This window comes from Acomys russatus, chromosome 5 (assembly GCF_903995435.1).
Source record: "Acomys russatus chromosome 5, mAcoRus1.1, whole genome shotgun sequence".
NCBI classification, from domain to species: domain Eukaryota; kingdom Metazoa; phylum Chordata; class Mammalia; order Rodentia; family Muridae; genus Acomys; species Acomys russatus.
In genome coordinates this window covers 32,482,411-32,554,499 of record NC_067141.1, presented here as the reverse complement: position 1 = coordinate 32,554,499, position 72,089 = coordinate 32,482,411, and the positions used below count along the sequence as shown (strand labels likewise).

The window sequence follows — 72,089 nt, the reverse complement described above, 5'->3', positions numbered from 1 at the left end:
TACTTTTTAAAAATTCTCTCAAAAATATAAACAAAAATCTATAATATATAAAAATTTGTATGACCCATTATTTTGTAAATTATCTATTACCAGAAAGCAAAAGCAAAATTTAAAAAGTATACATACCAAACTATAACAAATATACAATTTTAAAGACTTAACATTCTCAGACTAATGCCATGTAGATGGCCTTCAAAAAATTTTTCATATTGCTGTTACAAGTGTTTTTCTAGAGAACTGTGTGTATAATTTAAATGTGTTAAGTGTGTGTGAAACCTCACTGTTGGAGACTCATTATGAATTCATAATTATTACATAGGAATAACGAACAGAGAGCTTTTCTAGGTCTAAGAAGCATCTCGAAAAAGCCTTTTCTCTAAGACAAGCTCAACCACAGTCTTTTATTGCATAATCTCCTTTGCCTAAGGAACCTAAGTTCTTGACATTAAATCAAAATAGTCTCCATATTACTTGATGCTGGATGATTATAAAGAAAGGAGATTTATTTAATTCATTATTTGGGGCATAACAGAAAGTATGACTGCAGAAATTGACAGCTCTCCTGAAGGTTTCCAGCTAAGACACAATGTAAAAGGTAACGCTGGAAACGAGAAAAGTTAATATTGCATAGCAAAATAGAAAGAGTGACAAGGCTCATAATTGTCTTGATTTGCATAGGTAATAACCAAGCTCACATCTTCACCTCTTCTGAGGACAATGCTTCCAGCGACCTACCCTACCAGTAGGCCTGCCTCTTAGAGCAGTGGTCCTCAACCTTCCTAACGGCTCAGCCCTTTAATACATTTCCCGTTCTTGCGGTGACCATCCAACCATAAAATTATTTTCATTGCTACTTCATAACTGTACTTATGTTAATGCTGTGAGTTTTAATGTAAATAACCGTGTTTTCAGATAGTCTTAGGTGACCTCCTGTGAAAAGGCCATTCAACCCCTACAAAGAAGCCAGGGCAGGTACATGGATAAACCATGTCTTGGAAAAAAATAGAAAAAAGCAATTTGGGGATGAAGATTGTCAGTAAAGTAAGGTTAAAATGTTGTTTTTTGTTTTGTTTTGTTTTGTTTTGTTTTGTTTTGTTTTTTGTTGTTGTTGGTAACGTTGACTTAGAAAATCTTGGGGAACATTTTGAAGTTCAGAAGGCACACTCTTGATAACTGAGGGAAGGATTTTTTGAGGTCAGGAAACATGAACAACCTCAGCCTGAAGTGTGCTTTCAATTTCATCTTCCCTCAAAGCTGCTTGTGCGATCCTGTGGAAGTGCTCAGTGTGTCTCACCCCAGTGCGTGCCCTCCCCATGGCAGCTCATTCCTGGACTGGCGCCCTGTGATATACACTTATGTTCATGTTATTTGTGCTTCTGCTAGGTCTGGAGAAGCTTTCAAAGATGTGCTACGACAGTTGTTTCAGTTTTACTACTGTGGGAATGCCAAGGGCTTGAAAAAAAAAAAAAAAAACAAAACAAACAGACAATGCTCCTGTTTATACCTCTAAGGCTTTAAAAGATAGTGTTTGGCTTCCAATATCTGACAGTCCACTGGCATTCCCTATAGTCCCCACGGACAGGCTATTGTAGAGAGGGTACATCACACTTTAAACACTCAAATATTTAAGCTACAAAATAAAGATTTCAAATATTCATGCCCTTATTATAAACGATGCTTTATATGTTATTAATCATAAAATGTTACAGAACAAAATATAAATCTTAAAAAACATTAAAAAGTATAATTAACTCCCAAACTTCTAAAAAAATAAAAAGATCTACTAACCAGACACTGGAAAGGACCAGATGTTTTATTCCAGGAGAATCTTTGCTGTGTTTCCACTGGATGCTGATGCACCTTTCTGGGTGCCAGACTGGTTGACTGTGGCAGGACTTCTCCCACTGTCTCAGAAGCAGAAACTTTAGCTTCTGCCACTTCCTCCCCGCCCACCTCAGCCATCATTAGTGCGTGGATGTGCACTCGGATGATTTAAAGTAGAAATGACTGGTTTTTTAAATATAAAAATTTATATTTGTGATTCTTTTAAGACCTTTATAAGATTGCCTTTTAAGATAAATAATACAATAATTGATCCTTTCATTGTAACCACAAATTGCAGCCTGACAATAAGAGAAACTGGCTGAGAAAATTACCTTTTTTGATTATAGTTTGCTAGTCTATAACAAGTTGCTTATTTACAAATGTATGTGGGTTCTTGGGAATACTTTGTTTTCACATGTAATACTTAAAGCTTTTGACCATGTGATGTTAATGGGGAACACGATTTCTTCTTACACCTATACTGATTGTAGTTGTTCAGTAGAGAAAAATAAAATGGAGCCATTTCCAATTTTTTTGTATTGCTTGAATGATTTTGCTGAGATATATGAGCTGTGGGGAAAAAAAGTTGGACCTCTGCTCCATTCATAATCCACTAAATGTATGAGTGAAATGGTTGGAGCTTTGCTCCATCAACTAAGTGTGTGTATGTATGTATGTATGTATGTATGTATGTATGTATATATGTGTGTATGTATATATGTATGTATGTATGTATGTATGTGTGTATGTATATATGTATGTATGTATATATGTATGTATGTAAAAATGTATGTATGCATGTATGTACGTATGTATGTATGCATGTACATGTATGTATGTATGTATATATGTATGTATGTATGTATGTACGTACGTATATATGTATGTATGTATGTACGTACATGTATGAAGTTGTTGGAGTTTGTTACACCTTGCTTTGCTTCATTCTCATTCTCTCTCTCTCTCTCTCTCTCTCTCTCTCTCTCTCTCTGTGTACGTGTGTGTGTTTCTTTCTCTCCGTTTCCCCCGCTGGCCCCAGAAAGTTTCTCTGTCCCAGAGCCTTTCTCACTGGTCCCAGTGCATCTCCCCAAGCCCACAGAGAGTTCCCTGATGTCCTCCAGGAGTAAGTACTTCCCAGGCCCTAGAGAATCAAGGTTTGTTCCCTCAGAGAAAAGTCTGGTGAGTGATCAATGCCAGCATCATGTCCTACCTCAAAGCTGGTATTTGGTATCTGGTGTCTGGAACAGGGACTTGAGTAAAATATGCTCCCTATTTTTAGAGCATGAAAAAGAGTTTAACATCTAGGGTACTGAAGGACACCCCCCCCACACACACACACACACTTCTGAGTGCCAGGTTAAGACAGGTGAGTAATTTAAGTTGCTTCTTGTGTGATTGTGTGCTACCTTTATCCTCAGCATGGGACAAAGTGAATCAAGGGACAGAAAAATGCTTATCGATAGGATTCAACATGTCAAGAGAAATTAAGGTAAATACTAGCCTGCTTACAGATTTTCCTCCATTTTGTGCAGTCACTCAGACCCTGGTTCCCACTCCAGGGAAGTTTAGATGTGGAAAGACAGGACGCACTAGGAATAGATGTTAAATCTGGTGCACTGAGAATGGAGGTAAGGACATGCCTGCTGCTGCATTTTCTATTTGGATGTGCTTAGTCAGGCACTAGCAAGTGATAAGGAGCCTGTGTCTGTTCCAGAGCTGGCTGCTCCCTGTCCCCAGGAAGGAACTTCTTTGTTGTCACCTTATCAGGCATCTAAAAATAATACTTTCCTTTTGATAAAGAGTCTCAAGGAAGATAGCTCAGCAGAGCAGAGTGATGGATCAGGAGAGGAGAAACTGACTTTTGGAGAAGAGTTTTGCTTAGAAGAAGAGGCAGCAAAGTAGCATTCTTATGACTGGTCTCCCAGGCCATGTCTGGCCATAAGCCATCTCCTAAGACCTCCTGAGAAATGTAAAACAAAACCAAAACCAAACCAAAAACCCTACAGGGGCCTACTGGCGTCACCCGGCTTTGCTGTGCTCCCAGGGTGAAGCACTGGGGTGTTTTATCATTTATAAACTCTAAATAATTTCTTAGAGGCATAAATTAGATTTGTCCCTTTCTGAAAATAACTACAGCTAAATTGAAGCCCTTATTTGCCAATCTCCACAGGGAAACTGACCTAAAGTCATTAGGAGAATTGGCTCCTAAAGCTAAGGAAGGCTCATTAACCCTTTTAGAGCCAGATCAGCCCTGCTGGTCCACAGCACTGATGTTTACAGATGGCTTTGCCTTGGGTCTTGGGCCAGGCTGCTTTAATTCTTGATGGTCATAAATAATCTTTCTCCATGCAAGAAACATCTACAAAGCGGGTGGAGCTGATAGCAGTAATTATGGTCTTTAAGAAATGAAAGCAGCACTTTAATCTGTATAAAGGAAGCCCTTTAATCTGTATATTAACTCACAATATGTGGTCAGCTTTTTCCTTCCTATTGAAACTGCACAACTTCCCTCTGGTCATCCCACTCTACTTGGCTAGCTCTCAGAGCTACAAGCCTTGCCTCAGTCTAGGATTTGCCCTTTCTTTCTGGGAGACCTTTGAGCTCCTGGTCCTGTGCATGAAGGTAAGAGTAAAGTTGATTCCCTGACAGAAGCTCATGCTTTCTCTATGGACAGCAGAGCCCTGCACTACATCATCAACCCAGCTGCACCCTGCTTTCAGTTTCATCTGCCCCTCAAAGATGCTTGTAAGATCCTGTGGAAGTGCTCAGTCTGTCTCACCCCAATGCTTGCTCTCCCCATGGCAGCTCATTCCTGGGGTTGGCGATCCTGTGATTTATATTTATATTAATGTAATTGTGTTTCTTCTATATCCAGAGAAGTTTTCAAAAGTGTGGTACATTTGTTTTACTGTTTTACAAGTTTGGGAATGCTAAGGGCTTGGAAAAAAAAAAGCAGACCATGCTCCTGTTTATATGTCTAAGGCTTTTAAAAGATGGTGTTTGGCTTCCAATATCTGACAGTCCACTGGCATTCCCAATAGCACTCAAGGACAGGCTATTGTAGAGAGAACATATTACACTTTAAACACTCAAATATTTAAGTTACAAAATAACAATTTCAAATATTCACCTTCTCATCATAGTTTAAACCATGCTCTATATGTTATTAATCATGAAATGTTGCAGAACAAAGTATAAATATTTTTTAAAAACATTAAAAATATAATTACTCCTAAATTTCTAATAAAATAAAAAGACCTACTAACCAGACACTGGAAAGGACCAGATGTTTTATTTCAGGAGAGCTTCGCTTGTGTGTTTCCACAGGATGCTGATCCACTTCTGTGTGTGCCAGATCAATTGATTGTGGCAGGATTTCCCTCACTGACTCAGAGGCAAAGAGTTTCGATTCTTCCACTTCTTCCCCACCCACCTCAGCCATCATTAACAGAGGGACAGGCACTCTGAGGATTTAAAGTGGAAGTGACTGCTTCTTTATATGAAAGTACAGATTTGTGATACTTATAAGGTTTTTTATAAGATTACTCTTTAAGATAAAAAATAAAACAATTGATCCACAAATTGCCACCTGCTAGTAAGGGAAATTGGCTTGCTTACACTTTGTTAGTCTCTAACAAGTTGCATAGTTATCAATGTATGGAGGTATTTGGGTATATGTTTTCATACATAATACTTAAAGATTTTGATCATGTGAGGGTATTGGGGAACATATTTGTTCTATATATACTTTTTGTAATTGTTCATTTAAATAAAAATAGAATGTAACTATATTTTAATTTTTGTACTGCTTGAAAGATTTTTCATGGATATATAACATGTGGAAGAAAAAAAGAAAATTTTGGAATTTTCCTCTATGCACCATCCACCAAATGTACATGTATGTTTGAAGTTATTGGCGCTTTGCTCCATCCACCCAATATATTTATGTTAATGTGTATAAGTGAGATTGGTTAGAGCTTTGTTCCATTCACCATATGTATGTATGTATATATCTATGTATGTATGTATGCATGCATGCAATATATGAAGTTATTGAGACATCTACTAAGTGTGTGTGTGTGTGTGTGTGTGTGTGTGTGTGTGTGTGTGTGTGATTCTTTTCCCTTTTTTCTTGCTGGCCCCCAAAGAGTTTTTAGCTGGCCACAGGAAGTAGTTAATGGGGCCTAGTGAAACTTTGTTTCCTCAGAGAAAATCTGCTGAGCCATCAATTGGGTACTCTTAAGTTTAGCCTTTGTGCCAAAGCTGGTCGTTGCCAAAACAGAAGGAACACTCCCAAACTTCTTTTATGGAGCCCATATCACTCTATTTCTAAAAATTGGTAAAGATAAAACAACCAAAGCTGAAAACTACAGGTCATTTCCCCAATTAACATAGACTCAAAAATAAAATACTCACAAAAGGAATACAAACATACATCAAAAAGATTATCTACCATGACAAATGTGGCTTTATCCCTAAAACACAGGAATGGCTCAATATTCACACACTGATTAATATAATAAATCAATACATAAATTAAAGAAAAAAGGTCATATAATCACCTCAAGAGTTGCAAAAAAGCCTTTGACGAAGCTTAACAGGCCTTCGTGATAAAATTCCTAGAGAGTGTAGGGCTAGAGGGACACACTTAATAAAATAAATGCTATGTATTAGAAACCCATGACTAACATCGTCTTAAATGAAGAAAGCCTGAAGCTTAGTGAGAGACAAATAGGTAAAGACGATAGCAAACTTCCCACTCTCAGATGACATGATATTACATATTAGAGATACCCAAAATATTATTAGAAACATTTATGAGAAATGAAAAACAAACTCAAGAACATAGTAGGATACAGAATAATCTTACACTAATCAATAGCTGTCCTATACAGCAAACATACATGGAAGGAGATTACTAACACACTCCTACTGACAATGTCCTCAGAAACATAAAATACTTAGGAATAAACCTAACCGAGGAAGAGAAGGACCTCTGTGATGAAAAATTTTAATTCCAGAAGAAAGACACCAGAAAATGGAAAAACAGTGTTTACTCATGGATTGGTAGAATTAAGCTTGTGAAAATGATCATTTGACCAAAATCTATTTACAGACTCAAAGCAATCTCAATCAAAATCATAATACCATTCTTCACAGAAAGAGAAAATCTATCCTAAAATATATATGGATCTACAAAAGACTCTACATAGGCAAAACAATCCTGAATAAAAACAAAAGCAAAAACAAAACATGCAAAAAAAAAAAAAAAAAAAAAAAAAAAAAAAAAAAAAAACCCAATGCTGGAGAGATTACCATTCCAGATTTTTAAGATATGTTACAGAGCCATGGTAGTAAAAACTGTATGGTACTGGAACAAAACCAGGCAGGTAGACCAATGGAATGAAATCAAAGACTCATACAAAAACATACATGGCTTTAGCAAGTTAATATTTGACAAAGATGTCAAAAAACATAAACTGAAAAAAACAAAGCATCACCGATAAATGGTGCTGGGGAAACTGAAGATCTACCTGCAGAAGAATGCCATTAGACCCCTGTCACTTTGCACTGACACTAATTCCAAATGGATCAAAACCTAAATTTGAAGCCTAAAACATTGAAACTGCTACAAGAAGAGTCAATGCCCTAGATGATATAAGTGCAGGAAAGGACATCTGAACAAGTCTCCAAATCCCCAATATTTATGACCAACGACTGTCAAGCAGGGTTTCATAAAACTACAAAGCTTCTGCACAGCTAAGGAAATAGTCAACCAGGTGGAGAGGAAAAAGTGGGTGGGCAAGAATCTTTGCCAACTATACATCTGACAGAGGATTAATATATGGAATATATAAAGACCACAACAAACAGACAAACAAATTACCTATTAAATAAATAGCCTAGGACCTAAACGGTGAGTTCTCGAAAGAAGAAAAAAAATCTCAAAAAATGTCCATTGTCCCAGCAATTAGGGAATCTGTCGATTAGATTGGCCTTTGGGCAAGTCTCTGCTGCATTTTCTTAATTGACAATAGATGTAGGAGGGCCTAGGTCACTATGGGCAGTGCCACCCCTGGCCAGGTACTACTGGATGGTATATAAGAAAGCAAATTGAGCAAGCCACAGGGAACAAGCCAGCAATCGGGATTCTTCCATGGCCTGTGCTTCAGTTTCTGCTTCCACTTCCTGCTCGGACTTGCTTCATGATGGGCTACTGCTGTAAGCTAAAAAAATAAACCCCTTTCTCGCCAAGCTGCCTTTGGTCATGGTGTTTATCACAGCACCGGAAACCTTGATAGGAAACTATCAATCCACTCTTCTACTCCTCACTCCACTTTCTCCCAGCCTCCTTTCCAGTCTCTCATCATTTCTTTATTTCTTTCTAAATATGAGAGAAAACATGTAGTACTGTGTTTGTTAGGATTCTGCTTCAGTCCTCCTACCTGTGATGTCACTGCTTACCTGCCACAGGGGCGTGGCCCTGCCCTGGGCGAGATAAGACACCCTCAACATGGTGCGCGCTCTCTCTCTCTCTCTCTCTCTCTCTCTCTCTCTCTCTCTCCTTTTCAACCTCTACCTCTCTCTCTTCTCTCTCTTTCTGGAGTACCCCTTCCCCTTTCCCCCTTTCTTTCTCCCCCCATGTTCATTTAATAAACCCTGTATAACATAATATCTGCCTACTACCTTGTATTCTATTTTATATATATGTATATATATATATATATATATATATATACATATATATAAAACAGTGTTCTTGTGTCTTTCTTATTTTAGTGACTCGATGCCTCCACATTTTTCCGCAAATGAGAGAATTTTATTCTTCATTATGGCTCCTTTCCATATGCAGGCCATTATTTTCTTCTCTGTTCACTAGTTTATGGGCTTTTGGGCTAAGTCTATCTGTATCAGTAGTGTATAACAAGTCGGAGAATCTAGCCAACCATAGAATTGTGTTCTCTTTGTGGAAGCCAGTTGGAAAAAGCTTGTTCCGCATGGTTGCACAGAGGGCTTGAACAGGGGTGGTTAATTTTGGGGGGAGGGGAGCCAGATTCTTATATATATATGTGTGTATATAATATATACATATATAATATTATTATTAATTTATTCATATTACATCTCAATTGTTATCCCATCCCTTGTATTCTCCCATTCCTCCCTCCCTCCTGCTTTCCCCCTACTCCTCTCCCCTATGACTGTGACTGAGGGGAACCTCCTCCCTCTGTATATGCTCATAGGGTATCAAGTCTCTTCTTGGTAGCCTGCTATCCTTCCTCTGAGTGCCACCAGGCCTCCCCCTCCAGGGGATGTGGTCAAACATGGGGCACTAGAGTTCGTGTGAAAGTCAGTCCCCACTCTCTACTCAATGGTGGAGAATGTCCTGTCTATTGGCTAGATCTGGGTAGGGGTTTGAAGTTTACTGCACATATTGTCATTGGCTGATGCCATAGTTTGAGTGGGGCAACCCCTGGGCCCAGATTCACCCATCATAATGTTATCTTGTAGGTTTCTAGGACCCTCTGGACTCTCCTTGTTCCGTGCACAGAAAGCTGGCTTACTGGAAGGATGTGTCTCTCTGGACCTCAGCTGGACGGCAAAGGCCCACAAAAAGTGGGGAGAGGTTGGTGTCTTACATACAGAGTACTCTGCAACTTCATAGCTGGTCTTCTGTGAAGTTGAGTTAGGTACACAACAGGAAGCAGATGGCCAACACAGGATTCTGGGTAATTTTCATACCACCACATACCTACACCAGAGCAAACCAGTCTCTAGGAATGTACAGGGTCTACATAGCAGAAAGGACAATAATTACTGTGATTGTGCTCTGGAAATGTGCAAAGGTAAGAAGAAACGATTCCTGTCCTAGGAATCGCTTTGTCTCTGAGAAGGAGCCCAGTGGGGGAGGGTGAGAGTGTGTGGGCCATGAGAAGGTCAAAGTATATGCAACTAAAGCAAAGTGAGGAGTGGAAAATGCTGTAACTGAAGTCTTGCTGTGAGTTCACTACTAGCTTTAGTTTTTAATTAATTTATTTACTTTACATCTGGATCTCAGCCTCCCTTCCCTCCTCACCTACCAGTCTCCCCACCATCCTCCTGTCCTCTTCCTTTCCTCAGAAAACGTTCAGAAAAAGGCAGAGCTTTCATGGATATCAACCCGCCCGTGTATATCAAGTTGCAGTAGAACTAGTTGCATCCTCTCCCACAGTGGTTAGGCAAGGCAGCCTAGCTGGGAGAAAGACACACACACACACACAGACACACAGACACACACACAGACACAGACACACACACACACACACACACAGAGACACACAGACACACACACACACAGACAGACACACAGACAGACACAGACACACACACACACACAGACAGACAGACACACACAAACACACACAGACACACACAGAGATGGGGGGAGGCATCAGACATGCATATCACCTCTTTACTATGAACTCATTGAATGCCCAGTGTATACTTCCTGGAGGTATACTTTGTCCTATGGTGAAGTACACCCTAGAATATATGCACATATGCAGCTCTGAGTACACACACACACACACACACACACACACACACACACACACACACATTGTAGTCAAACACTTTAGGTAATGATCTTCTCTGCTCCAACAATAGAAAAATACTCTGTACATTTCTTTTTTTTAAAGCTTTGTTTATTTATTATTATGTATACAGTGCTCTGCCTACATGTACATTTCTAAGAGGAATTAAAAACAACAACAGCAACAGCAACAACAACAACAACCCAAAGCTGTTGCTTTTCCATGTACTGGAGGGATTTTATAGACTGTTTTGTTTTGTTTTTTTTTTTTTTTTTTAGATTCCTAGTATTGCATTCATTTAAGTACCTGAGTTGAAGTCACATATTCTGAAAGAAAACCCTGGATAATGAGTAGATAGTTCATAAAGACAGATTGATATGCAGACATTTAATAATGTGTAAACTCTTTAAATACATAAATTAGAACATAAGCATGAAAACATGTCAGAATAGTATTTAATTTTACGGAAAATAAATTGAAGGAAAATGCTTACATTTTAAGGTAAAAAAATTGCCTGGAGTGCTGGTGCATGGCTTTAATACCAGCAATTGGGAGGCAGAGGCAAGCAGATCTCTGTAAGTTCGAGGCCAGCCTGGTCTACAGAGAGCTCCCCCCTGACAGCCAAGGCTACACAGGGAGACCCTGTCTTGAAAAACAAAAACAAAATTACCACACACATACAACCCTTGCCCCAAAACCAAACCAAACCAAACCAAAACAAAACAAAAAAACTCCCAAACAATTAACAGCTTGGCTTAAACAGAATATTTATAAGTGAGAACAATTTGTTAAATCGAACACTAATTTAAGAAATACTGACAGTGATATTTTAAAAACTACTAGCTAAGAAAAAAAGCCTCAAAGCCTATTGATGCCACAAACATGCTACTAATAAGGTGAATTTGGGTATGAGAAGGCAGAAGGAGGTGCCACTGGTATGTCCTTTGTCCAGGTTGTGGGTGACACTATGACAAAAGAGGCACTTACAGAATAGGTAGATGTAAAATGTACTGGAAGTGAATTTTTCCATAGCCCTCATTTCATCTAAGGTGTTTGTCTTTCATATCAGAATGCTAAAGTCATGGAATAAGATTAGAATATTCCAGCCTCCTTTCTTTTAAAAACTGATTTGCAAGTGCTTGGTATATTTTAAATAGTGAAATTTAATTGAGCAGTGAAGACTCTGGGCCTGAGTTTCATTTGATGGGAAAGTTTGTGACTATTTCTCCCATTCCTTCACATGTTATAGGACCATTCATATTTTAAATTCCTTTATCATAATTATTATTGGGTACTTTTCATAATTTATATCTTTGTATTATTTGTTTTCATTTCATTAAACTGTATGAAAATGGTGTTCACTGTGTGGCTTTAAGTCCTTTTAATTTCTGTAGAGCTGGTAATGATGTCTCCTTGTTTCATAAGTTGTTTGGAAGTTTGATGCCAACAGGGATGGCTGAGCTAGAGTATTGATGCAGTGACAATGACATCACCTGTGAGTTCTAGGTGGTAGGTATTATTTCCCTGAACCAGGAGGAGTCACATGATTGACAGATAAGAGTTGGGGTCATATCTCAAAGAAAGACTCTCCTCTTCTACAAAGGAGAAGAGACTACGCAGAAAACAAGAATAAGTATATTTTATTATGAGCTTACATACATCTTAATGGAATATATAATATAATCCTAATTTTATTATCCTTCTCTACTTTCTGCATCTTACTATAAACTTTGTTTTAAATGTTTTATTCTGTATGGCTATTTTGCCTGGATGTATGTCTGTGTGTGCCCCACATGTGTGCCTACTGCCTAGAAAGGCCAGAAAAGAGTGGTAGGCTGCCGGGAACTCAAGTTATACATGTTTGTGAGCGGCCATGTGGGTGCTGGTGATGAAACTCCAGTCCTCACATGGCCATCAGTGCTCTCAACTGTGGAAACATCTCTCCAATCTCCTGTAAGAAGTGAAGAAATTCTCTCTCTCTCTCTCTCTCTCTCTCTCTCTCTCTCTCTCTCTCTCTTTCTCTCTCTCTCTCTCTCTCTCTTTCTCTCTCTCTCTCTCATTTTTCAAGACAGGGTTTCTCTGTGTAGCCTTGGCTGCACCGGACTCACTTTGTAGAGCTGGGTGGCCTCGAACTCACAGAGATCAGCCTGCCTCTGTCTTCTGAGTGCTGTAATTAAAGGCCTGTACCACCGTGCCTGGCTAATAAATGTCTCTTATTTGCTCTGGAAATCCTAGAAGTAAGTATATTATTTGATACCTCCAAAATACATTGCTAAAGTTTCTATGTTCATGCTGATTCATAACACACACACACACACACACACACACACACACACACACACACACTCACTCAAACTAAGGAATATTTTGTGACCTCTTGAAGGCAAACACACCCACTTTTGTCTTCAGGAGAATATGTTAATAAATTAGTTAAATCTGTCTACCCAGCATTTCCTTTCCTGTCTTTTTCATTTCCATGCTCTCACAATTTTAAATGTATTAAAAGACAATTAATGGAGTATATGAGATAACGCATGCAAGACTATCTCAAAGTTCTACACAGTGACATAAGAGTGGTATTTTTGCTGTGTTACGCTATGTCTTGCCCACCAATCCATTCCCATCATCGATCTCCTCTCCTCCCCAGCCTTGAGTTCTATCTGGAGAGGAGATTTCTACTGTCTGAGCAAAAAGCTGCTCTCCCCTAGCCTCAGCTTGATTTCATGATGCCCTTACATCCTCAGTGGTTTCAGAGTCTGAGTCCAGAACCTTTACCTGAAGACAAAGGCGCCATTAACAGTAACACTCTGTTTAGTCATCCAGACCCTCTATGTTGATCTCCTATTCTCCAAGCATCTTTGCAAATGTTCTGGTCCATCTAGGAAAGGCCTCTTCTTTTTCCATTCACTTAGGTTAGTATTGCTAATTTTTCTTTTCCAAGGCAACATTTACAAGCTCTCATGATCAATTATTTTCTTTTTGCTTATCTTTTCTCCACTGTAGGCTACCTATTGTCTAATGTTTTGTAATATGCTTTTCTGACTAATTGATATGTTTTCTAGCTTTGATCTTTTCTTTTCCCTTCCAAGTATAGGCATGTGGAGTTTAACTTGCCTTAATTCTATCTCAAAGTAATCCTCCTGGTATCTTGATCTTCTTCATTTAATAATGATTACTCATAATCATCTCAGCACAAAAATCTAAAACTAAGCTGCAACATTTAGTCTGTCTCTGCTGCTCTTTTACTAATCAGATTTCTATATTACTCATTAACTCCCTCATAATGTTATTAATATTGTTTTATTAAAGACTCAAACACTAAAATATCAAACAGCTGCTTGTTTAACTATCTCTTAAGGTTTTAACAGATTAAATCAATTTCCTCCTTGTTCCTTTGACGTAGGATCTCCTGTAGCCCAGGTCAGCCTCTAACCCACTATGTAACAGAGACTGCCTTGTGCTGAGATTCTAGGCATACATGCCAATCTCTACCAGTTTTTAGTAGAGATTTACCTACATGTGTTAGACATGATCATTTCTTGACATTTACATCGACTACTTTTCAATTCAACTCTTCATCAGTTTATTCTTCATTCATCACACATATCTTACTGAACTATGTATACACTCCTATTGTCCCTGATTTTGCCTGTCCACCTCATTAGACTGAATGATGTAATAATGTTCACTTTACTTACTACTCCTCAACTGGTCAACACCATTCAATAGCAACTGTGTCAGTGAGTGTACTGATGAATCAGACAATAGGAGTCTTTTTTTTTTTTTAAATAAAGTTTTATGTCTTTGAAAACCCCACTATTATTCAGGGTGCAAAATATGTCTAAATAGAAAATGATATATCATGGTAAAATATGTGTATAATTATAGAAAAGAGGGGTGTGTATGGTGGATACATATTATGCACAACTATAGCTATTGAGGATTTAAAAAGAACCGAAAAACAAAAAAACAAAAAAAGCTCCCTGAATTTCCAGAAAGGATGTGAGATTTTGACACAAAACAACAACAAGAGTAGTTTCTGAAACTACACAGAAACAATTTTTGAGATGTCCCTTGTTTTTTAATAGCTGAGTAGTATTCCATTGTGTAAACGTACCATAGTTTCTTTATCCATTCTTCAGTAGAGGGACATTTAGGTTGTTTCCAGATTCTGGCTTTTATGAATAAAGCTGCTATGAACATAGTTGAGCAAATGTCCTTGTTGCATGGTGGAACATCTTTTGGGTATATGCTCAGGAGTGGTATGGCTGGGTCTTGAGGTAGAATTATTCCCAATTTTCTGAGAAAGCACCAGATTGATTTCCAAAGTAGTTGTACTAGTTTGTACTCCCACTAGCAATGGAGGAGTGTTCCCCTTTCCCTAATCTTAGTCAGCATGTACTATCATTTGAATTTTTTATCTCAGCCATTCTGGTAGGTGTAAGATGGAAGGAATCTCAGAGTTGTTTTGATTTGCATTTCCTGATGACTAAGGACATTTAGCATTTCTTTAAGTGTTTCTTGGTCATTCTATATTCCCCTGCTAAAAATTGTTTAGTTTTGTACTCCATTTTAAAGTTGGATTATTTGGTTTGGTGGTGTTTAATCTCTTGAATTCTTTATGTATTTTGGATATTAGTCCTTGGTCAGATGTAGCATTGATGAAGATTTTTCCCAGTCTGTAAAACTGTCATTTTGTTCTTTTGACAGTGTCCCTTGCTTTACAGAAGCTTTTCAGTTTCATGAGGTCCCATTTATTGTTGATCGTAGAGCTTGAGCTAATGGTATTTTTTTCAGGAAGTTGCCTCCTGTGCCAATGAGCTCAAGGCTCTTTCCCACTTTTTTTTCTAGTATATTTAGTGTGCCTTATTTTTAGATCTTTAATCCACTTGGACTTAAATTTTGTGCAGGGTGATAAATAAGGGTCTATTTGCATTTTTCTACAAATAGACATTCAGTTAGAGCAACACCATTTGTTGAAGATGTTACCTTTTTTCTATTGTCTGGTTTTGGCTTCTTTGAGGAAAATCAAGTGTTAATAGGAGTGTGGGTTTATTTTTGGTTCTTTGACTTGGTGCCATTGATCTACAAATCTGTTTCTATGCCAGTAACAGGCCGTTTTTATTACTGTCGCTCTATAGTACCGCTTGAGATCAGGGATGGAGATTCCTTCAGAGGATCTTTTGTTGTACAGGATTGCCTTTGATATTCAGGCTTTTTTGTTTTTCCAAATGAAGTTGAGAATTGTTCTTTCAAGATCTGTAATGAATTGTGTTGGCATGTTTATGGGAATTGCATTGAATCTGTAGATTGCTTTTGGTAAAATGGCCATTTTTACTATGTTAATCCTATTGATCCATGAGCATGGGAGATCTTTCCACCTTCTGAAATCTTTAATTCTTTCTTCAGATATTTAAAGTGTTTTTCATACAGGCCTTTTTCTTTCTTGGTGGGAGTTACACTAAGATACTTTATGTTTTTTGTTGCTTTTGTGAAGTGGGTTGTTTCCCTAATTTCACTCTCAGACTATTTGCCTATTTTATACAAGAGGGTTGTGAGTGTTTGAGTTAATTTTGTATCCAGCTACTTTGCTGAAGGTGTTTATCAGCTGTAGGATTTCCTTGGTAGGTTTCTTGGGGTCACTTATGTATATTATCATTTCATGTGAATAGTGATAATTTGACTTCTTCCTTTCCTATCTGTATTCCCTTTGACCTCCTTTACTTGTCTTATTGCTCTAGCTAGGACCTCAAGTACTATATTAAGAGATAGAGTGGACAACCTTGTCATGTCCCTGATTTCAGTGCAATTTATTTAAGTTTCTCTCCATTTAGTTTGATGTCAGCTATAGACTTACTGTATATTGTCTTTACTAGGTTTAGGTATGTGCCTTGTATCCCTAATCTCTCCAAGACTTTTAACATGAAAGGGTGTTGGATTTTGTCAAATGCTTTTTCAGCATCTAAGGAGATGATTAGGTGGTTTTTTTTCTTTCAATTTGTTTATACAATGGATTACATTGATGGATTTGGGTATATTGAACCATCCCTTCATGCCTGGGATGCAGCCTACTTGGTCATGGTGAATGATATTTTTGATGTGTTCTTGGATTTGGTTTGCAAGTATTTTATTGAGTATTTTTGCACCAATGTTCATGAGGAAAATTGGTTTGAAATTCTCTTCTTTGTTGGGTCTTTGTGAGGTTTATGTATCAAGGTGACTGTGGCCTCAGAGAATGAGCTTGCTAACATTTCTTCTGTTTCTATTTTGAGGAATAGTTTGAGGAGAGTTGATGTTAGGTCTTCTCTGAAGGTCTGGTAGACTTCTGCACTAAATCTGTCTGAGGTGTGTTTCTTGTATGCAGCAGAATGGTGGGTCCTGTTTTTGCATCCAGATTGTTAGCCTGTGTCTTTTTATTGGAGATCTGAGGCCTGATGTTAAGAGATATTACCAGTTGTTGTTAGTTCCTGTTTTTTGATGTTGGTGATGGTGGTGGAGTGTGTGTGTGTGTGTGTGTGTGTGTGTGTGTGTGTGTGTGTGTGTCTGTTTCATTTCTTTTGGTTTTATGGCTGTGGGGTTATTTACTTCTGGTGTGTCAGGTACTTGCAGAAGTCAGAAGAGGGCCTTGGATCCCTTGGGACCTAAATTAGGATTGTTGTGAACCTTCCTGCAGGTTCTGGGAAATGAATTCAGGTCCTTCCTAAGAGCGACAAGTGTTCTTAAGTGCTGAGCCATCTTTTTAGTCCCAGTTGTTTTGTTTAATGTTTTATTTCTGAGAACTGTCATGATTTACCTATAGTAAAAGTTAGTTTAATATAATAAGTAAAGAAAAAGCAGCAGATTTATGGTTTTGATAAGCTTTGGCTCCTGGGACATATGAATAACTGCAGAAGTACACTGGGTACTTGGTAATATGCAAATAATTTAAGCCATGCTAGACCAAACTAACATAATTTGTAGACTTGCTCTATAATGTACAATAAATATTAACGCATATTTAGAATCAATTTATCGAACAAGTTGCTGACATTTTTTCAGTGACTTTTAGCCTGAGGACAGAGTCTTTGAATTTTCTTTTAATCAGAAAGGTAACATGAACTTTCAAGTGGAAGGCAGTGTAACCTTTACTCTTTTTGTGACTCAGTTTCACAAATTAGGCCGCATTTCTGACAGACTCAGCAATCTCTCAAAAAGTAGCACCACTTGGGAACCAAATGTTCAAACATGTGATCTTGTAGAGGACATTGAAGATTCAATCCACAACAACATGAAACTGCTTTTTTTTCAGGTCATATATATCACATAGACACAAACACTCATACATGTGTATTCTCTATAGTCTCTATATATCTACAGTATATATATATATATATATATATATATATATATATATACTGAAAGATGCATTACATGTTTATGTATATATAGAGAGATGTATATAGATATTTGCATATATACATATATTATGTGTGTATATGTGTGTGCATTTAGGGATCAGGTAGTCAGATTTCAAATACTTCTCTTTATTGTAAGTTTTCACCATATCAATTAAAATACATATTTTGTTATTATGTAATGTACATGCACATAGAGATTAAAATTGGCTGCTATAGTTAGCAATTTAACATACCTATCATCTTGCATACTTTGCCTGTAAGTACATGAGCATGACCTCTTTACTCTCTGAAGAGTGAATGAGTGAAGTCTTCACTCATTTCACTAACATATCTTTTTTTCAGCTTGCATTCAAAATTTCTTTGCCAATTCAGTATCCCTTGTTCATACAATGAATGGAAGATGTTAAGGTGTTATTGACCTAGAAAATGCTAGATTTATCTATTAATAGCTTGTCTGATATTCCCACCAAAAGCCAATGCAATGAAGTCTTAATTTACCAGGAAAACAAATAATGAGAATCTGATTCTGAAATTACACACACACACACACATACACACACACATGCACACACACACACACATCAAAATTAGACTCCTTTTCCTGTGGTTTTCTTGTCTAGCTTTTCTGGAACTTTTTTCCTTCAATTTCTGGTGGTACCGATGTTGAAGTATCATGGGAGATGTTAATTGTTGTCACATCAGTATATGATGGTTGAGCTAGAATCTGTGAAATGAATAAAAATGTCGTGTTACCCAGCATACTCAGAGCTTCCTTTCTTTACTTTATGATGTCACTTTTACTACTGTCTACTGGGTTGAATCACACAACACCTTGGGGGTGTCTTGGGTGCCCCTTGGATCAGGCTTTGTACTCCTAGGACACCCATTCTGTGGCAGAGCGTGAGCAGGAGAGCAGATGTCTGCAGATGCATCTGAGAGCATCACTCTCCTGTGAACGGCTTACTTGAACCAAGGAGTTATGGAAAATGACAATGATGTTCTTTCAAGCTAGTTTGTTCCTGCTGACAGCAGCACATCCAGAAGTTGTCATGGCAACCAGGAACACATTCTGCATGCACGGCAGTGGCCAAGAATGGCAGACATCCAGAATCCCATGACACTTGGCACCATTCTGTCCCTCACAAACTCAAGTGACATGGGGCAGCAGTAGAAAGAGGAAGATGCACATACTTAAGCAACACATGCCCTGAGGCCCCTGATTTTGTGGGCTAACACAGGACGTCAGCAGGAGCAGCATGGCTCAGGTCTAGGGAGCACTTGATGGGCTTCACTGCCTTCTTTCTCTACCTGAAGCTTTGAGGGCACACCTGGCATACTATCCTCATGGTCTACTCCCTGGCCTTTTTCTCCCCTAAGTCTGTCACTTTCTTATCTCCCTGTGACCTTCTCCCTCCTTGTTGTTCAAGAGCATCTGCATGCAACAATCCTCGAGTGAAAGTTTCTGATAAACAACAGAACAGACAACATCATGAGCACAGTTTAGGCAGGAGAATAGGAACTGGAAAGGAGAAATTAGAGCTGAGGAAATGGGTCTGGGTTTGATTGAAGAACATTATATGCAGGTATGTAACATGACAATAATAAAAATATTAGCTCATGAAGGAAACCAGCACAGATGTCGCCAGGTATGGTAGCACAGACCTTTAATGCCAACACTCAGGAGGCATAGGCAAATGAATCTCGGTGAGTTTGGGGCCAGCCTGGTCTACAAAGTGAGTCCAGGACTGCCAGGGCTACACAGAGAAACCCGTCTCAGAAAAAAAAAAAAAAAAAAAAATGAAAGAGAAGAGAACAGAAAGGAAAACAAAGGAAAGGAAAGGAAAGGAAAGAAACCAGCACACAGAGCTAGATTCTAAACCCTTCTTCCCCTGGCTTCATCTAAGGAGCCTAGCATGCTGCATGGGGATGTGGGGCAGTGAGTCTTCCAGATACAAGCAAAAGGAATGGGGTCTATCAGCTTCTGTAAAGGGTGCTGCCTTCTGTGGCTGCATGCCTTTCAGGATCTTTCTGCAGCTCACTAGCCCACTTCTGTTCTAAGGACAGCTCTTCTTTTCTTGGTAAACTGTCTCTTTTTCTAAGGATGATGTGCCAGTACTTTCCTTTGATCTGCACCACAAGGATCTGGAGTTGGATAACCTTGGAACACAGCTGTGGCTTGGCACTCCTAAACATGTTTTTCCAGACTTTCTGGGCTCTCTCCATCTCAGCTCTGCCTGGAGTTTGCAGGGATTTTCAGCTTGTCTGTCCTGCTTTATTATTTTTTTCTTCTTTTATCTAAAACTGTCATAAATGTGTTCCTGAGCTTTTCCTGAGTTGGGTTCTAAACTCTTTTATTAATGAAACTAAGAACTCCAAAGGGAACCTCAGTTTCCCTGGAAATTTAGCCTTTAGAAGACCGGGCAGAAGACCAAGATAAGATGCTGATGGTCTTGACTTGAGGAAGCTAAGAGGCAATGCTAAATTCAAGTGACTTTTTCAGAGCAATAGAGACCCAGTAAACAAGGATGCCACTCACCTCAAAGTTGCTACGATGGTATACTTTACATCCGAAGGCCGAGACAGACACAGCAATGCAGAACTCTAGCACATTTAAAATGACAATCGAGGTGTCTATAGCCTAAAAACAGATTCATATCAAGGACGTAAGGAATGAAGATTACAAGTTATGAATATGCGCACTCAACCAAGACTATCATGCCAAAAAAGAAAAGGCCCTGATGAGGGGTTTGGAAATCCAGCTTTTGCCTAACCCTTAGGCAATTTCTCCTGAATGTCATTTATTTTCTCACTTTTTTAAATAATAAAAGTTATCAGAGACCCCCATACCCCAAGCCTGCTATGCTCTGATGGTAGACATTTGATGAGAATAGTCTTTCAGGCTGGTCTTCTAACCAAGCCCCAGAATAGGGAGATCCTAGTTTGTAGAAGGAACAAAGGTTGCTTATTAGACAATATAGGCAGAATATCTCGGCCTGTGCAGGGTGTCCAGGTTATTATAACATCTTCCCAAGAGGAAGCAAGATGATGAAGAATCGAAGTCCAAGAGACTGAGGGTGCTTCAGTGTGGGCCTCAAAAATAGAGGACAGAATGGTGAGCTAAGCAATATAAACAGAAGGTGGAAAGGCAAAAGCCAAGAAAATCACTTTCCTCTACAGCTCCCAGGGAGGACAACAACTCTGCCCACATTTTGATTATATGCAAATGAGACTTGTTTTGGACTTCTGTCACCCTGTAATAAAATACAACTGGATTATGCACTAAATTGGTAGTGAGTGTCACAACTATAGCAAATCACTGGAGTGCTGGGCACCACTTCCTTAGTGTTCAAGGCATTGGCTCGGCCTGTATCTTCTTCACCAAGCCACACGATTACAACAGAGGAACAAAGGTGGCACTGTGTTCTAAATTCTCCTGCCTTAAAATGGTGCCTAGAATTGCTGGGTGTGAATATTCTGTCTTTTTCTCTCAGTGATCAGAGATGGTCCCTCTGAATTAGTCAACTGATCAGGAGCTTGGCACATGAGAGAAACCAATTCAGTGGGCACCGAGAATATTTGCATTCATTGCTTTTATCCTTCCTCACTCCTCAACAGATCCAGTAGCATCTGTGTTCAGGCATTGTGGCTGGCACTAGTGGAGAGCAACAAGTAGCCTTTTTCTCAGCAATGTGGACATCTAGATAGGTAGGTTAAGAGTTTCTCTGGGGGTTAGAATATATAGAAGTTAGGTATGCATGCCACATCTCCTCCATTACAAATATCCAACCACTCGCTGGTGATCCATAAGCAACCTCACATAGCATATAATCTAACTTACATAAAAATGTATAGGATGATCCTGTACCTCACAACTATAATCCCTGACACTGAGAGAATGGTTTTTAATCCAAGGACATCCTGAGCTACATAGCAGGGCTCCTGTCTCCAGAAATATCAAACAAACACAGAATCTGAATATAGCATAAAAAACAAAAGAACTGAATTTTCAAGGTAAGGAACAGATGTATGTGTTTATAATATGCTAATTTAATTATTGAAATTCTTATTTTTCTACATCACTTTGGCTGATCATTGGCAACTCCATGAGGCTTGTTCTGATGGTTCTAGATAACTGCACTCTATCTGTTCTATTTCACAAACAGCTCACTCTTTTAAACCTATTTTGTAAAAAAAAAAAAAAATGTTAAGTTATACCATACATTCTTTTCTCCCAGGAGACTTGGAGCCTCCCACCATTAGGAACTTAGGGTCCCTCTCTGAGAACTAACTACATGAGTGGTTTTCTTTATGCCTAGTTACAGACAGAAGGGAAATAATAAGATGTCACCTGATCCCTAAATGAATATTGTCCAACTTCCTTATCATTTCTAACTTCCCAAAGTGATTCTACAGTTAGAGTGATGACTGTTGCTTTTGCCAGAGTCAATGGGCCCTCACTTCCACCATGGAATCCCACCAGCAGAGGAAGTACTCACCATGAGAGTTTCATCTTGATAAAAAGGAAAGGAGGCACTCCTGATGATACCGATAACACCGATTATGCTTGCTATTGCAGCCAGAATAGAGCTGATGATGTTAAAAATCAGACTGCTGATGACCTAGAAAGCAATGGGAATTGGGTATTCATCAGCATCCTTGGCTTAGTTCATCAATATTTGAAGGTCACGATGACTTTATTTTATGTGTTTCAACTTCTTTTTGCCAAAAGTAGACTCCGTGTCTTTCCTTATAGTAGCTTTATTTCCAATCCCTTGCCAAAATAAACAACAGTACAGTTATTCCTAAGACTAAATTCCCCAGTGCACAAGATGCTCTTCAAATTTCCTAGAAAAAAAAACTGTTGAAGTCTTTGACACATTGTCTGGAAAGCCCTGCCAGTCATTTTCCACCACACTCTGCTGCAAATGTCTGGTTGTTCTTCTTGTGTAAATGCTGCTGGCCACTCATGGCCATGTCCCTCTCACCTGTTTTCTCCTATGCTGTAGATCTGTCTCCACAATTCTGTTCTCGGGGTTCGGTTAAATAAACTTTATAGTGAGAAGTAAAACTAGTCAAGAAACTGAAAGTTTGCTACATCTATAACATAAGGTACATTTTAGTGGTAGAGTTTTTAAAAAGATGCTAAGGAGGCAGACAGTCCGAGTTTGGAAGGGTTACCTTGATCATACTACAGAAGTCGATGCTTACCTGTTGTAGGTAGTGAAATTCAAATGACATTTTCTAGTTAATGAAATAATCGTTGAATTCTTTTCTTAAGACAGGGTTTCTCTGTGTAGCCTTGGCTGTGCAGGAACTCACTCTATAGACCAGGTTGGCCTCACACTCACAGAGACCGTCCTACCTCCGCCTCACTGAGTTCTGAGATTAAAGGTGTATGACACCACTGCTTGGGTAATTGTTGCATTCTTAGCTGTTCCCTTTCATCAGCTTTATGACAGAAATCTCACTGTAAATGTCTTTTAAAAAACCATTTGTTGTTTTATGTGTATAAATGTTTTGTCTGCATGTTTGTACATGCAGCATATGCATGCCTGGTTCCTGCATGAATCAGAAGAGGGCTTCAGATCCCATGGAACTAGGGTTATGGATGTCCCTGAGACACTTGTGGATTCTTGGAAACAAATATGGGTCTTCTGCAAGAGCAACAAGTGCTCATAACCTCTGAGCTATCTCTATAGTCTCTGTAAAATTTTTAAACCTATTATTTTGGATACATCTATAGAAGTCATTCTAATCTGTCAGTCAATGAGTTTTGTTTTGTTTTGTTTTTGCCATTGATCTAAAACTTCAAGGGTCACCTTTGTAAACCCCATTTGACATTCCTTCCCCAAAATTCACTGCACCAGCATCAAGATTCTCCCAGCAACTGCCTTGACAAGATATCCAGTCAGGTATGATGAGACCTAGTATGAGCCAGTAGCTCGGCTACACTTCTGAAAGTCAGATATTCTAAAATGCATAGCCTTGGCTTAATTTTTTTATCTTTAGGAAAATAGGCCAGCCCCTTTTACATCTTAGAAGAATGCATATTTGATGAAATTATTCTTTTGGTAGCAAAATAAAACAAAATACATACCAGACCCTTTGTATGTGTTATTCCTGCTGCAATTGACAAGGATCCTGAGAATATGAACTGGTAATAAGAGGAAAATTCAGGTTAAAGATCCTTAAACTGTTATTATAAATCACAGCATATTAAATTTTTCTTCTAAATCAACTGCATCTATTAAAGAGATCAATTTCTAAATAGCAAGCATTTTCAGTAGTCACCCACCTTCCCCTTGCCCACAAGAGTAGACAGTAAACATAAAGTGAGTTGATGGAAGAATCATTAAGGGTTTTTAAGAGATTATTTTATTTATTTATTTTGGATTTTTTGAGACAAGGTCTTGTTATGTACTCCTGGTTGACGTGAAGTTTGCTACATAAATGAGACTGGACTTGTTCTTGAAGTGATTCTCCTGTTTATGCCTCCTCAGTGAAAGGATTACAGGCGTGAGGCACCAAGTGTGGCACAAACTTTTAATAATAATTTTTCTATGCTTCTCGTATATAAGAACAAGCCCCTCTTTGGTGTGTTTTTACTCCCTAAGCATCTGTGGCTAGAGTGCTAATCTTTCTAGTAACACTGGCAGAGCTGTCTGCAATCTCTTACTCCAGGGAAGGTTATTTTATATTTAGGTAATTTTAAATTGAGATTAGATATCATAGACTTGAAGACAAACTGAGGACATTTTGAAATTTTAGATCATCAATTTCTTTCACATACTTTTAAAATCAAGATTTAAAAAAAATATTATGCAACTGTCATCCTATTAGCATCATTTAAGAGAAAGGAAGACTAAAAGCCCCAGTCCTTATGACAAGATTTTACCAATGTGATTCTAAACTGAAGAAGTTAGCCAAACCAAAATAAACAAGAAAGAAAGAAAGGAAGGAAGGAAGGAAGTTAATTGTTTAAATGCATGTTGGAAACCGTAAATAAAATAATGAAAAAAAATTAAATTATATATTAGAAGATGACTAGAGAATTGAAGCTCACTTGTGTCTACCAATATGGCCATTATTTTCAATTTATTCCAAATGATTGCTGGCAACTTGACTGAGTTGATCTCTTAAACTCTTCAGCTAAATATACTGCTGTCTGCATTTGCTTTCTATAGTTTAATTTAGAAGATTTAAAATTAACGGGAGCATCTGTAGGATCACATCACCTAAACTAAAGTGAATATGCAGACGTAACACTAGGAAGATGGTTGTCAGTGGGTTGCTTGCCGTGCAGGCCTGAGCCCTGGAGTTCCATCCTCCACCATGAACTATGGGAGTTGTTGTCCAAGATGGTATTGAGTAGGAAATAAAGACTGAAGCAGAAAGCCACAGTGAGGAAAACTTGGGATTCTGAGTCCTCATCCAGCGACTGAATACGTCTTGAATAAATTAACCTTCCCTGATTCCTCTCTCTCTCTCTCTCTCTCTCTCTCTCTCATTTATACGATGAAGCTGAACACAAAGTCTCTCAGAAGTTGTCATGGTTGTTTGAGGTGGAGCACGATGTATAAAGCATTTAGTAATGTGCTAGGATTATAATGCAATGAAGGCTATTACTGGTGAGATTATTATTATTTTATAATATATAAAATGTCATGCAACTTTGAAAAATATGGGAGCCTGTGGCACCCTTCAAAACTTAAGCACCTCTTGTAAAATAGGAAGGTAAAATTAAAGTAATAGGTCTACAAAATAACCAAATTTTCTCATTATTAAGTTCATCAATAAATGAAAACCAGGGGATTCCAAGATGGCATCGACCAGTATGCACCATAGCTGATCTACTCCGAGGAGACCAGGTACGGGAATGGAGCCACAGACTGCTGGATTTTGAGAACTGTAGGTGAGTGGGGCCCCAAACTCCACAGACCGCCAGTGGGTCTAACCCCGGGACAAGCAACAGCCCAGAGGTGCTAAACGCACTCCCCAAACTCTGAAACGGAATTCACAACCAAGCTGCAGCCGGCACATAAAACCCAAACTCGCCATTTGGGGAGGGGATTTTCCGGAGTCCCCAACCTGAGGAGTCTCAGCGAATAGGGTGAAACTACCATTGAACCTCTCCATCCACACCACGCCAAACTGCGGAGGTCACCTGCCTAGTCCGAGTGGAAACACAGGTGGTGGGACTCACCAAAACCAGCTAGAACTGGCGTGTAGCTCGCGGTCTGCATCCTAGGCCCAATCTGAACCCAGACACAAAGGATTGACCCTGCAAACAGGGGCAGTTAGAAACTAGCGTGGACTGCTCCCACAGCCCAGTGGGACCGCCCACGTTATCGGGAGACGTGGGTCTTGCTTGTGGTGTCTAACTGCTGACCTAAAGCGATCTGGAAGCATTCTGGCTTTCATTGGCAGAAAGAGAAGATACAGGGGATTCCCGCCAGTGGTCTGAATCGCCATTGTCGCCAGCCACCCACTCGGGCTGCCAGCACTGACCCGGCACTCCCCAAACAACAGACCCTAGCTGGGTCCATTCTTGCAGGCACGGCAGGACCTCTTATGATATAGGGAGCTGTGGGTCGTGCTTGCAGGGTCTAACTGCTGATCTAAAGCAATCTGGGAGCGCCCTGGCTTACAGGGGTGTGGAAATTGCTGCCTCCTTGGATACTGCCAGTGGCCTGAAACCATATTGTCTCAGGCCCACCAGGCACTGATCCTGTAATCTCCAACAGGCAGGTCCTATCTGGGTCAGCTCCTGCAGACCCAGCAAGAACTCCCAAATTCATGGGAGAGGCTGGACGCTCCTACTGAGTATAGAGGTAGAGCTAAAAGACAGCTGCAGCCCAGAAGATCTGATCCACCTGGGGTCTTGGCTACAAAGCAACAGGAAGGACAGCTGGGATCAACCTACACAACCAGAGAGCTTATATGCTGACCTTAGTCTAGATCCCAAAACTGCTGATATGAATTACAGCAGTAAGGTGAAAAGGCCCAAACAGAAATCTACTTTGCATGACTCAGCCTGGAGCCTAAGGTGTTGAGAAAAATCTCCAGGAGTAGAACCTGAATCACCTGCCTGGTCCAGGGAAATACTCCCTGATCCCCACCGGCAATGGCACCCTACCTATAATCAGGGATCAATTATCCACTCTCAAACAGGGAAGGTCACTACAAGCCACCTCCCAACACCAGAGTCACCAAAATGACAAGAGGACAGTGAAAGAACACTAACAAAAACCAAAACAGGTTGGCATCTCCAGATCCCAGCAATCCCAATGAAAACAACCTGGAGAACCCAACAACAATTGATATACAAGAAAATGACCTCAAGTTCTTACTAAGTAAGATGATAAGGGAAGAAACAAATAAAATCTGTAAACAAATGCAGGAGGAGGCAAACAAGAGGGCTGAGGATTTAAAAGAGTCATATAAAGAGGCATTTGAAGAATTTCAGAAAAATACAAATAGCCAGATGAAGAAAATCATTAAAACAGTTCAAGACCTGAAGATAAAAATGGAAGCTATCATAAAGGAACACACGGAAGAAAAACGTGATAGAGAAGCATCAGAAAAGAAAGCAAGTATATCAGAGGTGGCCTTATCTAACAGATTGCAAGAAATGGAAGAACGAATATCGGGACTTGAAGATACAATCACAGAACTGGAAACATCCATCAAGGGAAATTCTAAATCTGAAAAGTGCCTGACACAGAGCATTCAAGAAATCAAGGACACCATGAAAAGATAAAACTTGAGAATAATAGGGATAGAGAAAAGAGAAGGCAACCGACTCCACAGTCCAGAAAATATCTTTAATAGAATAATAGAAGAAAATTTCCCCAATTTGAAGGAGATGCATATGAACATACAAGAGGCATACAGAACACCAAATAGAATAGACCTGAAAAGAAAATCTTCCCTCCACATAATAATAACAACACAAAATATACAGAACAAAGAAAAAATATTAAAAGCGGCAAGAGAAAAAGACCGAGTAACATATGAAGGCAAACCTATCAGAATTACTCCGGACTTCTCAACAGAGACCATGAAAGCCAGAGGGCCTGGACAGAAGTTCTGCAAACCCTAAGAGAACAGAGATACCAGGCAAGATTACTATACCCAGCGAAATTATCAATAAACATTGATGAAGAAAACAAGATATTCCATGACAAAAACAAATTCAAACAGTACCTAGCCACAAATCGGGCTTTACAGTAGTTACTAGAAGGAAAACTTCACCCCAATAGGTCAAACTACAACGAAAACTACATAGGAAATAGGTAACTATACCATCACAAAATCACAACCTCACAAAATCTCAACTATTACAAATACCAAAAATGAAGGGACTTAGCAATCACTGATCATTAATATCTCTCAATGTCAATGGTCTCAATTTTCCAATAAAGAGACACAGACTAACTGAGTGGATGCATAAACATGACCCAACATTCTTCTGCATTCAAGAAACACATCTCAACCACAAGGACAGACATTGCCTCAGAGTAAAAGGCTGCAGAAAAATATTCCAAGCAAATGGTCACAAGAAACAAGCTGGGGTAGCCATTCTAATATCTAATAAAATAGACTTTCAACCAAAATTAAACAAAGGGACGAGGATGGACACTTCGTACTCGTCAAAGGTAAAGTCAATCAAGAAAACATCACCTAAATTACACTTTTAAAACAAAAACCATAGCTACTGAACCAAAAAAAAATAATAAAGTAGCCTTCTCAAACATTAGGAAGACCAAGACATGGCCTGTGAGTTGTATAGCCTTCTACTCCAGCAGGACAGTGAGGTCTACTGTGTGGGAAGACCAAAAGGTCTTATGCCTTTCCTCTTCTAGTTATGCTTGACTAGATTGGCATTGTGGTCTCTGAGACATGAATGTGTAGGATTTCAGCAAGCATGGGCTTAATCTGACAATCCAGCATCTTAAAATGATCCAATAGCATTATTTCGACTTTATTTCCTCTTGCGTTACAGACAGTTATGAATAGCTTGCAGGTCTCATGACTGCCTCTGCCTTACTTTTTAGTTTGCAGCGTTGCACGGAAGGCTGTTCAGAGGAGTTTGCTCATTATTCAACGTGCCTCTCCAAGCTCCCAATTTAGCTGAGTTCATTCTCCAACGTGGTACTGACCAAAATTGGATTTGAGGTCTCCAAAGTATGTAGAAAAGAACTAAGGGATGAGCAATGTGTGGGGTGCTGTTTTTTTCTTCTCCAATTGTGAATATAATATCGTTAAGAGTGCTTTGATTGTCTGAGTCTGAAGAACAAGAAGACGTGGTGATACTGCTAGCCTCGCATACACAAATCCCTGGGTTTGATCCCTGGTGCTGCATAAAACTGGCTACTCCCAGCACTTGGGAGCTGAGGCAAAAAGATCAGGAGTTCAGCAGCATTCTCAGCTGCAGAACAAATTCATGCCCAGCCTGGGATGCATGAGACCCTGTCTCAAAGAAGAAAAACAGCTGATACTTGCTAAGCCAATCAAAACCAAACGTTAGTTATTAAATGAAGATCCCAGTGTCAAGAGTGGGCTACCTCATCAGCTGTTGTTAAGGAAGTTCCCTGAAGATCTTAAAAAGTCAGTTGCCCCTGCTGTTGGTTGCCAGCAGAACTAGGTAATAAGGCCTTATTTCTGAAGGTGATTTGGTCTCAAGACAAATCAAGCTGGACCTTTTCGGTGTCAGCTAGATCTCACAGTGGTGGGAGATGGTATTCAAGCTGCTGAGAGTTGTCATCAGTAATCCTACTTAGCTGTGGACCCTGGCTACAATATAGACCAGCTAGGCTGAACAAAAGTTGCAGGTGTGTCACAGGGGTAACCAACCACTTTTTGCTTGGAAGTGATGCTTTCACCACAAGTGAGTATTCACATCTGGTATTGAAACCTAGTCAGTCAAAAGCTCGTAACTGGGGAGGTCATAAGCCCAAGTCAAGAAACTACTGCTGTTGTCTTGCGAATAGATATGATGTCCCCGTTAAGTCACCTTCTAAATAGATATGTGGATGTGCCCATAAATGTGACTACTGCTGTCAGCTTTGGTCAGAGGAACTTGTTTTTAGCAGAGACTCATACAAAGTCAGAGTACTTAGAGTAAATGACTGTTGAGTGTCCATAAATGGGAAATCTATATCACTCCCTACAGGTCTCGGAACTATCGGAAGAAGGGGTGGGAAGAATGTCCAAGAGGAAGGAGGAGGAGCAGGGTGGGATACTGACTTCCAGGAATGATAGGGCTATCATGCTCTTAAACTTACAGCATGGGTGATCACCTGTGCAGAGTTAGATCAACACCCTGTTACGGAAGGGGTTCATGGGGCCCCACACCCCCTTGGGTTTTTTTTCAGTAATGGTTGATGGGGGAATAGAGAGATTCTTATTTCAGTGCTGTAGTCAGTGGCAAAGCGGCTCTGCTTCTATAAACAGCCCTACCTACACTCTTAGAAGGAACCTTAATGAAACTCATTGACACACACAGACATGAAAGTAAAAAGGGACAAGTTGGGAAGAGGAGGGAGATTAGTAGGAGGGGGAGAGGAGAAAGTACTGGAGGGGGGAGTGTAATACAAATAGATAATGCACATGTATAAAAGTGAAATCAAACCGAAATAGCATGGGCGTGGTGGCAAACGCCTTTAATCCCAGCACTTGGGAGGCAGAGGCAGGCGGATCACTTTGAGTTTGAGGCCAGCCTGGTCTACACAGTCAGTCCCAGGACAGCTAGGACTATTCAGAGAGACCATGTCCAAAAATAAAATAATGTAAATAAATAAAATATTTTGAGAAAATTATCTAAAGTCCTACTCTCAAGGAAAAAGCTTAGAGTTTTGTGTTTCTCTTGAAGTGATTCCCCCATGAACATGCACAAGAGACACAAATGAGACATATTTTGCATTTACCTTTAAAAATACCATAGCCATCTTTACCAGTGCAGAGACAGCCACCTGTTTATGGTTCTATGTCCCTGGTACAAAAATTTAACCATTGCAAGTCAGTCTTCAAATAGTTCTTGTCTGTCATCATTTTCCATGAAGAATAAACAAGGATAAGCCTACATCCCTTTACATTCTTATAGGGTTTTTTGGTGAGTTTTTTTGTTGTTCCAGTTTGGGTTTTCTGAGACAGGGTTTCTCTGTGTAGCCCTGGTTGTCCTAGACTCACTTTGTAGACCAGGCTGGCCTCGAACTCACAGTGATCCGCCTGCCTCTGCCTCCCAAGTGCTGGGATTAAAGGTGTGAGCCACCACGGCTGGCTTCTTGTGGCTATTTTACAATGTAGAAAGAAGACACCTTTTAAAAAAGATTTGTTTGTATATTGCACGATTATTTTGGCTGCGTGTATGAGTGCCATGAACCAGATCTCTGGCCCCAAACAAACCTTTTCTATTTTGATTCTCTAGCCTTTTGAAACAGAGTGGCCAACTGTGATTGTATGGCACCAAAATGACCCTCTAGAGTCTAGATTTCAGACCATCCAGCTGGTAAGGGCTAAAATTGGTATTTGAGTCCTGGCTCGAAGATAGTTCCTGATCCTAGATCTAAGCGTTGTAAAGTCACAAGGCTTGAAGGCAACATCTGCAGCCTCCTGATTGAGTTTTAATGTCTTTGCTTTTCAGTACAGTAGGCAAATTAAGTAGTTGCCTCTTGGGAATGTCCAAACATGGAACTGGGTTTGTGATAAAGATTAGAATCAGGGATGGGTGCAGTGCTGTAGATCTGGACCTGGGGAAGGAGAAGCAAATGGCATTCCTTCCCTTCTAAGGATGTTGTGAAATACACAGGGCACAAGTGGCTTGCTCCTTCTGTGGCTTACTGTATTCACATGTGAGCTGCACAAATGCAGAAGCTGCTGTGGTCACCCCAGAACCCAGCACAGGGCTGACACATAGTAGACAAGCAAAAAACATCTGGCTGTGAAATAACTGTACCAATGATGAAACCAAGATTAAAGGTGGCGGTGTTCCAAGAACCCTTTACACATACACAAAATGTGAAGTCTGTTTTCTGAGGCCTGATTCTAAATGCATTGTTACTCATTTTATCAGCAAGTCAGGAGCAGTTTGATAATGCAAGTCAGACCTTATTCTGGTACAGCTTCTAGCCCTAGTGGAAGCAGCTAGGGTAATGATTTTGAATGAGGAAAGGATTTTTACATGGTGGCTCATTGCAGGGGTGGGGGGATGTTAAGTGCATGATTTTCAAGCTACAAATGAATGAAAAGAGAACAGTTACACAAAAGAAGCCCATGAGAACTTCAAGGAATTGGTAGACGTGGTGGTGCAAGCCTGTGGAGGCCAAAACAAGAGGATCACTGTCTGAATTCAAGGCTAGACTGGCTACAGAATGAGACCCTCTATTAAAAAACAAAAACACCTGAAAGACCCAGAAATGAATCGTCACACATATGGTCACTTGATTTTTGACAAAGAAACCAAATTTATTCAATGGAAAAAGGACAGCATCTTCAACAAATGGTGCTAGTCTAAGTGGAGTCTACATGTAGAGAAATGCACTTACACCCATATTTGTCACCATGGACAAAACTCAAGTCCAAGTGCATTAAAGAACTCAACATAAAACCAGAGATACTAAATCGGTTAGAAGAAAAAGTGGGGAAGAGCCTGGAACACATAGGCACAGGAGACAACTTCCTGAACAGAACACCAACAGCCCAGACTCTAAGGTCAACAATTAATAAATGGGACCTCATATGGCTGAGAGGTTCTGTAAGGCAGAAGATACTGTCAACAGAACAAAGCAACAACCTACAGACTGGGAAAAGATCTTCACCAACCCTACATTTGACAAAGGTCTAATATCCAAAATATATAAAGAACTCAAGAAATTAAACACCACCAAACCAAATAACCCAATTGAGAAATGGGGCTCAGAACTAAACAGAGAACTCTCAACAGAGGAATATCAAATGGCTGAGAAACACTTAAAGAAATGCTCGACCTCCTTAGTCATCAGAGAAATGCAAATCAAAACGACACTGAGATTCCATCTTACACCCATCAGAATGGCTAAGATCAATAACTCAACTGACACCACATGCTGGCGAGGATGTGGAGAAAGAGGAATACTCCTTCATTGCTGGTGGGAATGCCAACTAGTACAACCACTTTGTAAATCTATCTGGCGCTTTCTCAGAAAAATGGGAATAGGGCTTCTTCAAGACCCAGCTATTCCACTCCTTGGAATATACCCAGAAGATGCACTACCACACAACAGGGACATATGCTCCACCATGTTCATAGCTGCCTTATTCATAATAGCCAGAACATGAAAACAGTCTACATGTCCCTCAGTAGAAGAATGGATAAAGAAACTGTGGTACATTTACACTATGGAATACTACTCAGCTATTAAAAACAAGGAATTGCCGAAATTTGTGGACAAATGGATTGAACTAGAAATTATCATAATGAGCGAGTTCACCCAGAAGCAAAAAGTGTTAAGTGGTATATACCCACTTTTATCGAGACACTAGTCCAAGGGGTACGTCCCCATGAAAAACTTTACCTACCAGGAAAGTGGGTCAGAGGGGAAGACATCCTATTGAGACTTTAGGTGTGAGAAGCCTGGGAGAATGAGGAAATAGAAGGATCCAGAGGGTCCTGGAAAACTACAGGTGGGTCTGGGCCCTGGGGTCCTCCTCAAACTATGGCACCAGCCAGGGAAAATATAGGCAGTAAACTTCGAACCCCTACCCAGACTAGCCGATGGACAGGACATTCTCCACAGTTAAGTGGAGAAGGAGATCTGACTTTCACACAAACTGTGGTGCCCCATATTTGACCATGTCCCTTGGATGGGGACGCCTGGTGGCACTCAGAGGAAGGATAATAGGTCACCAAGAAGAGACTCGATACCCTATGAGTCACCCTCAGTCCCTCGATACCCTCAGTCACAGACATAGGGGAGGGGAATGGGGGGGAAGCGGGAGGGAGGGAGGAATGGGAGGATACAAGAGATTGGCTAACAACTGAGATGTAATATGAATAAATTAATAATAAAAAGGAAAAAATAAATGAAAACCTTGAAACATGTGAATATGACTCTCAATTTTATGCATTTGATTTTCTACTTGTAAGTTCATAATACATAGGTTAAGAGAATGCTTGATATTTTATATTTAATTGACATTCTGAATGCAGAAAAACTCTCTTAAGTTTTATTATAGAGGAAACTTTTTTAACTTCTAAAAATTCGTCATCAAAGATTTGATTATTTGATTTAAAAATTGAAACAAAATTATCTACTCTTTCCTATTCTCTTAAACATTTATTGAAATTGATTAGCTAGAAGCTGTTAATCACCTGGTCAGCTTTGTCTTCCTCCTCCTTGCTAATAACACCCCATTTCTTTTTTCCCCTATGTAGTTTTATTCTTTATTTAGCATCAACTATTATGGGTTACATGTCTGTCGTACATATCAAACCAGAAACACAACTTCTATAAGCTTGAATAACCTTTTTTTTTTTATTTCTAAACTCTTTTTTTTTAATTTTTTATTAATTTATTCTTGTTAACCCTATGAGCATATACAGGGGGAGGAAATCCCCCTCAGGAACAGTCATAGTGGAGGGGAACACCCCCATTTCATTCATTATTTTATGAGCTTCAGCGTTTAGTGATCCCTTCCCAGCCATAGATGTGAGTCTCAACTTCTCAAGTTAAAGACAGCAAGACATTTATCCTTGGTTTGAGAATAGGCTTGTAAAAACTTTAGGAGTAGAGAAACAGACATGTTACACAAGTCTTTCATGAAGATGTGGTAATATTCTTGTTCCACCAAATAGCCAACCTTAAGAATGACTATGGACTCCCGAGGAAATCAGTTGTGTCAATGTTTAAGTAACTTGTGGGAGTGCATGACTACATGCTGTCACAATATACTCTAAGTGACATATTAAATAAACATTCCACCTAGTTTATGTGAATGAGGTGTTGATATTGCAACATGCACAACGAAAATCTGAATAATGTTTAAATACGTTGCAATCAAACTTATAGACTACTTGAAAGAGTTGAGAGAAGATTCCACTCAAAGTATAGTCACAAAAGGGTGTTATTATCTCCAGTTACATAAGTCCGTGTGTTACTCACCATAATTGCCGCCCAAACTTGGGCATGTAAGACCGTTAAAACGGTTGGTTCGTAAACTTGTACATTTGCCAATGTTCCTCCTAAGCTGAGCTCTAAGAGAGCAATAATAATTTGTACAACCTAGACACAAAAAATTAAACATTATACATCACAAAAATGATGTCCATGCAAAGTACTATCAAACCATTATGTTACTTCCACCACTTAATATTCACAGATAAGTTCTGAAATAGTCTATTTGTCAGTTGTCTTCGTACCTATACATATGCTGTATACTGTTATAGGTCATCCCTTGGCATCACACACACACACACACACACACACACACACACACACACACGTTTCAGTAATTTTAAAGTTAGAGGGAATTTGTGAATTTCTTCCCAGAGGTTAGTTTATGATACCCATGGTGCATCTCTACCACTGTTGTTATCCTTTGTCACATGCTCACATTAGAAAGACTCAGAAATTAGGAAGAAATTATTCCAGCAAGAAGCAATATAAAGAAATAAAGTCATATGTAGAATGAGGAAAATATGAACAGCACACATGATCTTCTTTGAGGGTGTGGAATATGAGGAAGGAATTTGAATATTGTGAGCTAAAATGGGTGAATTTGAGTATAATTAACCCTATAATAAAAGGTAAAAGAAAACAAAAACAAGTTATGAAGCTGTGTGGAAGGAAATAAGAACAGTGCATAAAGGCAGAAGATATGGGGCTTTATGGAAATTGGAAAAGACACATTTAACAATGTATTTAAAGAAAAAGAAGTCATGAATTTGAAAAGGAGGGGATAGCATGGTAGGGCTTTTGGAAGGAAAAGGAGGAGGGAAAGCATGTAATCATATTTTAATTAATTTTTAAATGAAAAAAGACACATCTATGGGAGAATAGCAAAATAAAAGGATACAGAGGGTCCTAGAAACCTACAAGTAGAACAATATGATAGGCAGATTTGGGCCCAGGGGTCCCGCTCAAACTAAGGCACCAGCCAAGGACAATACAGGCGGTAAACTTTAAACCCCTTCCCAGATCTAGCCAATGGTCAGAATATTCTCCACAGTTGAGTGGAGAGTGTGATATGACTTTCTCACGTACTCTGGTGCCTCACATTTGACCATGTCCCCTGGAGGGGGAGACCTGGTGGCACTCAGAGGAAGGACAGCAGGTAGCCAAGAAGAGACTTGATACCCTATGAGCATATATAGGGGGAGGTGATCCCCCTCAGGAACAGTCATAGGGGAGGGGAATAATGGGAAAATGGGGGGGGGGAGGAATGGGAGGATACAAGGGATGGGATAAACATTGAGATGTAACAAGAATAAATTAATAAATAAAAAAAAAAGAAAAAGACACATCTAAAATCAGTTAGTTCCCTACACCTTTATTTGTGAAAACCAAGAAAAAAGCTCAATAATTTAATCCAAAGGAAAAAATAAAAATGGGACAAAAATCACTAAAATTCAACACAAGGAATCAATGGACAAAATTTACAAATCCTAAGGTTTATTTTTCTTTACAGACAGATAAAATCAATTGCTTGCTAGCCAAGCTAACTGAGAAGATAAGTGGTTAATACCATGAGAAATCATGCAGGGATAGTGCTGAGGGAAACCGAAGGGAAGAGGCCGACCAATTCAATAACAGAGGAAACAGAGAAAGGCTTGAGAAGACCATGTACCAAACCTCAGAAAAAGAAATGGCCACTTGGAGTAGTCTTATGTGTTAAGATAGAATAGTTAGAAAAGGACTGATACTGCTTGATACTATTATGATTTCTCTTCATTAATATTTAAGGGATGTAATAGAACACAATGCACTAAGCTTGGATCTCTCAGTGCTGGGGAATATGTAAACCTTTATCTCCCCTTCTATTTTATGGTAAATGTAAAACTGCTCTCAATTTTAAAATTCTTATTGATATATTTGAGATATACATATTCCATGTTAACATAAAATATATATCATGAAAAATGATTATTCACAATTTATAAGAATGAGAACAGTGAGGTTAAAAAGAAAGAGATGATGGCCGTCTAATGGCAACTGTCCAGTGGTTGGAAGCTTGGCCCAGTGAGTACTTCTGCATCTAGTGACCTTTAACCTGCCTTGGATGTTACTCCTTGAGGTTCTCTATTTTTCTACACATTCTCCTGAAGGTAGCAGTATGTGGAGAATGGAAGATTTCTCATTATCTGAATAGAAGCCCAAAGGAAGGCCCTGGAAATATATGGGAACATTCTAAGTTTGCTGGCCAGAGGGGCTGGATCACAGGTGCAGCTTGAATAGCTTTTCTCTGCACTGAGTTATATATGATCATCTTGGATGATCCCAGCCCAGAACACATCTAAAGTGTCTATATTTTAAACATAATTAAACTGCTAGTCAGATGTGATAGACTAACACATCAATTTCCAAATGATAACTTTGAAATAAAGGGCTACTGGGATGTGTTGATGTACCAAGAAGCTAGTGAAACAGAGCACAGGGCGGTAACTTCTTTCTTAATCATTTAGATGTTAGAAAATCTTTCCCCCTTAGATCCAAAAATATCTTACCCCAAGGACTTTGGGTTTTCCCTTCAATAATTTATCTGTGTTCTCTTTGGACAGCTCAGACCCTAAAAGAGACTTCTCCAAGGGCTGAGACCCTCCAGAGACCACTTCTGTGGTGTTCTGTTCTGTATCTTGCATGGTTTCCATGACAACAGAAACAGAGCTGAAATATGAATGGAATTTTGGGTGAATTCCAGGAAATGACTCAATGTCAGGTTCCTGCTTAAGGGTATATTCCAAATTAAATCTTCCTATGCTAACAACAACAACAGCAACAACAACACCTAGCTTTGATAAGATACAAAAAGAGTTTTAGTCCCTTGGTAAGAGAAGCTCTTCCATTTCTATTTCTATTTCTATTCCTAGCACCTACATGGCAGCTCACTACCATCTGTAATTCTAATTCCTGGATACCTAACACCCTTTCTAGTCTCTTTGGGTACCAGGATGCATGCAGACAAAACATCTATACACATAAATGATCCAATAATCCGAAGTGTTCTCCCAGCTCTTTCATTGAGGTGTGAATTTTTTGTTATTGACATTCTCTGGATAACTGTGCCTTCATATGTGAAAGAGTGCCTCGGGAACAATTGCTTCCAAGCTTCTTTCTGATCTTCAAGTTGCTAAGAGTCTTTCCAATCTCTTCACTGACAAACATCTGCATCAGTGGCTTCAGCTCATGGCCTGCGTGTCTCCTAAATGAAGGCAAGGATGCTTTGAGCTCACATTCCATCTCAGGAGCAGACTAAGCATGTTAGGCTTGGTGCTCAGCCTCCCTCCCCCATGTATCTCCATCAAATTCTGCATGGAGCAGATATTGTCTTAACTGGTGGATTATCGAAGTAGTATGTGGGAGAGTGAGATTAACATTATGAAAGAAGGTTATTAAGAGTGTGTGTGACACGTCCCCTGGATGGGGAGGCCTGGTGGCACTCAGAGGAAGGATAGCAGGCTACCAAGAAGAGACTTGATACCCTATGATCATATACAGGGGAAGAGGTCCCCCTCAGTCACAGTCACAGGGGAGAGGAGTAAGGGGAAAATAGGAGGGAGGGAGAATTGAGAAGATACAAGGGATGGGATAACAATTGAGATTTAATATGAATAAATTAATAAAATATATTTAAAAGAAGAGTGTGTGAACATTGGCACAGGAGACAACTTTCTGAACAGAACACCAACAGCCCAGGCCTTAAGGTCCACAATTAATAAATGGGACCTCATGAGGCTGAAAAGCTTCTGTAAGGCAAGAGACACTGTCAACAGAACAAAGCAGCAGCCTATAGACTGGGAAAAGATCTTCACCAACCCCCAACCCTACATGTGATAAAGGTCTAATATCCAAAATATATAAAGAACTCAAGAAATTAAACACCACCAATACAAATAACCTAATTGAGAAATGGAGCTCAGGACTAAACAGAAAATTCTCAACAGAGGAATATCAAATGGCTGAGAAACACTTATAGAAATGCTCAACGTCTTTCGTCATCAGAGAAATGCAAATCAAAATGACTCTGACCATCTTACACCCATCAGAATGGTTAAGATAAAAAAATTCAAGCGACACCACATGCTGGCGAGGATGTGGAGAAAGAGGAACACTCCTTCATTACTAGTGGAAATGCAAACTTGTACAACCACTTTGCAAATCTATCTGGCACTATCTCAGAAAACTGGGACTAGGTCTTCTTCAAGACCCAGTTATTCCACTCCTTGGAATACACCCAGAAGATGCTCCACCACACAACAAGGACATATGCTCAACCATATTCATAGTGGCCTTATTAATAATAGCCAGAACATGGAAACAGCCTACGTGCCCCTCGGTAGAAGAATGGATAAAGAAACTGTGGTACATTTACACTATGGAATACTGTTCAGCTATTAAAAACAAGGAATTCCAGAAATTTGTGGGCAAATTGATTGAGCTAGAAATGATGAGAATGAGTGAGTTAATCCAGAAGCAGAAAGACTCAAATGATATATACTCACTTATAACTGGACACTAGCCCAAGGGACATGTCCCATGAAAGTCCTCACCTACCAAGAAAGTGGGATAGAGGTCAGGACATCCTATTGGGACTCTAGATGAGAGAAGTATGGAAGAATGGGGAAATAGAAGGAACTAGAGGGTCCTAGAAACCTACAAGAAGAACATTATGATGGGCGGATCTGGAACCAGGGATTCTGCTCAAACTATGGCACCAACCAAGGACAATATGTGTAGTAAATTTCGAACCCCTACCCAGATCTAGCCAATGGGCAGGCCATTCTCCACAGATGAGTGAAGAGTGGAGACTGACTTTCACACGAACTCTGGTGCCTCATATTTGACCACGTCTCCTTGATGCGGAGGCCCAGTGGCACTCAGGGAAAGGATAGCAGGCTACCAAGAAGAGACTTTATACCCTATGATCATATATATAGGGGGAGGAGGTCCCCCTCAGTCACAGTCATAGGGGAGGGGAATAGGGTGAAAGTGGGAGGGATGGAGGAATGGGAGAGTAGAAGGGATGGGAAAGCAATTGATATGTAATATAAATGAATTAATAAAAAACACTGCGTGTGAAATGATCAGTCAATAATCTAAATATTGCCTTCAATATTTTCTCTTTCATATACTTTTATTACTTATTTTATTTTGGTGAATTTGATATGTGAGAACTGTAATTACATCATTTCTACCCCACCCTGTCCTCCCTCAAAATTTTCCCGTGTTCCTCCACTCCCTTTCATATTCATGACCTATTTTTCTTTAATTATTATTGTTACATATCCCTATGCTTACACACACAGTTGGGTTCATGTAATGGTGTTCATATGTATATGTCTTTAGAGTTGAGCACTTAGGATTGGATCACTCATCAGGGACTGGTCCTCCCTCTCTAGTAGCCAGTCACTGCCTATAGTTTTTCATCTAAGGTTGAATGTGGCAAGATACCTTCAATAATACAATAGTGGTGTTTACATTTTGTGGTAGCCACAAGCTATTTAAATGGCCTAAAAGGATACTCACTAGGAGGAAATTCATGCCAGGTACTGTACACCTAACCATACCTGTGGTTTATGAGATAACTGAGCCATTGGTACCACTTTACCAAGCCTTTTCCTTTTCCTTTTCCTTATTCTTTGCATCAAAAAACTGCCTTTTAAGGTACACTTAAATGTGAACTCAGCCTCAGTTCAAAACACTAGTTGTGTAGTGAAAGGTGATCTCCGTTTTCCATCGAGGTATTCTATATTCATGCAGTAAATTAAAAACCATCATGCTGAAAACCTAAGTAGGCAAATCTCTGTAGCTACCTTCTTCCAGCCTGCAATCCCTGCTGTCTGTGTCTGATGAGGGGCAGGCTCTGGGAAGCTCCTCAGAGTCTTCGTTCAGAGCCAGTGACCACCCCACACCCAGCACCTCACTCAGCTTAAATTTGCATGCTTCTTCTAGCATCTTTCTAAATTATAAAGGCTGTGGTGTGAATATCTTTTTTTTTTTTTAAAGTACAACAAATTTAATATTGGCTTTAAGAATTTTAAAAACATTTAAATGAAGTTTTAATAATGAGAACTTTTGTAGTCAGGTAGCAAGCATATTCAAAAATGAATATCTTGAAAACACAGCTACTTCCTGTTTTTTCAATGAAGACTAGTAAATAATTTTTGATTCCTCAACCATGTTGTATATGTTTATTATGAACTGTACTGAAAAGAAGTGGCCACCACTTAAATTTTTTTTTTCACAAGAAAATAATATTGTTTATTGTGGCAATAAGTTCAAAGATTTCCCTTTTGTAAAACTCTGTCAAAGGAATATAAACAAAATTCTATGCTATTTAAAAATGTTTTATGACCCATTATTTTGTATATTAAGCATTAATAAAAGGAGAAATTAAAACCAAAGCACAAATACCAAAATATAACAAATATACATTTTTAAAGACTTAACATACTTAGGCTATGTTATTTAGGCAAAAGTTCACACATTGCTGTTACATGTGTTTTGCTGGAGAACTATACATATAGAATTTATATGTGTTAAGTGTACATGAAACTCCACTGGTGGAGGCTCATCATGAAATCATAATTATTACATAGCAACAATGAATACAGTGCTTTTTGGGGGCTAGGAAGCATCTATTTTCATAGAAAAAGCTTATTCTCCAAGATAAATTCAACCACAGTCATTAATTGCATAATCTCATTAGTATAATGAACCTTCTTCACATAAAATCAAAACTGTCTTCCCATTACTTTGATAAAGTATTTGATGTTTTGTGATTATAAAGAAAGGGAATTTATTTGACTCATTATTTGGGAGAATATTAAAAAGCATGACATGGAAATTGACAATTTTAGTGAAGGTTTCCAGCTAAGTCACAACTCAAAAGGTGCAGTGCTGGAAATGAGAGAGGCTCCTAGTGTACGGCAACATAGAAAGAGTGAACAAAGCCCAGGGTTTTCATACCCCTTTCCCCCACTTATTTATTAATTTAATGTATTTACAACTTGATCCCTGCACCCTCCCTTCTCTCCTTCTTGTCCCACCCTCACACCCCTCCTCCCGACTCCTTTTCCTCAGAAAAAAGAAAGCCCCCAACCCATCCAGGCACCTCAAGTCACAGCAGGACTAAGTGCTTCCTCTCCCACTGGGTTCTGACAAGGCAGCCTAGCTAGTGGGAAGGGATCCAAAGGCAGGCAACAGAGTCAGAGACAGCCCCTGCTCTTATTGGAGATCCACATGATACCACTGCACACCTGCTACATATGTGGAAGGGGAGTCTAGGTCCAGCCCGTAAATGCTCTTTGGTTGATGGTTCAACCTCTGTGAGCCCTATGAGCTCAGGCTTGTTGACTCTGTAGGTCTTCTGGTGGTATCCTTTACCCTTCTGGCTCTCTTTATCCTTCCTCCTGCTCTTCCTGAGAATGTCCAGAGCTCAGCCTATTGTTTGGCTGTGAGTCTCTGCATCTGTTTCCATCAGCTGCTGGATGAAACCTCTCAGAAGAAAGTTATGCTAGGCTCCTGTCTGCAATCAAAGCAGAGTATCATTAATAGTGACAGTGGTTGGCTCCCTCCCATGGGGAGGGTCTCAAGTTAGGCCAGTCATTGGTTTACCATTCCCCCATCTCTGTTCCATCTTTGCCCCCTACACTTCTTGTACGCAAGACCAATTTTGAGTCTAAGGTGTTATGGGTGGGTTGGTGTCTTCCTCCCTCGACTACATATCCCACCTGGCTACAGGAAGTGGCTACTTCAGGCTCCTTGACCACAGCTGCTAGAAATCTCCCCCAAGGTCACCCCCATGGACTTCAGGGAGGCTCCTGTCCCAGAGATGCGCCCCTACTGATTTCCGTTCTCTCTCCCTGTACCCCCACCCACTCCCTCACTCCTGCTCTCAGCACACTGATCCCTACTCTGTTACCTTCTTAATATTCTCTCCCACCCAGTTCGCTCCCTCCACCTATCTCATATGTCTATTTTATTTCCTGCTCTGAATGAGATTCAGCATCTTCATGTGAGCCCTCCTTGACTTCTTTGGATATGTAGATTGTAGCATGGTTATCCTGTACTTTATAGGTAATAGCTGCCTATAAGTGAATATACACTATGATTGTCTTTCTGGGTCTCGGTTACCTCACTCAGGAAGATCTTTTCTGTTTCCATCCATTTGCCTGCAAATTGCTTGGTTTCTTTGATTTTAATAACTGGGTAGTACTCCTTTGTGTAAAGGTATCAAATTTTCTTTAACCATTTGTTGAAGACTAGCTTTAATACCACAGGGTAAACTGAGTTAGGGCACAGACTGATGTCTGACTGGTCATCCAGCAGACTTTCTCTCTGGGTAACTAAGGAGCCATAATGAAATTGCTGGTGGCAGTCCAGTGCTGATAGCTTCCTAGTGGGTCTCACACTTATTATGGTGAGCTGGGGCTAGGGCCATTGGCTCCTAGTGGGGGCTTCCACTGGTTATGGGAAGTGGGGGCTTTCACTTGATTGTGGTAAGCAGTTAAAAGAGAAGAAAAGGAGAGAAAAAGACCCCCCACATACACCACACACACACACACACACACACACACACACACACACACACACACACACACACATTTACACTTGATGATGAAGGAAGACAGACTCCAGCAGGTAGATTCCAACAGCTTCTTCTACAAGCTTCTCTAAATTTACTCAGATACATACATACATACACATACATACGTACACGTACACACACACATATATTGGGTGAATGGAAATAGATTCCAATACACCCCTACACATGTACATATACACATTTGATGGCTGGAACAAGCTCTAAAGTGCAAGTTACAACTTTATTCTTTTTCCCACAGCTTATATATCCCAGCAAAATCTTGCAAGCATACAAAAATAACAATGGGGTTACATTCTATTTTTCTTTAAGTGAATGCTTACAATTAATATACATGAGAACAAAATTAAGGGCTTCCCAATACTCTGATATGATCAAATTGTTTTATGTATTATGGGTGAAAAATTATTCCTAAGAATTCATATACATTTGTAACTAAGCAATTTGTTATATATTAACAAAGTATGAGCAAGCAAGGTAATTTCTCAGCCAGCTTTTCTTCACCAGAAGGTTGCAATTTGTGGTTACAAAGGGAGGTTAAATTTTCTTAAAAGGTAATCTTAGAAAAATCTTAGAATAATAAATCCAAACTTTTATATAAAAAAATCAGTCATTTCTACTCTAAATCTTTAAGGTGCGCATCTACTTGTTAATAATTTTTATTAAATCATATCAGAAAGGTGAGGACAAAATATAGGTATAAGGAAATTAATTATTGCCTCAGTCACCAGTCCAGCTTGAAAGAGTCACATTAGCCAGTGCTACCCTGGGCTACTGTTCTTGCTCACCAACCACAAAAAATCACTAGCTTTACTATTAAGAGTGTTTTCCCCTTTAACTTCACGTTGCTCCTAATATTTTCTGCATCAGAACCATTAGCAAAAACATCTTTACATAACCTTGTTAAAGAATCAAAATTTCCAAATTTGTTCTAAGGGTAATGGTTATTGCCAGCAACCAACATCTGCACATTGTTTTCAATGATTGTTGAATCATTAATCTGCTCCAGCAGTAATGCATGAAAGAGATCAAGCATTATTACTGTGTCAGTGATACTGCCTAGAGAGGGGCTGGAAGCCCTCTCAGAGTTCTCACACAACTTATATATTATGAGGGATGTAGTGACCACAAGAGCATCAAACAGAGCTATGCTCCATAACAGCATGACGTCCTCAGGACACATAGTCCCCGGGGTTATGTTTCTCCAAGGTACCCACTGTAGTTGTGGTAACTGGTGAGCCACATTCTAGGAGTTTTAGAGCTGTTTTGCTGTTCCTCCTGCATGGCCCCTGACATCCATTTTTCAAATGAGGGACATATAGGTTGTTTTCAGTTTCTGACTATTACAAATAAAGCTGCCTCAAATATAGTTGAGCAAGTGTCCTTGTGGTGTGATGGAACACCTTTTGGGTATATACCCAGGAATGGTATAACTGGGTCTTGAAGTAGATCTATTCCCAAATTTCTAGGAGACTTCCAGACTGATTTCCACAATGGTTGTACAAGTTTGCACTACTACCAGCAATGGAGGAGTGTACCCCTTGCTCAGCATCCTTGCCAGCATGCATTCTCACTTGAGTTTTTTTTTACCTTAACCATTCTGACAGGTGTAAGATGGAATCTCAGAGTCATTTTGATTTGCATTTCCCTGATAACTAAGGACTTGAACATTTCTTTAATTGCTTCTCAGCCATTAGAGATTTCTCTATTGAGAATTCTCTGTACCTCATTTTTTGTCACTCAGAATTCTCTCATCAACTTTATTCATTTTATGGTTTTTTTTTTGGTAAGAGAAATAAAATATAGATGTCATCATTTTCAAATTCAAACACTAAGACATAAAGAGGGAAAATAAAGTATAAGAGGTGGCAAAAGAGCTCTTCATAATCACCCCCGCCCCGCCCGCAATGTGATCAGACTGCTGTTTCCCTTGATTGAAAATCGAGTGTAGGTCAGACTCCAAAGTCAAACCCCACAGTTCATGATAGGGACAGGAGACTTTCTAATCTTCACCCAAGAGATTCAGGCTTGTGTTGTTGTTGTTGTTGTTAAAATACAGGCACAAAACTTCTATTTCCCAATGAGATTTTCCACCATCTCAAACTGGACGCTTTCATTTGCTTAACCCAATCACCATGAGACATGCCTTCATGGTCAGAATTAGAGCTGTTCATCACGTGGTGAACATTCATCTTGCAAAGAGCATGAACAAGTTCATCATGAAGCAACAATGTGAATGAATTTCTCAACTGTGCTCATGGGGTGTGTGTGTCTGCATGTGGCTTCATACACATGTGTGTGCAGGCGAGAAGGTAACCTCGAATGTTGTGCCTTGGGTGTCATAGATCTTGTTTTATAAACAGGGATTCTTCATTGGCATGGAGCTAGACTGATTAAGCCAGGCTGCCAGGCCAAAACCCCGAGAACCTGCCTGTTTCTAGTTCTTCAGCTCTGGGATTACAAGTGTATGCCACCACACCCCCATTTTTTTCCAGATTTTAACTCAGTTTCTAGGAATCAAATTCAGATTCCCCCTGAGCAAAGAGTTCCCAAAAGAACCAAAAAGTGGAGGGCAAGAAATATCTCAAAAATGTTTATCATCCGTAGCAATTAGAGAAATGGAAAAAAAAAAATGCCGGGAGGAATTTGGGGAAAGGAATTTCTCATTCACTGTTGGGAGGATTGTGAGCTGGTTGATCCACTGTGGAGAATTCGCAAAAGGGTGAACATAAACCTACTATATGATTCAGCTATACAATTCCTTTGCACTCTGCATCATACGCTGCAAATACTTGCGCAACCATGTTCACCGCTATTCTATTCACAAAGGCTAAGAAATGGAAACAACTTAATGTCCTTCAACTGATTAGTGGATAATGAAAAGACAGTACGTAGACACATATGGAACACTCTTCAGCAAAGAAAAGTGAAATCATGAAATTTGCAGGTAAATTGATGGACCTAGAAAACATCAAAAACAAACATCATTTTTTTTTCTCATCTGAAGTTCCTAGCTCCACATCTCCAGATATCCTGGAATAAGTGCTGAAACCAGGAAAGCAAAAAATAGAATATTGCTGACATTGGAGACCAACAAATAGGGGAGCAGTAGAGTACAAATGATCTAATGGGGAAATGGGAAAATTGAGGAGTGCTAATTATGGATGGGTGAGGGAGATATTTTTAAAGGAAGGAGGAGGGTAAAATAACAGTAAGGATATTTGGAAAATGTCATAAGAAACAATATTATTAATTTTCTGCATAAAGATAACTATAATTCACAGAAGTGGTTGTATAAAGATACATACACAGTTTAAATAAAAACTTTGTATCTGGGTTGACAATGCTCCCTCCAAGATACACCTAACAATAACCTCAAGACCAGCCCTCTTCTGAGCTATTAGTCAAGGTTGTCCAAGAGACTCCTAAAATATTACACTGATTACCTATAGCTCTTCATGTATGGGTGGAGCCTTGTCAAACTTTCCTCACTCATGTGACCATGTCAACTGGTGTTGTCACTATGCAGGTCTTGTTTAGGTAGATGTATTGCTGAGATTTCATAGATGAAGCTTGCTTGTCATGTGTACAAGAAACTATCTACAGGTGAGCCCTTTAGGGATGGGCAATGTACAGTCACTTTTTCTCTGAATTTTGACCAATTGTGAATCTCTGTAATGGTCTGCTGAAAAAGAAGCTTCTTTGATGAGAGGGAAAAGCTATGTTTATCTGTGGGTGTAATGATTATTATATAGAATTCAGTTGGACCTTGTATTGGTTTAGGAAAACGGCAGTAGTAGATTCTCCTTTAGGCTCGATGACCTCTCTCTAGCCACGAATGCCCTGCCATTGGCAACATGTAGTTAGCTAGGTTTACACTACCAGGTGTGAATTCTCTCCCACTGATAATATGTAGTTGGTGGATTTACAGTACCAGCCATGAATTCCCTCTTGTTGACAACATGTAGTTGGCTGGCCATGACCCACAGGTTGAGAGCTGCTGGCTTAGAAGAACTGAGCCGGAAGTGAGTTGGCAGCCTTCCCCATGAAGACTAGCTTTCATCCAAAGGTTCTATACAAGCTGCCAAGAAATAAAAGTAATCAACAGTCCTAGTTGGCTGTAATACTCATGAACCAGAAAACAACTAGCCTCAGAAGATGTGCTCACAGGTGCAATTGTGACATTTTTATCTCGGGAGTAACTACCAGCTGCCTAAATTTACATAAGGTCCACTCAGAGGGAGGGAATTCATTCATGGTACTGTAAATCCAGCCAACTACATATTATCAATAGGAAAGAATCCATGCCTGGTAGTGTCTCACATTTTTAAGTGGGTTATTTGATTTGTTGATGTCTAGTTTCTTGAGTTCTTTATATATTTTGGATATTAGCCCTCTGACAGATGTACAGTTGGTGAAGATCTTGTTCCATTCCGTAAGCTGTTGTTTTGTCCTATTGACAGTGTCCTTTGCATCACAGAAGCTTTTCAGTTTCATGAGGTCCCATTTATAAATTGTTGATCTTAGAGCCTGAACTGTTGGTATTCTGTTCAGAAAGTTGTCTTCTGTACCAATGAGTTCAAGGTTCTTCTCCCTTCTCTCTTCTATTAGATTTAATGTATCTGGTTTTATGTTGAGGTCTTTGATTCACTTAGACTTGAGTTTTGTGTAGGGTGATAATTATGGATCTGTTTGTAGTCTTCTACATGTAGACATGCAGTTAGAGCAGAACCATTTGTTGAAGATGCTCTCTTTTTTCATTGTATGTTTTTGGATTCCTTGTCAAAAATCAGATGTCCATAGGCATGTGGGTTCATTTTGGGGTCTTCAATTCATTTCCATTGATCAACTTGTCTGTTTTTATGCCAATACCATGCATTTTTAAAATTACTATTCCTTTGTAGTATGATTTGAAATCAGGGATAGTGATAACTCCAGAATTTCTTTTTGCTTTACAGGATTATTTTCACCATCCTGGGTTTTTTATCTTTCCATCTGAAGCTGAGAATTGTTCTTTCAAGATCTGTAAAGAATTGGGTTGGAATTTTAATGGGAATTGCATTGAAACTGTAGATTGCTTTTGCTAAGATGGCAACTTTTACTAAGTTAGTCCTACCAATCCATGGGAGATCTTTCCATCTTCTTATATCTTCCTCAATTTCTTTCTTCAAAGACTTGATGTTTTTTTCATACAGGTCTTTCATTTACTTGGTTAGAGTTACACCAAGGTATTTTATATTATTTGTGGCTATTGTGAAGAGTGTTGTTTCCCTGATTTCTTTCTCAGCCCATTTATCATTTGTATATAGGAAAGCTACTGATTTTTTTTTAAAGTTAATTTTGTATCCAGCCACTTTGCTGAAGGTGTTTATGAGCTTTACGCGTTCTCTGGTAGAATTTTTGTGGTCACTTATGTATACTTGTAGACATAAGGGTATTGTATAATTCAAATGCTGATTTCTATAACCCCCATGTCTGGTTGCAGTCCTTGTCCTGAGAATTTTCTGTCTCAATGTTGTTTAAACAATGTTCCCCAATTGTACCCTGATATGACAATAAAGAACCTTATAACAAATCACTGAGCAGGTGAAAGAATAGGGCTGGACTTGCTGCCAGCCAGGGGAGGAGGAGTTAGAAGAGAAAATAAGGGGTTGAGCCATGGGAGAGGCCCAGGAGACACCTGGAGAGAGAGGCAGAACAAGAAAAGCTACAAAGTGCGAGAATCTCCGGGCCATATGTTGGATGAAAACCAAATTAGCTTGTAGGCTTAAGAATAGATTAATAACTGCTCAGGTTTTGTGCTGTGAAGATTGTTAAAATAATATAATAGAATCCCAACTATTTTTGTGATAGCCGGGTTAAAAGAGAAACAAACTCGGCTTTATAAAAATAACCTTAACACTCTAGTGCCCAATGTGGGTTTGTATTTACATAGAAAGGAAAACTACAGAGCAGTTTTTTAGTTCTGTTTATGAAGAGAGCAACTGCAGTTCCTAAGGCATGAGCTCAAGGCTTCTTGATTAGACAGATTATCTCCCCATTCCCCACCCCGCAACACACACACAAAGCAGCAAGGTTTCCAGCTGGCTGCAGGAAAAAAAAACTGACATAAAGCCAGAGCAGCAAACCAGAAACTTCTTTTAGGAAGCCCTTGCTAAGAAAATAAAAGTGTCTCTTTAACACAAGCAAGCTTCTCAAAGCTAGACTTTCCTGGCCAAGGCAGGAAACTAAATCCATTTGAGAAGAGGCTCTTGCTGGCCTGAGTCATGCAGGATAGAGTAGCAAACACTTGTGGTCCCAATAACTTCCCAGAATGGGAAGCAGGAAAAAGACCTCTCTCTGGAAGCAGGGCCAGAGACAGATGGAGAACCCTCAAACTTCCGTCCTTGTACAGTCTTGAAGGGAAGCTGGGTCTAAGAAAATAAATTCCTAGGGGAGAGGTTTTGAGACTAGAGAAGATTATTGTCCATGTTGGAAATGGAGGAAGACACAATATCTCAGCGCTTCTGGATTCCAGTTGAGTTTGTTTTTCCTTGCTTACAAGTAATTTTTTTCATTGATGATTAAAGTTTTGTATATCCTCTTTGGGAAAGACCAGAGTAAGACAGACTTGGAGAAAGAAGGCACTGAGAAATTAAATACTAAATTAAAGGCTATAGAACTGAGGTTGGAGGACTCTCTGAAACAAAACAGGGAAATGTTTGAGAAATCCCATCTGGAACTTACAATAACACCAAAAGAGGAGGTTCCAGATAAGGAGCATCCACAAAGGCTTGAAAAAATATTGCACAGTGGCAGCCCAATGAGATGCTGGGTAGAAAGGCATCAGCTATAGATCAACATGATCAGCTTGGCTATTGTGTGTGTGCTGTCGAGGTTCAATTACTAGATGAATTCTATATGCTAAAGTAGAAATGCAGAGCCTGTTTGGTGTTGCCTTGGAACAAGATCATACAGTGGCTTAGATGCTACATTTTGCAGAGTTTGGAGAACTGAGGCATATGCACCATGCCATAGGTTCATATACAGAAATCCAGTATGCTTTTGCCTTAAATACTGGAGAGTGTGAGTCTAAGGTTACATATTTGTTTAAAAAAATAGTGGCTGTCTTGGAGAACCCCTTTGCAAATTGGGGCTGATGGTGCTTCCAGCATGTATATCCATTGGAATACAGCAATTTTTTAGACATATGACATGAAACCTTAACAGTTATAACTTCTAATTCTATAGGCCAAACAATAATTTGTAAAAGAGGGTCATAAAACAGGAGAGGAATGTAATATCTTCCCAAAATAGATTAAATAATGACTTGTTGATTTAAAAACGTTTAAATGAGACAAGTATCACACCTGCTAAGACACATTGGATTTTAGAAAGGACTGTAGACTTAGATCATCATGTGAAGGGGTCCTAATTCCAAAATGGAAGACAAGAAATGTGTTATGTTGGGGAGGAGAATATGCTCTTGTCTCAGCAGGAAACAAAAAGCTATGTATTGCATCCAAACCAGATTTGACAGAGGGAGACCTCCCAAAGATCTTGGCTGCAGACACAAGGAAGGAAATCAAGAAGACCAAACGGGGAAGGTAACATAACTTGCTGATCCCTCCACATTGGAACAGCTCTGAGACTGACTGAGACATAAAAATGTCTCCATCCAGGACTTCAACTGAGAATGGCCAATAAATCATTGGCTATAAAATCCTCAGGACTAATCGTGCTACTATATTAAATGGCATAGATAAAATTTATTTTAAAGTTTTGTTATATAGTCCAAGCTAGCTTATATAGAAAAAACAGATATCTTACCTTCTCAAACAGAGAGCAGAGAATCATCTTTAACTGAACTGTGCTCAGTGCACACTCCTTACATTTATTAAAACAAAAAAATGTCTAACACCTTTAAAAGTTTGCATATTTTGCAGAGCAAGAGGACTACACACACACACACACACACACACACACACACACACACACACACACACAAAGGAAAGACAAGTAGCCCAGGTGATCCAACCTCACAGATGGCCTCAATAAGTGAATAAGTGTTTCTTCAAAATTCTGTATCTAGGACAGCTTCAAAATGGCTAGGTAGATCATCCACCATCACAGACTGTTCCAGTCAAACCTTCAGTTAATCTTTGAACTTTATAAGCTTGCAGAGACTAGACAGCAAAAGCTACAGCTAGCTTTCTTAAGACTGGACAATATCCCAAATTCTTTTATCTCCAAGAAGAAAAACCATATCCCAAATAGCAGGAAGCAATTTAAGAAAACTACACCCCATTTCCAAAAGGAGATGGATAGTTTTTTTGTCATTCTATGGGTGATGGATGTTTGTTATTATTTTAAAGGTGTTGGTTATAAGAATTATAAGTAAAAGTGTAGATTATTGAATCTACTTTTAGACCAAAGAACATTAATAAGCCAAAAATATCACTTTAATATAGATCTTTATTTATTGATATAGATTTAAGATTATATTTTATTACAACATGCTAAGCTATTGTATCTATGTAATTCTTTACAATGTAACGTTAAAGTCTACTCATTTTGAAAACTGCTTTTAAGACCTTTTTAGATAAATAAGAAATGCATATTAGTTAGACAGCCAAAGTTATGGTCATATTAGATATTAATTTGGTTAACTACAAAATATGTTTTCTAGATTGATAGATAAAACACAGCTAGAAACAAGCAATTCAGATAAGATAAATAGATAAGTGGTCTTCAAAAACCTCAGAGATCTACAGAATGTAGCATTTAAAGATTTTATTAACTTAAGGGTTTGTTTGTGTGTTTGTTTGTTTTTACTATGAGACAGGTCTACTCCTGGTAGCATCCCCATTCTATCTCGAAGAGCATGAAAGGCATGGCATATGGAAAGATTGCCACAGGATGATAAAATGTCCTTTTGTCAATTACAGAAAGAATACTGTCCAAAAGTGTAAGAACTGCCAAACTTTGTAAGAACAAGGATGGCAAGTCCTTTATAACTTCACAGAAAATCCGTCAGTATTCTGAGCCAGAAGGCTGAAGATGATATTCCAACATTATAGAAGAAAATCTGGGGGACTTTACAGGCAGACAAATATCTCTTATTTACATATTAGATATGTATCTACATATTAGATATGTATCTACATATTAGATAATATTTATTCCTTCTTAAGTCTCTGATGAGGTTGAAGACTAGAAAGCTATAGTCTCATATTTAAACTTAAATTGTTTAGGATGATAGAAATTGATTGTAGAATATTTTTTCAAGGGTTCCAAAAGTACAAATGTAAGTTTTAACTAATAATTTTCATAATTATTATTACATGTAGTTTGTTATTATAAGGGAAAGACCCTTCTTTTAGACTAAAAGGGGGAGATGTATGTAGGCTCAATTTTCTTAACAATTATATTTTATTATGAATTCACTAACAGATCATATTTCACTTACAACTTGGCTAACCCAAACAATAGGAAAAGGAGATTAAAGAACACAATAATGAAACCTTAAGGATATCAGTTTCAAGAAACAATTCTCCTGGCGTAGTCAGCAGGCCCTCAGCAAACCCACAATTCAACCGAGGTTGCTGCTGGAACCAGGAACAGCAGCCCAGGCCCAGAGCCTCAGCTGGAGTCCAAAGCCTTGAAGCCTTCCCTGGAGCAGTTCCCTCTAGGAGCATCTCTCAAAGTGTTGATGAACAGCCAAAACAATCCCAAGTCCTCTCTTCTTTCCTCCTGTTTTGGGCATATATATCCTCTCAGAGTCTCTACCAAGATGTTTTCAGTTGGCAACATCCAAGCTCCCCCACGAAGTGGTTCCACTTCTAAGTGGGAAAACATCCTGCTCTCTCACAAGTCTGATCCCCATCCCACAGTTGGGATCAACACAAAAACATATTTATCTGTCCTACAGATGTAGGCATAAGGTGATTGTGTAATTCAAATACTGATTTCTACCCCTCCCCCATGTCTGGTTGCAATCCTTGTTCTGTGAATGTCTTATCTCAGTGTTGTGTAAACACTGCTCCCCAGTTATACCCTGATGTAACAATAAAGCAGCTTACAGCAAGTCACATAGCGGGGGAGAGAATAGGCCTGGACTTCCTGCCAGCCAGGGGAGGAGGAGTTAGAGGAGGAAGTAAGGGACCGAGTCATGGGAGAGGTCCAAGAGACATCAGGAGGGAAGTGGAACAGGGAAAGCTATAAAACACAAGTATCTTTGGGATACAGAGTGGGAGGAAACAAAATTATCTTACAAGGTTAAGAGCAGATTAATAACTTCTTGGTTCTTGTGCTATGAAGCTTTAAAAAATAACATAGCAGCATCTCAATTATTTTTGTGATGGCTTGGCTAAGAGGGAAATCGAGAAACAATTTATACATGTAAAAATAAACTTAACACATACTATCATATCATCTGCAACTAGCCACGCTTTGATTTCTTGCTTTCCCATTTGTATTCCCTTGATCTCCGTCAGCTGTCTTATTGCTCTGGCTAGAACTCCAGGTACTATATTGAATAGATATGGAGAGAGTGGGCAGCCTTGTTCTGTCCCTGATTTCAGTGGAATTGCTTTACGTTTCTCTCCATTTACTTTGATGTTGGCTATAGGCTTGCTGTGTATTGCCTACACTGTGTTTAGATAACGTTCCTTATACCCCAGATCTGTCCAACAATTTATAACATGAAGCGAGTGTTGGATTTTTGTCAAAGGCCTTTCCATCATCTAATGAGATGATCATGTGGTTGTTTCTTTTTTTCTTTCAGTTTGTTTTTACTGTGGATTACACTGGTGGATTTTCATATATTGAATGAACCATTCCTGCATACCCGGGTCGAAGCCTAATTGATCATGGTGGATGATATCTTTGATGTGTTCTTGGATTCTATTTGTGGGTATTTTATTTAATATATTTACATCAATGTTGATAAGGGAAATTGGTCTAAAATTCTCTTTCTTTGTTGAACCTTTGTGTGGTTTAGATATGAGAGTAACTGTGGCTTTATATAATGTTTGGCAATGTTCCTTCTGTTTCTATTTTGTGGAGTAGTTTGAGGAATATTGGTGTTAGCTCTTTTATGAAAATCTGGTAGAATTCTGCACTGAAGTCATCTGTCCCTGGAGATTTTAATGACTTCTTCTATTTCTTTAGAGCATATAGGACTATTTAAATAGCTTACCTGATCGTGATTTAACTTTGGTAAGCAGTATCTACATAGCAGCTTGTACATTTCATTTAGCCTTTCCAATTTTGTGGAGTACAGGCTTTTGAAATAAGACTTAAAGGTTTTTTTTCCCTCAATGTCTGCTTTTATGTCCCCCTTTTTCTTTCTGATTTTGTTAATTTGGATACTCTCTCTCTCTCTCTGCCTCTTAGTTAGTTTGCTAAGGATTTGTATATATTGTTGATTTTCTCAAAGAACCAGCTCTTGGTTTTCTTGATTATTTGTATTTTTCTCTTTGTTTCTATTTTATTGATTTCAGCCCTCAATTTGATTATTTCCTGCCACCTACTCTTCTTAATGTGTTTGCTTCTTTCTGTTCTAGAGGTTTCAGGTATATTATTGAGTCAATCAATAGCTTGAGATCTCTCCAATTTCTTTATGAAGTCACTTAGTGCTATGAACTTCCCTCTTAGCTTTGCTTTTATTGTGTTCCACAGGTTAGGTTTAGATATGTTGTGCCTTCCTTTTCATTGAACTCTAGGAAGTCTTTAATTTCTTTCCTCCCTGACCTAGTTGTCACTGAGGAGAGATTTGTTCAGTTTCCATGAGTTTGTAGGCATTCTGTTGTTTCTGTTGTTGAAGTCCAGCTTTAATCCATGGTGCTCTGAAAAAATACAAGGTATTGTTCCAATTTTATTTTATCTGCTGAGTCTTGCTTTGTGATAAACCATGTTGTTAGCTTTGGAGGAGGTTCCATGAGATGTTAGGAAGAAAGTACTTTGTTTTGTGTTTGTGTGGAATGTTCTGTAGATATCTCTTAGGTACATTTGACTCATCATAGTTTTATTATTTCTCTGTTTAATGTCTGTTTCAGTGACCTGCCATTGGTGAGAGTGGAGTGTTGAAGTCTCCTACTATTAATGTGTGGGGTTCAATGTGTGATTTAAGCTTGAGCAATACTTCTTTTATGAATGTAGGTGCCCTTGCATTTGGAGCATAGAGGTTCAGAATTGAGATGTCATCCTGATGGATTTTTTTTCCTTTGATGAGTATGCAATGTCCTTCCCCATCTTATTTGATTAATTTTTGTTGAAAATTTGTTTTTATTAGATATTGGAATAGGCTACTACAGCTCACTTGCAAAACTTTTTTCCAGTTCTTTACTCTGAGGTAATGCCTATATTTTTTGCTGAGGTATGTTTCATGTATGCAGCAGAATGATGGATCTTGATTTTGCATCCATTCTGTTAGCCTGTGTCTCTTTATTTTGGATTCCCATTAATTCATATTGAGAGATAGAAATGACCAATGATTTTTCAAATGCATGGCAAAATACAGAGAGTGAGGAAGGCCCAAGGTTCTCTTGGTACCACATTTTGTCCACAAAGGAACTTACCAGGGTCATAAAATACTACCTTATCTCTTCTGAGGATAGCTTTCAATGCCTAACTACATACTAGTAGGTTCACCTCTTAGAGCAATGGTTATCAACTTACCTAATGCTGTGACCCTTTAACAGTTTCTTATGTTGTGGTGACCACTCAACCCTAAAATTATTTTTGTTGCTACTTCATAACTGTAATTTTGCTACTGTTATGAATTTTAATACAATTGTGTTTTACGACATCCTTAGGCAACCCCTCTGAAAAGCCATTCAACCTCTAAAGAGGTCATGACCCACAGGTTGAGAACTGCTGTCTTAGAGGTGCTATTAAAATCCCCCATTTTTATATTGGAATCAAAGCCTCTCTCATATGAGTCCTTGGCATTGAAACTTCATCTGTATCACTCACTCAACATTTCTTAGGTAAAGTTTACCATGAATGAATCCTAGTACAGGCTACAGATAAAATGATGAAAATTGATCCGTAAACTCTCTTCCCCAAGGAGTTTAATAAGCTCCAGGGAAATTCAGATAGCTAACAAAGAAGCATGCCATTAGAATCTTGGATAATGTGTTCTCTGCATGGGAAATCAGAGCCTCCCAAGAACTCAAAGGAGTCCCAGTGACCCCAGCACTGGAATGAATAGGAGCTTGATGGAGGTTGGGGCACCTGAAAGGAGACCTGATGAATGAGCGAAAGATATCCAAGTGGAGGAAAACCTGCACATCAAATCAAGTAGTCATTTAATCCATAATTATATTAGTGAAAAATGTTCACAGGCAGCAGGGTGGGTTGGGCAGATGCAGTGCCTATGGTTCCCAATTATGCAGAATAGCAGGATCTGTGCAGCTTCTTTAGCCAGAATAGTGTCAGCAGTAAGTGAATCTGTTTTAGTTGTCTACAGTGCAGGAATTATAAATGAGAATGGTGGAGAAATTTCAGCAAAGCAAAGCACTCTGAAGCTATTGCTTTTCCTTGTACTGGAAGCATTTTATAGGCTATTTTTGATATTCCTAGTATTGCATTCATTTAAGTACCTGAGTTGAAGTCACATATCCTGGAATAAAAGCCTAAATAGTGAGTAGATAGTTTATAGATACATAGATTAATACATGGGCATTTAATAATGTGTAAACTCTTTAAATACATAAATTGGAACACAAGCACAAACAATATATCAAAATAATATATTACTTCATAGAAACTTTACAGAAAAGGCAGAGTATAAAACTTGAAGGAAAAACGCTTAAATTTTTATTTAGATTAAAAAATTAATAGCTTGGGTTAAACATGAGAATATTTATAAATGGAAATTATTAAACCCAACACTAATTTAAAAATTATTAACAGTGCTTTATAGAAGTACTAACTTGAGAGAGAGAGAGAGAGAGAGAGAGAGAGAGAGAGAGAGAGAGAGAGAGAGACTATGAGGTTCAAAGCCTACTGATGCCACAGGAACACAGCCAATGCCAGTGTGAACTTAGCTATGAGAAGGCAAAAAGGATGCCTTATGTGTACAGAAAATAATGATTGTGGTGATGCCTGAGTCCTCACTGCTTATGTGAGACAAATTTTTGAGCAGGTAAAGGTTGCTCCCTAAGGCTACCTGCCTATTTTGTGGGATGTCTGGGTAGGCAGTCTGCCTGATTCCTTATTTCTAGCCAGGTGTGGTGGCGCATGCCTTTAGTCCCAGCACTCAGGGAGGCAGAGGCAGGCAGATTGCTGTGAGCTTGAGGCCAGCCTGGTCCACAAAGCAAATCAAGGACAGCCAGGACTACAAACAAAACAAAACAAAACAAAACAAACAAAAAACCCACCCTGTCTCAAACAAAAACAAAACCCAAAAAGCCCAAAGACAAAACAAACAGACAAACAAACAAAAAACCCACCACCACCAACAACAACAAAACAAAGAAAGAAAGAAGAAAGAAAAGAAACAGTGTAAGAAGGCAGAAGGAGGTCCCAAGCGTATGTCCTTTGTCCAGGTTGTGATTGACACCATGACACTGAGGCACTGGCAGAACAGATAGATGTAAAATGCATTGGAAGTGAATTTTCCATAGCGTTCATCTCATCTAAGATTTATGCCTTTGATATCAGGATACTACACTCATGGAATAAGATTGGAATGTCCTATTCTCCTCTCTTTTTAATAAGACTCATTTGCAAATGATCGGTATATGTTCCTTAAATAGCAGTATTAACTGACCAATGAAGACTCTGGACCTGAGTTTCACTTTCTGGGAAAGTTTGTGACTACTGCTCCCAATTCTTCACTTGTTATATGACCATTCACATTTTAAATTCCTGTATGGTAATTACTCTTGAGTGCATTTCATAATAGACATCTTTCTGTTATTAGGTCTTGTTTCATTTAATTATATTAACTGGTTGCACAATGCTGTTCACTATGTAACTTTATGTTCCTTAAGATTCTGTAGAGTTGGAAATTCATAAGAGGTCTAGAAAGTTTGATGCAAACAGTGATGGCTGAGTGGGGATGCAGTGATAAAAACATCAACTGTGAGTTCTAGGTGTCCAGCCTTCCTTCAATGAAGCAGTAGGAGTCACGTGATTGACAGGCCAGGGTTGCAAACATGTCTCAAAGAAAGACTCTCCTATTCTACAAATGCCTTTGGGCAGAAAATGACAGTGAGTATTTTTATTATGGACTGAAATAGATCTTAATGGCATATAGAATTTGATCCATATTTTATTGTCATTCTCCACTTTCCACATCTTACTATAAATTTCTTTTTAAATATGTTTTATGCTTTATGGGTATTTTGCCTGGATGTATGTCTGTGTTCTAGTGCCCAGAAAGGCCAGAAAAGAGTGTCATACTGCTGTGAGCTGCCATGTGGGTGCTGGTGATGAAACTCAAGTCCTCATATGACCATCAGTGCTCTTAACTGCCAAAACATCTCTCCAGTCTCCTGTAAGAAGCAAAGAAATGCCACTTAGTTGTTCTGGGAATCCTAGAAATAAGTATGGCATCTCCAAAACACATTGCTAAACTGTAAACATTCATACAGATTCATAACACACACACACACATGCACGCACAGAGAGAGAGAGAGAGAGAGAGAGAGAGAGAGAGAGAGAGAGAGAGAGAGAGAGAGAAGGAGGAGGAGGAGGAGGAGGAGGAGGAGGAGAGACCTAGTTGTTTTTCTCTTGCCTTTGGGGGGCATTGGTTGATAGAGAGCAAAGGGATATCAAAGCTGTGTGTATATGTATCACAAGGGACTTGATCTGTGCTTAAAGGCAAAACAACAACAACAACAAAAACCCTTACAAAAATAAAGCATATATTCGCAAAAGACTATATTTTAAAAATAACGTGTATACTTCTTGAGACTTCATTGCAGGCCACTTGTTTCTATGTACTAATGAACAAAATTGGTATGATGAAACACAGGGACTGTTAGTAGTTAACTGTTTCTGTTAATTGCAGGGACAAACAAATGTTGCCCTTTTGCTCCACCACAATCCCCCGAACCATTCTGTTAGTTTGCTGAGAAATATCTGGGAATCTTTGTCTGCTGTTTCCAGGACAGAAGTTTAGCTGAAGCTAAGGCCATGAAAATCAATAGGATATTACTGAACACATATATTCAACTCATTACTGGTATTCACTGTATAAAGAGCCCACATATAAGACACAAACATTGTTACTTTGTCATGGCTGGATTTTCTGCGATATCACTGTATATTTCTGAGATTTTTGTTTTCTTAAGAAACCAATCGTTCTTCATATGCAGGGTTACAAAGTGCCTTTGACTCCACATTGGATTCATTATTTGAGTTACGAGACAGGAAAATCACATTCTAGAATAAAGAAAATATGTGGTTTCAGACTACAAATAAATATGTGTATACATACAGATCCATATAATCATGTGTATGCATGTGCACATTGGAAGGTAGGTAGATACATAGACACGTGTATTTAAACGATAGGATTTCATTCAGTGCTGTAGAGGTTCTAAGGCGAGAACGGCAAGCCATTCTTTTATGCACATGTCATCTTCCTTCTACACGCTAACTGAGGCTGTGGTTAGAGCCAGGCTTCTGGTTCAGTTACTGATGCCGTGCACTCTGAGAGCTGGCTGGGAAAAGTTACATGTTCATATTAAACATTACTTCCCTAATATCTTTGATGTAAGAAAAATTTTAAGATCAGAAGAAAGGAGAACAGAGCCTAAGATGCTGAAGGAATACATCCAAGTGTGCAATTGGTCTTTATTAAGGCAAGTCTGTTAAAGAGACTAGGAGGAAGCACTTCTAATTAGAAAGGAGGCAGCCAGGCTCCAAGACAGGCAAATTCAGCATAATGCCAGGAGACACATTAAACTTCCCAGAGCCTCACTTCCTTTGTTTGCAGAAGGGAAGGAAAGAACCAGGGGATGCGTTAGATTCACCTGTTTTCATGTCCAGATAATCTTCATCAGCTACAAAATTGCCTTCTATGCCTTTATCTACTGTCCTCCCTCCCTGTCCAAATCACCTGGTGTTCATGTCATGGTGACTGATGTCATCCTATCTCCTATTCATGACAGCATAGATCAACACATCCTAAAGAAACACCAGGCAAGATTGAGGGGGGCCGCCAGCATACTCACCTGAGAGAAGTTAAAATGACCCTGTTTCCACCACAGCATGGCAGCGAGCACAGCCAGCCCAAGCTCCAACACACTGCAGATCAGCATCAGGGAAAGGGCTCCCTAAATTCAGGAGAGGAGAGGTGGGTGTGACTGAGTCAGCCAATGCCCTCATGCCTGGGTGGGAGGTGACTGTAGAGATGAAACCATCTCCGCCATCAGAGACACCATCAAGAAGGCAAATAAATCCTCCCTAACCTAGAAATGTGGTGCAATCAATGTCTGGTTTCTTCATTCTCTGGAGGAAGAGATTGAAGAAGACAAACTATATCGACACAGCTGTTTCATGCCACTTCCTCTTCTGACCCCTCTTGGGCAGGGATCCCTGACTACACTGTTCACTCAATGAGGGAGCAGAGAGGAGAAGTGGCCAATAGGACAGAGCCAACAGCCCCTGCTCTCGTCTCTCTTCTGCGGCCTAGTGTGAGGCTTGGCAAGTCTCAGCTTCTCTGCCTCCTGTCTGCTCACTTAGCACACATGTGTAATATTTTCTGCAGAGACTGGTGAGGGCTAGTGGGATTCTGACCGTGCAAAACCTTTGTAAAAGTCAGTATTGATAGAACCTCCTTCCTCAGGCTTTGTTTCTATTTCTGGTGGTAAAAGGCAGAAAAGCAACCCAATTTCTACAGTCTTCAGTAGCACAAACCAAAGCAGGGTCTAGGTAAAGAGCACACCCATGACTTCTGTTCCAAGATGTCCCTCATGAAGGCCACTTGATGGGAAAGAAGATGAACGCCATGTTGTAAACTCTTCGTTAACCTGCACACACTCGTAGAGAGGAGACAGACCACGCCTCTGTCCTAGACACAGTCTTCGCAAATAAGCTCAGCCCACTCTCTGACTTGCATTGTGAACCTATAGCTCATGATGACGTCATACTGTGTGGTCCTTGCAGATTCCTCCTCAATGCTTTTTCAGGCTTCTGGAGTCAGACTTGGTTGTTCCAGGTAGTAATTTACTCCCATTGATATGTGTCTAACTTACATATACTTTTTCTTACTGTGGCTTTCTTAACTGAAGAAGGCACCATGGACCCATCTCTATAAGGAACTGAGAAAGCCTGAGGTTAACCAGAACTCTCTGTCTGGCCAGCTTCCAGCAGGGTGTTTTTTTTTTTTTTTTTCTTATCTTACTTTTATTGTCATAACTGAATGAATATTCTGCAGGATCATCATTGCTACTTTGCTCTTTCTCTCCATGTATTGGGGGGCCAAATGTATGTCCTTGGATGTTTTAATTGAAGGTATGTTATTCAAAATGAACTACTTTCTCCTGATAAAATGAAGTTCCCTCATGTCACTGCCAGTCACCCTTCCCACCTCTCTGTATTTCTCTTCTCCTCATATAACCATCTTTTCTTCGAACTGAAATGAAAGACACGGTGGGCTTGCTTCCACACATGCCTTGACCTACCTACTGTGACCCTGGATGGAGCCAACTCACTGACAACCCAGCCCCCTGCCCTACCCACAATCCATTTCGCAGTGCTTAGCTGAGTTTTGCTCAGCTCACTTCACTTCCTCAACCAGACACATGTGCCAGGTTCCTTGTTGGCATGTCTAGATCACCTGAGTCTTTTGGGAATGTTTTCCTGTTTTAATTCACAAATCTGTGGGCCAGCTCTCTTGGTTTGAGCCCTCATGATTTATGCTTTTAATGGAAACTTTCTCCCTATTCTTAAGAAGCTCTAAAAACAACACTTATGGATTCATCACCTACATTATTTGGTAAGTTTCCCTCAACTCTTTGCTACTACCATGTAACCCCTTTTAATTATAGCCTTTTAATTCCATGTTCTTATTTGTTAAGTCTCAAGTCCTAGGCCCAATGGGTGACGTAGTGTATCAAAGTTGACCTGGCCACAGGTTCTCCCTACTCAATACAAGGGCCTCATGGTTTCCATGCCCCACCTCCTACCCTGGACTAATTAGTGAAGGGGCTGCGCTGCTCCTTCCTATATAATCCAACCATTTTGGTTACCTGTCCTTTCTGTACCTTTGTCCTCTTTGCCGTTGTCCCTGGTCCCTAGGCCTTCTCCCCCCTGGGAGAGGCATAAATGACTTCCTTCCTCCAGGAAATCTGCTGTTCCTGACCAAGAGGGTGATCTGACTCTCCTGGGGTATGTGTTGATCACTCTATTATTCTGGCTTTTGCTACTCACCAACCTTTATTCTGGAGTCTGCCTCTTCAGCTGCTTCTTCCCTCCACCTGACCTAACCATCCATCTTTCTACTACGCCTGTTGGGGCGCCCACCATGTGGCCATGTCTCTGCTATGCAGTTAGGGTGCCCATGACGTGGTCATCCTGCAGCTACGCCCTTTAGTGTTGTTCCACCACATGGGCAAATCAACCTCGTGAGACACTCGCTCTTCTCCTTTGGACCCCTCCCTTTTCCAAACTCCTTGCCTTCCTACAGCTACTGGCCGCTGAAAGTTCTGGATGTCTTTTAAAAAGTATTTTAAGATGTGTTAAGGCACATTATAAATGTCTGAGAAAGTGTCTTAAGGCGTGGAAATGTAAGTTGTAGAGGTCTTAGAAAGTGATTTAAGGTATATTAAAAAGATGAAAAATGCTTCAGGTTTCTTTTCCTTGCTATGCTCTTGTTATATACTTCAAAAGTTCAGAATTTTAACAATCAATGGAATTTGGATAAGCTATTAATCTAGCTCTGGTAAAATAATACACACACACACACACACACACACACACACACACACACACACACACAAGACACAAGACACAAAAGTGAACATTTTAATTTCTTCTGGGTGTCTTTTAAATATAGACTTAAAATTATTCTCCTTGTTCTAAAAACATCTATGCGCAATCTATATATCCACCTCTCTGGAAAGTGTGTTAATGTTTTTTGACTCAGTCATTTTGGGGTTAAAAATGATTTAAAGGTTAAAAGCATTAACATTGTTTACCTTGGCTTTATTCAGCCTTGACCCTTCCCTAAGATCTCAAACCAGACAGAGTGAAAGATTTTCAAAAGATAGGAAAAAAAAAAAGAGCACTACTTTCCCCAAACTAAAAATGGTCAATGCAGCCTGAAGGAATACGTACAGTCAGAACAGCCTTGGCGGTGGAACAGTAAGTCTGGTCTGTGCTGTAGTGATAAAAGATTTCAGTCGGTCTAGTCTCGTTGCTCTGCTCACACTGCTCTGTGGCACGATGCAAACCAGCCAGGTTCACAGAGAGGATAACAATGCCCATGAATGCAAACGCCACACTCAGGATGCTCATAGCCAGGCTGCTGTCTACCTGAAATGAGCAGCAGACCTCAGTTGTGCCTCTTTCCCAAAATGTAGCACAAATTCCCTTTATTTGTCTTCACTACCAACCAAATGATTATCAGTTTATTTCTCTATTCTCCCCAACTCATAATGTGACCACTAGAAAGAGCAGAGGCCCTGCTTTTTCATCCCCAATATTCCCATGCTCCATCTCAAAGATGATATCTGGTAGATCATGTTACCCAACCATAACCACATGTATTGGGCCCAAAGAATGTCTAAGAACACACAAACCCAAAATCTAAGTCACAATTAGATGGATAAACAGGATTTCAATAGTGAGAAAGAAAATAGTTCCCTGGCAAAATCTTCACCTGTAACATTAAATCAAACTTTATAATGTAAAACTGAAAAATTCTCAAGATAGTGTGAACAAGGAAGGAGGAGCAGACACCTGTTGCATTCGCTGTCCGTCAACATTCACAAGGCTATAGTTTGGATTGGATGTGGCCTGAGACTCAGAACCCGTGTTCAGATATAGCCAATGGACAGCTCATTCTCCACGTGGGCCAAGGGGGGATAGGGGGAGTGGGAACTGCCTGTAACACAAACTCTGGTGCCTGAGATTTGATCTCTGCCTCTAGGCAGAGAGGCCCTGTGGGAACACAGAAAAAAGGGATGCAGGCTATGTGGATGAGACCTGATAGGCTGTAATCAGATGGTGGGGGAGGAAGACTCCAGCTGTCAGAGGTCTAGGAGAGAGGAATAGGGCAGAAGAAAGAGGGAGGGTGGGAACAGGAGGATAAGAGTGAGGGTATTATGATCTGGATGTAATGTAAATACATTATAAAACAAAATAAAATAAAGACTTAATCCCTAGGTAGATGATACCATGAGGTGTCAGAACTTTCAGGAAGTGCCTCCTGATCAAAGGTTGGTTATCATAGGAGATCCCATAAATGGAGTATATCAGAAAAATGGTACCTTCATCTTATTCTTTTCTTTGCTGCCATGTGACACATGTCTTTGCTCTCATAGCATAACACTCACCACCTGTCCACAAGCTTGGAACAAATAGATCCACCAAAACCATACACTACTAAACTTCCAAACATGAGTCCAAATAAACCATTCCTGTTTTTGAGCTGATCTGTATCAAGAGTTGAAACTGGACACAGCTAATGCTGGCTACTATACTCAGAATAACATATTCTTCCCATCCCCCATCCTTGGATGCATCAACCTCACAGAAAAGCCAGGTGAAACACTGTATTCCTTACACACTACCTCTCTTAGAAGCTCAGGCACCTAAAGGTGAGTATGGGACATTGTTCCCAGGGTCAGGTAGCGTTTGGAGTGTGGAAAGTCTTAGGATTGACTAACTAGGGTCACGTGGGGATGGTGGTAGACAGAAATCTTTACATGTGACTAAGGATGTTGTCATTTGTGGAAACCGTGTGAGGCAAAAGAAATGAGACTAGATTTTGGTAACTTGAGACCACAGTGCAGGGGTCCTTGGACTCTTGTTCCAGATTACTCAGTTCCAATGTTCACTTTGGATCTCATCTCTACAACATTGATGGTGTCAGGGAAATAAATTTCTTTCTTTTTCAACTTATAGACAATGAAAATTCAGCTAAGGCCTGTCTGAAAGCTATGGTTACAGGGAGGTATTTACAGGGTATTGTAATCCAGCTGTGTTGCACTGGAGCATGATTTAATTTCAGGTCACTTATATTTTAGACAGATGGTATAAGTCACTCAGAACTTTGAGCTTTTGGGTGCTACTTTTCACAAATAGTGACTAAAATCAAACTCCTGGAGGCCTTGAACAATAGTTGCCATCAGGATGCTGATAGTATGTATATTTCTAGAACAAACTAGGTTTATCCTGGCACTCTTCTGTAACTTCCATAAAAGAACATTGTTCAGCATTGGTTAAGCATCTTTCATGAGCCTTACCCTACTTAGAGACTACCTCTTTCTCAGTTACTGTTAGTCATGACATTTTACCACAGTAACAGAGAAGTAATTAATACTCTGCATATTTGGGAGACTCGATCAGTCAGCTTTTACTAACTAAAGCCCTAAAATTTTGCATTATGTGGCATTGTCTCCCATGATATTAAGTGGTAAGATTATAGAGTATATTCACAAATATAACTCCTTCACAATAACACATTAGCTTCACTACTGCAGAGTAAAATTTGAAAGCTTGTGTTAGACTTTTTATTACCATGACAAAATTTCTCACATCCACAACTTAAACAAAAAGTATATCTGACTCAGTTTCAGAAGTTCATAAAACCATTGTGGGACTCTTGTGGCAGAGCAGAACTGATTTTAGTCATAGTAAAAGTCATAGGCATGGACATGGTGGTCAGGAAGTCTAGTGAGAGGATGTCTGTGCTAGGCACATTTCAATTTCTCCTTTCTATTCCATCTGGCTTTTACCTTACGGGATAGGACCATCCCATTTTGGAAATGGAACAGCCACATAGGTATGCTTTATTAATCTCCTTGGAGCTTCTAACTCCATTCAAGTTGATGGTCAAGATTAATCATTATAGCCTGTTGCCTACACAATGGCACCATAGGAAACCAGGATTTCTACATGAGATTCCTAGGCACAGGTCTCAGACATAGGTCACTCTGTGATTTTGGTCACCATGATAGGAAGAAAGTGCTTTGTATTGGCATATGGAGAACCCAGAATCAGCTCACAGATAGAGCCTGGCCCTGATGTGTGTGCCCTCTGGGTGTCATGCTCCTCAGTGCTGAGTTATGGCTCTTGTACTCACCCAAGGCTTTGTTGACTTTGTCTCGGTGATGATGGACAGAATTCCAGAGATGATAAACTGTTCAGACAAGAAGAAAGCACTGTCAGCTCTATTTCTGTGTACTGTGTGACCACAATTTACTCTCTGGTGTGTGTGACAGGTTCTCCTGGAACAAATGACCAATGACATATACACAGGTTCACAGGGGTGTCCCTTTGCCTGTGTACTATTCAGAAAACACAAGAAAAAGTAGACAAGAGCAGAAATCTATCCCATTAAAATTCATAAAGATTTTAAGAGATAGCAAAAACACATTTTTGTTAATTGGAAAGGAAACGTTGGAATTAGATGATTTTAGAGCCTCGGGCATTGTTCTACAAGGGAAGAGAATGGAAAATAGCCATGGGGTTTTTGTCCCGTCTTTCATTAATAAATTTATGGCACTCTTATTTGTATATGTAAACCATGCAAACTTCCTTCAGTACATCTTACTTGAACATGTTGAAGTAACATTTTAATGTGCAATTTTCAACATGAGGAGTTTTGCATGTACATCCTTTATGACATAGGCCTGTACTTTCCATTTCTTGTCATGCTCTTGGCTGGCTGTGCAGCATGATCTTGACATGAAGATAATGCTGGTGTGCTAAAATGAGTTTGGAAAAGTACCTCTCTCTTTCAGATTTTGGTAACAGTTTAAGAGTGACTTGTGCTAGTTTGTTCTTAAAGAAATAAGAGAAAATATTAAATAACACAGAGAAAAGGTATAGGAATTTCAGTAACTGGTCCTTGAGATTAAGATAAATGAGAACAAAAGGAAAAATAAGGTTGCATTGTAATCTTTAACATGACTTAGAAAAATTTATCCAATAATTAAAGGAAATCAAGTAGCAAACTATCTTTTAAAATTTTTTTTAAAGGTAGTAATTTTGTCTTTTCTAGTCTGCAAAGTTTAGTAGCATATGCATGTAATTACATGCAAATAAAGATCTCTGTGGTGCAAAGGATTGAACTAGAGGTCTGTGCATTCTGTGCGTGTGTTCTACGGCTAAGGTACACCCACAGGTGCACACGTAGCATCTTCACAAAACTAAAAGAACCGAATGCTTCTTCTAATGCATGGGCTGCTTAGTTTAAAGAGCACAGTATGGTGAGGAGAGAAAAAGAAAGTAACAGCACTGGCCTAGAAACACTGCATCAGCACCATGAGCAGGGCTAAGTCAACAGTGAAATGATGTCTATAGTATACACCCCTCAGGGAACCGGGCAGTATGGCAAGTCAGTACTGTCATTGTCACCTAATGATCACCGCTCTGCACTCAGTTAACAATTAACAAAGTATCAGACAAATTTAAACTTTGGAATATTTCATAAAAAGCCAGCACAACTCAGAAACTGTCAAATCATTTAGGACAAAGTTTGAAAGGGTCCAAATAAGGAAGTCTACTTCTGGAGTCAGAACAACCGGTATGATGCAGTGTCTTTGAGTGGAAACATACGGCATTCATAGAAAACTGGTGAAATCAGACAATGTATTGGCCTGAGGTGACAGGAAATCTCACTTATGAGTGAGACTCAGACTATACCACAACAATCTAGTGGAGAAGTGTCTTCGGAGCACAGGACCTTCATGGCCTCCTGACCCCAGACATGGAGAGTTTCAGAGCAATTTCTGGTCCATGACCCTGAGTGCCTCCAACAGAACCCAATCCTAAGAATGAGTGCTCCTTCCTGCAAGTGATTCATGGATGTCATTGCGTTCTACAGAAAGCCCTAGATCATTTGGATACCTCTTTCTGGACTTTCCCCTAAACTCAAGAGGCTACTAAAATCATCATAACTCAATAGGTGAGGTGAAAATTCATATGCACAAGAAACATTTATTTGAACTAGATGAAAAAATCTTCAGAATGGCCCTCCTACACTAAGACTTTCTGTAGATGACAGAGAGGAGAACAAGATCTACCATCAACCCCTTGTGCCCAGTAGACAGAAATGCAGCCAGGTGACATCTCCCTTCTCTGTCCTGTACATGTTATTCCTCCCAGAAGTCTACTTACAAACAAAGTGCCTATAAATGGGTAGCCAGATTTTAACAGGGCTGAGAACTCTGAGGTAAAGTATTCTGCATGGGGAACAGAAGCCAAAATGATGCCCACACCCAACACCATCACAGCACACATGATCTGGACTGCCTGTTGAAAGAAGAGAGATGAGAGATTAAACCAGCAATGACCAGTGACATCTCTCTACTTTCCCATAGGACTCATGCATGGTCACTTTCTACAATATCTTAGTGAGCAAACACACACACACACACACACACACACACACACACACACACACACACACACGCACAGCTCAGGGGTGAGAGAGGAAAATTCATTCTGGAGGGTATGTGGTTCTTCCACAGCCTCAGAAGGCCACCTTCAGGTATTACTGTCCATGAGCCCCTTGCCTGCTCAAGGCCCTTCCTAGCAGCTCTAGTCCAGTGTTGAGCTGAGTCTATGGTTAGCAAGTCTCTTGCTCCCTCTTGTGGGAAGAAGAGGTATCTGAAGGCCTTCTCACTATGACCACTAGAATGTGGAATTCTCTCCCCACATCACCCAGAGCCCACAGAGCACCACACAGAGCCAGTGTATCTGGCCAGCTCCATGGCACCTTCAGACCAGGTGGCCATTCTGTGCATCCCCTGCCTCTATGTTGAAGGGAAAATTTGTCTTCCTGACATCCTCCTTCACCTCATGGACTCACAGCTTTTGTAATTTTGATTAGGTGATTTTCTAAACTTCTGTTACATGTACTTCAGAGGAATCCAGAGGGTTGCATGCCCAAGGTGAGGCATCAGTTCCATTGTTCTGAAACTGACTAACACTGAGGCCCTTGAAGATAGTGTTAGAGCAGACAACACTGAGGTGCAGCTCCATTGATCCTCACAGCACCAAACACGTGTTCTTCTCATCTCCTTTCTTTACCAAACACGTCCAGTTAGTAAGTCCAGGATGAGCACAGAGAGGCAAACCAATGGTCTTTTTGTATCATTTCTTCTCACTAGTGAGGAGAAGGCTGGTCTACACCCTGAGAGCACCTAGATTGTACCTACAAATTATTTTAATAAGGAAAATACTAGCAAGTGCTCTCCAAACATGAAGGCAAAACAAAAACTGAATTAAACAACAAAATCCCATTGATGCATTGAATGAGATCATGGGAGTTTGTTCATTCCAAGTACATGACATTAAGGGAAAGACTTGCCAATCTGTGGGAAGTTTTAGTGATGTAAGCAGCTGGCCAAGGGCTTCCACAGATCCACAGACCACTCTGTGACCACTCTGTCTAAACTGAAGGTTTCCTACACCCTAAATCTATTTCTAGTTCTAATACAGACAGTCTCCTGCTCTGCCCTCCACAGACGCCACGGATTTCTGAGTGGGATTTACCGCCAACACTTTGACCTCTGCCTTTAGATGTTTCTTCAGGCTGTCTTGCCTCTGGGGAGTAGGCTGGTGTTTGTCTGCTTGGGGAAAATTGATTCCATTTGGAGAAATCACCATCACATTTTCATTGGCCACTACTTGTGGAATCATGATGGCGCTCGCACAGCTGAAAAAGAAAACGGACTCAGCTCTTAAAGAGAACTGTGCTCACCAGGGTGGTTTCTTTTTGTGTTTCTTTGGTTGTTTTTGTTTGTTTGTTTGTTTGTTTTTCTGTTTTTTTATTTGTCTAGTTGTCTTCTGAAGAGGGAGAGAGAGGAAGAGTGTGTGAAGCTGAATGGACAGTGAGGATCTAGGATGAGATAAGCAAGGGAATCCATGACCAGAATACATTGTATGAATTTTCACTAAGAAACTAAATGCTCTGACTCTGAGTACAAAACTTAAACAACATCAACAACCAAACAAAACAGATCATGACGCCCGGGGTCTGCCTCTACTTTCCAGACCTGTCCTCTGGCAGAAGAAACTATTCAGGAGGTCTTTTCACATAATGTGAAATACAGAATGGTGCAGACTGGGGCTTATGTCTCCTGGTGAAAAAAGACGTCAGCCCCAGGGTGTCTATAAAAATGAAGACACTAAGAAAGACCTTCTAATTTCTATTTTTCAAGGCTTAGGCCTTATTTGGGCAGGCTCTCAACTAGTTCATCTCTCCACCTTGCCTCATCTCTTTATGTGTCCAGCTATCTTCCCAGGCCCATATTCACAACTGTCTATCTTCTGTGTCTCCTGTGAAAAGACCTTCCTTCTTCTCCTTCCCAGAATTGACCCCTCTCTCTCAGGAAGTCCCACCTTCCACTTACATGTCCCTCTGCCAATCAGATTTTTATTGACAGCTGCTACATGCATACAACACACAAGAGATTCCTCTAACACAGCCCAGTGATTTTTAGATAATAAATACATCATAGGAAGGCATAGCCTGAATCCCCAGTGGTTCCTGTGCCCATACCCAAATATTAACACAAAACTTGCAAAATATATCTCCAGTCTTTCCTCAATTCTACCTAGTTCAAGTGCATTAAAAAAAAATTCAGTGACATTCACCTTCTGATTACTCTGCTAGTGATGAGATATTAAAATTCAGCCTTAAGTATTTTCCAATTCATGCTATATGCCACTCAAAAATACTTACAACTATTTGTCTATTTTGTGTGATTAATGGTACCATTTTTAGAATTATCACTTCACATTTTATCATATTTTAGTAGATGTGATCTTGTAGTGTTTTTAATCCTCAAAACAATCCTCTAATGTCAATTAATAAAATCATAGTCAGTAAAAAAAAATCCAGAATCAAAGGTCTGATGTTCATGTGGAAGTACTTCATGCTTTGTACAGGGACACAAAATCAATGTTAAATAAATAGTTAAAATTCTCATTATTAACCTGTTACCTAGACACAGTTGGGTGCTGGACCCCAGCTGTCGTGGACTCTGGTTCCTCTCCCTGATTTCCCACCTGCCAATGGCAGCCTGTGTTGAGCCTCTTCAGTGTGGGGAAGCAGCTGAATGCAGTGTAGAGAGATGTCCTGGAGATGTCACCTGAAGGTCAAGGCCAGACTCATAGCCTTATGAGTTGGAAGGACCAAGTTTCCGGTGGTATTGGTTTCTGAGCTCTGCTTGGCTCTCTTTTCTCTGTGCTACTCTCAGCCCTTAGGCTGTCCAATTAGATAATGGCCTGCACATATATGAGCTCTACTCCTGCTAGTCATATGTCCACCAAGATCATGCAGGTGGCAATAGAAGATACAGAGGTAAGCCAGATT

The 72,089-nt window shown here is 39.6% G+C and overlaps 2 protein-coding genes and 1 non-coding gene across 3 annotated transcripts; 1 reads left to right on the top strand and 2 right to left on the bottom strand.

Moving 5' to 3' along the window:
• Window positions 1-18,410: 18,410 nt before the first annotated feature.
• On the bottom strand, window positions 18,411-37,631 carry LOC127189811 (membrane-spanning 4-domains subfamily A member 4D-like). The gene is made up of 5 exons (XM_051146910.1): window positions 37,497-37,631; window positions 34,936-35,055; window positions 22,291-22,413; window positions 20,331-20,432; window positions 18,411-18,518 (listed from the first exon to the last, which is right to left on the bottom strand). Exons 1-5 carry the CDS (start codon window positions 37,629-37,631, stop codon window positions 18,411-18,413), a joined length of 588 nt encoding a protein of 195 aa, XP_051002867.1.
• Window positions 37,632-57,649: 20,018 nt separating this feature from the next.
• LOC127190237 (U12 minor spliceosomal RNA) lies at window positions 57,650-57,792 on the top strand. Its single transcript, XR_007830736.1, has one exon. It is a non-coding gene; the product is annotated as a U12 minor spliceosomal RNA (small nuclear RNA).
• A 2,061-nt stretch (window positions 57,793-59,853) lies between these two features.
• On the bottom strand, window positions 59,854-70,411 carry LOC127189374 (membrane-spanning 4-domains subfamily A member 6B-like). Its single transcript, XM_051146165.1, has 6 exons — window positions 70,265-70,411; window positions 68,885-69,019; window positions 66,846-66,902; window positions 63,875-64,072; window positions 60,769-60,870; window positions 59,854-59,974 (listed from the first exon to the last, which is right to left on the bottom strand). The coding sequence occupies exons 1-6, from the start codon at window positions 70,409-70,411 to the stop codon at window positions 59,879-59,881; spliced, it is 735 nt and encodes a 244-aa protein (XP_051002122.1). The 3' UTR covers window positions 59,854-59,878.
• Window positions 70,412-72,089: the final 1,678 nt, after the last annotated feature.

What these genes read in the sequence shown, in the direction of transcription:
- LOC127189811 (XM_051146910.1), bottom strand. Translation starts at nt 37,631, where the DNA reads ATGCAAGATACAGAACAGAACACCACAGAAGTGGTCTCTGGAGGGTCT. An exon ending in ATCAAGATGAAACTCTCATG is followed by an intron (nt 20,433 to 22,290) that starts GTGAGTACTTCC and finishes ATCTGTTTTTAG; the next exon opens with GCTATAGACACCTCGATTGT. An exon ending in ACCATCGTAGCAACTTTGAG is followed by an intron (nt 18,519 to 20,330) that starts GTGAGTGGCATC and finishes TTCATTTCACAG; the next exon opens with ATTCTAGCTCAACCATCATA.
- LOC127189374 (XM_051146165.1), bottom strand. Translation starts at nt 70,411, where the DNA reads ATGATTCCACAAGTAGTGGCCAATGAAAATGTGATGGTGATTTCTCCA. An exon ending in CATTTATAGGCACTTTGTTT is followed by an intron (nt 66,903 to 68,884) that starts GTAAGTAGACTT and finishes TTGTCTGAACAG; the next exon opens with TTTATCATCTCTGGAATTCT. An exon ending in CAAAGTCAACAAAGCCTTGG is followed by an intron (nt 64,073 to 66,845) that starts GTGAGTACAAGA and finishes TGCTCATTTCAG; the next exon opens with GTAGACAGCAGCCTGGCTAT.